Source organism: Salvelinus namaycush, chromosome 8, assembly GCF_016432855.1.
Source record: "Salvelinus namaycush isolate Seneca chromosome 8, SaNama_1.0, whole genome shotgun sequence".
NCBI classification, from domain to species: domain Eukaryota; kingdom Metazoa; phylum Chordata; class Actinopteri; order Salmoniformes; family Salmonidae; genus Salvelinus; species Salvelinus namaycush.
Window position 1 is genome coordinate 64,328,862 of NC_052314.1, and position 72,089 is coordinate 64,400,950.

The 72,089-nt window shown below is 42.4% G+C and overlaps 2 protein-coding genes across 2 annotated transcripts; one reads left to right on the forward strand and one right to left on the reverse strand.

Moving 5' to 3' along the window:
* Positions 1-13,648: 13,648 nt before the first annotated feature.
* Positions 13,649-30,906, reverse strand: LOC120052241 (CD209 antigen-like protein D). Its single transcript, XM_038999061.1, has 4 exons — positions 30,720-30,906; positions 29,714-29,859; positions 28,840-28,940; positions 13,649-13,833 (listed from the first exon to the last, which is right to left on the reverse strand). Exons 1-4 carry the CDS (start codon positions 30,904-30,906, stop codon positions 13,686-13,688), a joined length of 582 nt encoding a protein of 193 aa, XP_038854989.1. The 3' UTR covers positions 13,649-13,685.
* Positions 30,907-53,875: 22,969 nt separating this feature from the next.
* Positions 53,876-55,309, forward strand: LOC120052001 (ecto-ADP-ribosyltransferase 5-like). The gene is made up of 2 exons (XM_038998881.1): positions 53,876-53,953; positions 54,569-55,309. The coding sequence occupies exons 1-2, from the start codon at positions 53,876-53,878 to the stop codon at positions 55,307-55,309; spliced, it is 819 nt and encodes a 272-aa protein (XP_038854809.1).
* The last annotated feature ends 16,780 nt before the right edge of the window (positions 55,310-72,089 follow it).

Sequence of the window (72,089 nt, forward strand, 5' to 3'; positions counted from 1 at the left end):
TAACAGGTCCTGGCTGGTTATACAGTAACATGTCTTGGCTGGTTGTACAGTAACAGGTCCTGGCTGGTTACACAGTAACATGTCATGGCTGGATATACAGTAACATGTCCTGGCTGGTTATACAGTAACATGTCCTGTCAGGTTATACAGTAACATGTCCTGTCTGGTTATGCAGTAACATGTCCTGGCTGGTTATACAGTAACATGTCCTGGCTGGTTATACAGTAACATGTCCTGGCTGGTTATACAGTAACATGTCCTGGCTGGTTATACAGTAACATGTCCTGGCTGGTTATACAGTAAAATGTCCTGGCTGGTTATACAGTAACATGTCCTGGCTGGTTATACAGTAACATTTCCTGGCTGGTTATACAGTAACATGTCCTGTCAGGTTATACGGTAACATGTCCTGGCTGGTTATACAGTAACAGGTCCTGGCTGGTTATACAGTAACATGTCCTGGTTGGTTATACAGTAACATGTCCTAGCTGGTTATACAGTAACATGTCCTGGCTGGTTACACAGTAACATGTCATGGCTGGATATACAGTAACATGTCCTGGCTGGTTATACAGTAACATGTCCTGTCAGGTTATGCAGTAACATGTCCTGTCTGGTTATGCAGTAACATGTCCTGGCTGGTTATACAGTAACATGTCCTGGCTGGTTATACAGTAACATGTCCTGGCTGGTTATACAGTAACATGTCCTAGCTGGTTACACAGTAACATGTCCTGGCAGGTTATACGGTAACATGTCCGGGCTGGTTATACGGTAACATGTCATGGCTGGCTATACAGTAACGTCCTGGCTGGTTATACAGTAACATGTCCTGTCTGGTTATACAGTAACATGTCCTGGCTGGTTATACAGCAACATGTCCTGGCTGGTTATACAGTAACATGTCCTGGCTGGTTATACAGTAACATGTCCTGTCTGGTTTTACAGTAACATGTCCTGGCTGGTTATACAGTAACATGTCCTCTCTGGATTTACAGTAACATGTCCTGTCTGGTTATACAGTAACATTTCCTGGCTGGTTATACAGTAACATGTCCTGGCTGGTTATACAGTAACAGGTCCTGGCTGGTTATACAGTAACATGTCCTGGCTGGTTATACAGTAACATGTCCTAGCTGGTTATACAGTAACATGTCCTTGCTGGTTACACAGTAACATGTCATGGCTGGATATACAGTAACATGTCCTGGTTGGTTATACAGTAACATGTCCTGTCAGGTTATACAGTAACATGTCCTGTCTGGTTATGCAGTAACATGTCCTGGCTGGTTATACAGTAACATGTCCTGGCTGGTTATACAGTAACATGTCCTGGCTGGTTATACAGTAACATGTCCTTGCTGGTTATGCAGTAACATGTCCTGGCTGGTTATACAGTAACATGTCCTGGCTGGTTATACAGTAACATGTCCTGTCAGGTTATACGGTAACATGTCCTGGCTGGTTATACAGTAACATTTCCTGGCTGGTTATACAGTAACAGGTCCTGGCTGGTTATACAGTAACATGTCCTGGCTGGTTATACAGTAACATGTCCTAGCTGGTTATACAGTAACATGTCCTGGCTGGTTACACAGTAACATGTCATGGCTGGATATACAGTAACATGTCCTGGCTGGTTATACAGTAACATGTCCTGTCAGGTTATAACGTAACATGTCCTGGCTGGTTATACAGTAACATGTCCTGTCTGGTTAAACAGTAACATGTCCTGGCTGGTTATACAGCAACATGTCCTGGCTGGTTATACAGTAACATGTCCTGGCTGGTTATACAGTAACATGTCCTGGCTGGTTATAGAGTAACATGTCCTGGCTGGTTATACAGTAACATGTCCTGTCTGGTTTTACAGTAACATGTCCTGGCTGGTTATACAGTAACATGTCCTGTCAGGTTATACGGTAACATGTCCTGGCTGGTTATACAGTAACATGTCCTGGCTGGTTATACAGCAACATGTCCTGGGTGGTTATACAGTAACATGTCATGGCTGGATATACAGTAACATTTCCTGGCTGGTTATACAGTAACAGGTCCTGGCTGGTTATACAGTAACATGTCTTGGCTGGTTGTACAGTAACAGGTCCTGGCTGGTTACACAGTAACATGTCATGGCTGGATATACAGTAACATGTCCTGGCTGGTTATACAGTAACATGTCCTGTCAGGTTATACAGTAACATGTCCTGTCTGGTTATGCAGTAACATGTCCTGGCTGGTTATACAGTAACATGTCCTGGCTGGTTATACAGTAACATGTCCTGGCTGGTTATACAGTAACATGTCCTGGCTGGTTATACAGTAACATGTCCTGGCTGGTTATACAGTAAAATGTCCTGGCTGGTTATACAGTAACATGTCCTGGCTGGTTATACAGTAACATTTCCTGGCTGGTTATACAGTAACATGTCCTGTCAGGTTATACGGTAACATGTCCTGGCTGGTTATACAGTAACAGGTCCTGGCTGGTTATACAGTAACATGTCCTGGTTGGTTATACAGTAACATGTCCTAGCTGGTTATACAGTAACATGTCCTGGCTGGTTACACAGTAACATGTCATGGCTGGATATACAGTAACATGTCCTGGCTGGTTATACAGTAACATGTCCTGTCAGGTTATGCAGTAACATGTCCTGTCTGGTTATGCAGTAACATGTCCTGGCTGGTTATACAGTAACATGTCCTGGCTGGTTATACAGTAACATGTCCTGGCTGGTTATACAGTAACATGTCCTAGCTGGTTACACAGTAACATGTCCTGGCAGGTTATACGGTAACATGTCCGGGCTGGTTATACGGTAACATGTCATGGCTGGCTATACAGTAACGTCCTGGCTGGTTATACAGTAACATGTCCTGTCTGGTTATACAGTAACATGTCCTGGCTGGTTATACAGCAACATGTCCTGGCTGGTTATACAGTAACATGTCCTGGCTGGTTATACAGTAACATGTCCTGTCTGGTTTTACAGTAACATGTCCTGGCTGGTTATACAGTAACATGTCCTCTCTGGATTTACAGTAACATGTCCTGTCTGGTTATACAGTAACATTTCCTGGCTGGTTATACAGTAACATGTCCTGGCTGGTTATACAGTAACAGGTCCTGGCTGGTTATACAGTAACATGTCCTGGCTGGTTATACAGTAACATGTCCTAGCTGGTTATACAGTAACATGTCCTTGCTGGTTACACAGTAACATGTCATGGCTGGATATACAGTAACATGTCCTGGTTGGTTATACAGTAACATGTCCTGTCAGGTTATACAGTAACATGTCCTGTCTGGTTATGCAGTAACATGTCCTGGCTGGTTATACAGTAACATGTCCTGGCTGGTTATACAGTAACATGTCCTGGCTGGTTATACAGTAACATGTCCTTGCTGGTTATGCAGTAACATGTCCTGGCTGGTTATACAGTAACATGTCCTGGCTGGTTATACAGTAACATGTCCTGTCAGGTTATACGGTAACATGTCCTGGCTGGTTATACAGTAACATTTCCTGGCTGGTTATACAGTAACAGGTCCTGGCTGGTTATACAGTAACATGTCCTGGCTGGTTATACAGTAACATGTCCTAGCTGGTTATACAGTAACATGTCCTGGCTGGTTACACAGTAACATGTCATGGCTGGATATACAGTAACATGTCCTGGCTGGTTATACAGTAACATGTCCTGTCAGGTTATACAGTAACATGTCCTGTCTGGTTATACAGTAACATGTCCTGTCTGGTTATACAGTAACTTGTCCTGGCTGGTTATACAGCAACATGTCCTGGCTGGTTATACAGTAACATGTCCTGTCAGGTTATACAGTAACATGTCCTGTCTGGTTATGCAGTAACATGTCCTGGCTGGTTATACAGTAACATGTCCTGGCTGGTTATACAGTAACATGTCCTGGCTGGTTATACAGTAACATGTCCTGGCTGGTTATACAGTAACATGTCCTGGCTGGTTATACAGTAAAATGTCCTGGCTGGTTATACAGTAACATGTCCTGGCTGGTTATACAGTAACATTTCCTGGCTGGTTATACAGTAACATGTCCTGTCAGGTTATACGGTAACATGTCCTGGCTGGTTATACAGTAACAGGTCCTGGCTGGTTATACAGTAACATGTCCTGGTTGGTTATACAGTAACATGTCCTAGCTGGTTATACAGTAACATGTCCTGGCTGGTTACACAGTAACATGTCATGGCTGGATATACAGTAACATGTCCTGGCTGGTTATACAGTAACATGTCCTGTCAGGTTATGCAGTAACATGTCCTGTCTGGTTATGCAGTAACATGTCCTGGCTGGTTATACAGTAACATGTCCTGGCTGGTTATACAGTAACATGTCCTGGCTGGTTATACAGTAACATGTCCTAGCTGGTTACACAGTAACATGTCCTGGCAGGTTATACGGTAACATGTCCGGGCTGGTTATACGGTAACATGTCATGGCTGGCTATACAGTAACGTCCTGGCTGGTTATACAGTAACATGTCCTGTCTGGTTATACAGTAACATGTCCTGGCTGGTTATACAGCAACATGTCCTGGCTGGTTATACAGTAACATGTCCTGGCTGGTTATACAGTAACATGTCCTGTCTGGTTTTACAGTAACATGTCCTGGCTGGTTATACAGTAACATGTCCTCTCTGGATTTACAGTAACATGTCCTGTCTGGTTATACAGTAACATTTCCTGGCTGGTTATACAGTAACATGTCCTGGCTGGTTATACAGTAACAGGTCCTGGCTGGTTATACAGTAACATGTCCTGGCTGGTTATACAGTAACATGTCCTAGCTGGTTATACAGTAACATGTCCTTGCTGGTTACACAGTAACATGTCATGGCTGGATATACAGTAACATGTCCTGGTTGGTTATACAGTAACATGTCCTGTCAGGTTATACAGTAACATGTCCTGTCTGGTTATGCAGTAACATGTCCTGGCTGGTTATACAGTAACATGTCCTGGCTGGTTATACAGTAACATGTCCTGGCTGGTTATACAGTAACATGTCCTTGCTGGTTATGCAGTAACATGTCCTGGCTGGTTATACAGTAACATGTCCTGGCTGGTTATACAGTAACATGTCCTGTCAGGTTATACGGTAACATGTCCTGGCTGGTTATACAGTAACATTTCCTGGCTGGTTATACAGTAACAGGTCCTGGCTGGTTATACAGTAACATGTCCTGGCTGGTTATACAGTAACATGTCCTAGCTGGTTATACAGTAACATGTCCTGGCTGGTTACACAGTAACATGTCATGGCTGGATATACAGTAACATGTCCTGGCTGGTTATACAGTAACATGTCCTGTCAGGTTATACAGTAACATGTCCTGTCTGGTTATACAGTAACATGTCCTGTCTGGTTATACAGTAACTTGTCCTGGCTGGTTATACAGCAACATGTCCTGGCTGGTTATACAGTAACATGTCCTGTCTGGTTATACTTCCTGGTCTATTGGGGGAAGTTCCACCCACATACTGCGAAGCAACAAAACATAGAAACATACACATGCATACACACACTATAGGCACTATACACACACGTACACATGGATTTTGTGTTGTAGATATGTTGTAGTAGAGTAGGGGCCTGAGGGCACACACTTAATGTGTTGTGAAATCTGTTGTGAATGTATTGTAATGTTGTTAAAATGGTTTGCTTCTTAATTTTGGTTGACCTCAGGAAGAGTAGCTGCTGCCTTGGCAGGAACTAATGGGAATCCATAATAAATACAAATACATACAGCAGACACACACACACACCCTCTTATATGATCTCTTACTTCTCTATATCACTGATTAACATATTGGATGTAAACATCTTAATAATGTCTCTGTATGATTTACAAAATTACGAACAACCAGACCCTGGTTTAAATACTATTTGAAATCTGTCAAATACTTTGAGCTTTCGGGACAATTCTATTGGTTCCATTAAGCCAGGCAAGCTCAACCAAGCACAGCTAAATTATTTGGGTTTTATTCATTAGGCATCAAACAGAAGAAAACAAACTGAAACAGGGAGGGACTAACTGTACCTGTCCAATAAGAATAACATGTTTTCATTTGACAAACATTTTACTATGGTGTGTCCTAATGAATACGTGACCCAGGTCTGATAATAACCACCAACCACTGACAGACATACAGACAGACAGACATGAATCTGTTATTAAAGGAAGTCAGTGGTATGGCTAAATATGAGTTGGCACAGCAACACATGCTGAAATCAACTGAAATTACAATACAATAGATGTTCCAGCAATAACTTCCCTAAACTACTCTGTCCCAAATGGAACCCTATTTCCTACATAGTGATGGACCCTGGTCAAAAGTAGTGCACTATACAGGGAATATGGTGCCATTTGAGATGTACCCTTCATGTCATTATTCACATTCTATGTAGGTCTTATGTACTGTATCTGTCCTGAAAACACAGGCCACTTTTCATCCATGGATATAAGGTCACCACAAGTACAACAGGACATCTATAAAGAAAAAGGCTTCATTTTAAACATCAATAACATCATTTTATTAAATCGTAAAACATTTATAATCTGTTCAATTTCTGAATTGGTTAAAATTAGGTGAAGGTTAGGGTTAAGGTAAGGGTCAGTTTTAGGTTTTGTCTATAATCTGCTTGTCAATGGGACGCCTGTCAGAAAAGTCCCTCATGTTGTGTATAATACATTATTTTATAAGTGTTTGTCTCCCCCTACTGGCTGTTATCTACAAACTCAGTTTCTTCCTTCTATTACTGTTACCTTGGCCCATAGTGATAGATAGAGGACTCATCTTTATATTTGACAATGTGGGTAGCGCCATTGAGGCTACAACCCATAGGAAAACCCACCCAGTTAAAAACTTTGACTACTTTAAAAATGGTGGAAGCACAGGTTTTTTTCTCGGTGGAGAGGAAGTAGGAATTGGAATCAAAGTATTAAGTATCTGTTCTGTTGAAGAGCAAAGGTGAACAAATTGAGAAACTTTTGTCACGCCCTGGCCTTAGTATTCTTTGTTTTCTTTATTATTTTAGTTAGGTCAGGGTGTGACATGGGGAATGTATGTGTTTTGGTTTGTCTAGGGGTTTTGTACGTTTATGGGTCAGTGTCTTGTCTAGGTGTTTGTATGTCTATGGCTGCCTAGATTGGTTCTCAATTAGAGGCAGCTGTGGTTCATTGTCTCTGATTGAGAGCCATATTTAAGGCAGCCATAGGCATTTGGGTTTTGTGGGTAATTGTCTATGTTGTACGTTTGTTGCTTGTGTTATGCACTTACGTCGTTAGCTTCACGGTCGTTTGTTGTTTTTGTTAAGTTTGTTATCAGTGTTCGTTTCTTGTTTTTTCCTTCTCTAAATAAAAGAGAATGTATTTTGCACACGCTGCGCCTTGGTCCTCTCTCTCTCCGCAAGACGATCGTGACAACTTTGCAACAAACCTTTACCTGATTGTGGCTTCTCTCTAACTGACTCCCAATGGTAATATCTAATGTATGATTACCTTTCTAACTGACTCCTAATGGTAATATCTACTGTATGATTACCTTTCTAACTGAATCCTAATGGTAATATCTACTGTATGATTACCTTTCTAACTGACTCCTAATGGTAATATCTCCATCCCTCCTGACTCTCTCTCACACCTGTTCCTCTCTGCTGTTTATGATCACCAGGTCTGCTCCTCTCTCCAGACAGTCATGTCTGCTCTCCTCCCAGGGTTTCTTCTCAGTAGAGAGGAAGTACAAACTGGAGTCAAAGTATCTCCATCCCTCCTGACAATGCTGCTCTGTTGAAGAGTAAAGGTGAACACATTGAGAAACGTAGCCAGTATCTTTATACTCATAAACCCATATATATTTACTATTGCTGTTGATAATTACTATATATAATTTATCACAGTTATATCTCAAAAAGATTTGCCTGAATATGGCCTTTCTCTTCAGTCAGGTTGTTGTATCTGTTCTGTAGCTGGTCTCTCTCTTCAGTCAGGTTGTTGTATCTGGTCTCTCTCTCCAGTCAGGTTGTTGTATCTGGTCTGTAACTGGTCTCTTTCTTCAGTCAGGTTGTTGTATCTGGTCTAAGTGGTCTCTCTCTCCAGTCAGGTTGTTGTATCTGGTCTGTAGCTGGTCTCTCTCTCAAGTCAGGTTGTTGTATCTGGTCTGTAACTGGTCTCTTTCTTCAGTCAGGTTGTTGTATCTGGTCTGTAGCTGGTCTCTCTCTCCAGTCAGGTTGTTGTATCTGGTCTGTAGCTGGTCTCTCTCTCCAGTCAGGTTGTTGTATCTGGTCTGTAACTGGTCTCTTTCTTCAGTCAGGTTGTTGTATCTGGTCTATAGCTTGTCTCTCTCTTCAATTGTGTTGGTCTTATAAAGGGAAAAACTCTGTGACAAGTTGTTCCTTTTATCCTCAGAATCTTTGATGGCTCTGTTATCTACAAATTATAAACACATAGTTACTAGGTAAAACACCAGACAAATAGGCTTAGTAACCAGCACTTCTTACAATTAGGTGATAAGCAATGAACTTGGACACAAACTCACAGTAGACAGACAGGTCTATGATCCCAGCCAGTAGAACACACAACAGCCCCAGACACACTGCAGCAACTAGGAAGGGTCTCTTCTCTGATCTATCAGGCTCTGTGGACACACACAATATAGTGTTATGTTTTGTGAGTGTGTGTTTTACCTGAGTGCTGGTCTCCTGGTCCATTATTAGGAGCAGTGTCTGCTGTCTCTTCTCTCTTGGCGCTGGTCTCACCTTCTCTCAGGGTGTCTGCACTGACGTAGATATCCACAATCCTCTCCTCCATCTCACCTCTGTCAAACTTGACCTTCTTGTTCATATCTGGTTCAGCAGATAGATGACCTTTGACATCTTTAACAATGCCTGGGTCTTTCTATGTAGGTCTACTGCAGGGGTGAATAGCTGATATCAACTTTGGATTGGACAATTACATGACATTTTCTCAAGAGCAATTCCTGAGGGGGACACCAAAAGTAGTGCTCTAACACATAGCCTACGTTGTAATATGTTACATGTATATTGAGGAACCATAATTACTACAACTGGATAATTGATAGGTACAGTAGTTAACTGAAGGGTTGTCCCAACTTGTTCAAATGTTTAAATCATTATAGTACAACTACTAATAATAGTTATAGCAGTGTTCCTTATCAGTCCAGTATGTAGGCAGGTATTTGTATTTACAACCAGCAATACCAAGAAAGGCCAGTAGGTGGCGATGGTACTGTAGACTGTGTATTGGTGCAGTTTTCAGAAATACAATGAACATGGTGTGATCTCATCTAAAATAATCTCTATTGAGAACCATCACAAAGTTGGTCTCCGTATTGAATTTACCTTTTTATTTTACTATTTCTATTTATATAGTCATTAAATATGTGCCACTGGCCTGAGTCTACTACAATAGCTTTACATGAACAAAAAGCTCAAAATGAGTACAGTTGTAAAAGCAAAATAACTACTTCAATGAAAAACCCAAATAAATCAACCAAAATATCCTTCAAAAATACTTATTGTTCAGTCAGTGTCTCAACTCTCCAAACAGCAGCTATGGACAAGTATGTCACACAATGTATGTAATTTTAAATACAATAACATTAAATAAATAATTAGTAAGTGTAATGTCATGTACTAAAAACTGAAAACTACTAAACAAAAGCACAAATATCATACTATACAGCAGGGGTTCTCAAACAGGGGTCCGTGGACCTCTAGGGGTCCCTGGTGTAATTGCAAAGGGTCGGTGAAATAAAAAAGTGTAATGAACGTATTCAGAACCACAAGGATTCCAGTAACTGTACATATAATATAGAGGGGGTGGAGGTCCCTGAGGACCGCTCAAAACCTTGCCTGCCTTGCCTCAAAATATGCAGGGGATCCAGTACCCAAAAAAGGTTGAGAACTACTGCTATACACACTACAGAACAAAATAAACAGACACATGTTTGTAGGTTTCAAAGGATCTTTAATGGTCTCGTTGCAAAAGATAAATAATTTCTACTGTTACCCCACGCGCTGGATAACTGGGCACTGATTGGATTTAGCTGGTGTGCTGTTACAGTTACAAAGTGGCGGTGGGTTTGGCAGCTTTGATGTGCTGTGAATTTTACAATGGCTTTTCTCCAGGTCCTAAATCCTGCACTAATGAAGGCAGCATCCGCTCTTTGGCCAAAAGATGTCTGGCTTGAAAACCCTTGGCTACAGTGAAAACACAACACTCCTTTCATTGATGGATTATATTGTAGCCAGGGGAAATCGCGAAACCATCTCTCTTGAAACCTCAACACTCTGTAGGCAAGAATTTGTGGTTCTATAAATTGTGCGTGGCTGATATGGTTTTGTGCCATCGCTGAGGTAACTGGACAATGCTGTGCCACTGTCCCCTATACTGGTGCTGCTGGCAACAAGGGTGACACCTGGTCCTGCCGTGGCTGTGACATTGTTCTCTGAAGTCTCTCTCCCTGGCTCTTTCCCTTTCACCACCCTCACTGACTCAGTCTGTCTCCTAGAAAATAAATAAGGTGTTTGCCGTACTCCTAACTACCGGTACCCAAAACTACACAATTAATCACAACAGCAATACCATTGCCTTTAACATATCTTCGGTCAGTCACCAGTTTAAGTTGAGAGTGGGGGTATCCATGGCATTTTCCAATTATGTCCCAGTTTTACAAGCCTTAATAAAAAGAGAGAACCTTTCATAATGTTGCCAAACAAAGACTCAACAAACTTACCTGAGACTCCCTGTCTCTGCCAGTCTGTCCCTGCCCATCTGTCCCCAGCTCTGCTGTCTGTGTGCCATCTGTTGCCTGCTCTGCCTAATGACATCATTATGAAACATTTACATTATCATTTCACTTCTTTCAAATGAACATTTTATCAACTAGTCTTTGAGATATTAGGCTACTAGGGGGTTCTTACTTGACGTTTTGTTGTACTGAAAAATACTCTTGATGTCTGTCTTGATGTCTGCCATTTTTCTACCTGGCTGGCTACACCGTGTGCAGGTTATTTACAGTAGGAGATGGGCTTCTATCATATATTATCTTCTATATGGGCTTCTATCATCTTCTATCATTCTAGATGGGCTTCGATCTAAAAAGAAGCTGGCTAGTCAGCTAGCAAATGTGAAACGGATTGACAGCTGTATGAGTTCACCATTTACACAACGTATGCTGCAACCTTTTGTAATTTTAATATAGTTTTTGTTTTATATTGGCTGGCTTCCAACAATAGCTGAATTTGCAGAGCTAGCGAGCACCAATTCTGTTTCTGTGGTGTTTGCTATAATCTTTGCTATCGTCAGTTTACTCCAAGATCGGCACACATGTGCTTCAAAGACCCCCAGCAACAATTTAGCTTTTGCAACGAGACAATTAAAGATTTTTAAGACAATGGTAGAAGAGAGTGTAGTTCTGTTCAGTTTGGACTTGTTTATCGCTAACCTTATCACAGGGACTTCGAAGCACTACAGCTGCATGCTGATGTTGGAATAAACTGACGATCGCAAAGATCCACCTCTGACGACGCCACATACATGGAATAGGTACTAGCTAGCTTGATAGCTAATGTTTGCTCGCTAGCTCTGCAAATGTAGCTATTGTGTGTTTGAACCCTGCCAACATAAAACAACATCGCTATGGTGCGATTGACTGGATCACCCTCACGTTAGTTACGTGCATTGAGGGCCTTTCAGATGGTGGACACGAACCCTCTGTTACCTTGCCAGCTAAGGAACACTACATTGCATTGCTAGCTTCTCTCATTGACTCAAATTCAAATAGCTGCAAAAACTGGTTGATGTTACTGTAGCTAGCTAGCAAACATAAGTTAACCGCTAGCTAACATAGAGAGTGATCTGTAAGTTCATGCAGCGAAAATGAAGACTGGTGACGGTTATAAATGTGTCTTCTTGTATTGAGTGGTAAAAGAAATGTCTAACATATCCTTTGTCTGAACTACTTACTGGAGGTCAGCCACCAACAACAGACTATGTCAGAATCCCACACATGCACAGTACCTGCATCATGTGACACTGCTGGGTGGTGGGAGGCAGTGGATATAACCATTGTGAGGCAAAGGGCGGGGGTGTCGCAATCTTTGGAAACTAAAAAACACGCTATTAAGTGTTTATAATCAGCACAAGTGCTTTCATTGCGTATTATTAATATTATTGATATTACATAGTTATGTTTACAGTGATATATTGGGGGGACAAATCATATTTTTCCCAGGAAGGGGGGACGTGTCCCCCCCGTCCCCCTGGGATTTCCGCCGATGGTCTACTGTACATTAAGTCTCTTGTTCTAGAATTAATGTGGTGGTCTTCCAACATGGCCGTCTTGAGGCGTTGTAGGTCAACTGCAGGCCCTCTATACGTTAAATGCATGCTTCTAGCGATATCTCTGTCTCTGAGTTATCTGTGTGTCTCTGTCTGTGTGACAGCTGTAGGTATTAACTCTAGGGGGGTATCAGCAAAATGACTTGGGTAGTTGTGGCTATGCTAATACAAAAAATGGAACAAGTTTTCAAACATGTGTGCATACTTGTGTGAGAGATACAATGGTTATTGTTAAAGCATTTTCTGCAGCACAATATAAAGTATTCCATTTCTCTACATGGTCATCTTGTCCAGAGTATATCTCAACACAGTCCTCCTGCCCAGGGAACAGGACTTGCTATTTGTGATGATGGACAGGACACTATCATACCAGGAAGATATAGATCATAGAGGGGAAGTGGAGAACAAAGGCTAGTTGTTAACATATATTAAATATCATATGTAACAGCCCCAAGATAATTCAGGGAGTTTCCAGAACTCCTCCTTCCTTTCACCTTTCTGCTGATCTGGACCCTCTGTTTACTCCCAAATATACATCAACATGTTCAGGAGGTCCAGGACTACAAACATGGGTCATTATAATGTCCATACAATAGATTTGACACTACAAACTGCTCCAAGTGTATATTGCGGGTGGGTAGTCTTAACCAGTGAGGATGAGATTTTGAGTGACAGCTGTTTGAACGACTGAAAATATCCACTTCACTCTTTTGGGACCGTTATATGGGAACAGCAGTCAAATATGAGCATTTGATATTGTATGTGACTTGACAACAAAGACTGATGGTCAAAGATGATTAAGTAACATCCTTTGAGATCCTTTTATATCTCTACTACACTCATTGATTAGTGATACAGTCAACTCCTATACAGTGTATGTAATGGTGGTTTGGTACTGTTGAGAATGTTATCACCAGGCCTAAACTGGAGCATGTAAATATCTGAAGAATACATTTGATTTGAACATTATTTGTATGCACAAAGTCAAATGTACTAACTTCATGTTGCCTCTGATATGTCAAACATAACTACTGGTACACAGGAAGCTACAAACAGGAAATAAGTAGGACTTTTATTAATATGATACAACAAACAAATACAACAATAGGTGCATTTGAATGCGTGTGTGTACCTCCATGCATGTGTGCAAGTGTGATAGAGAGAGAGTTTGTGTGTGTGCGTGTGCGAGAGAGAGAGAGAGAGAGAGAGAATGAAGAACAAAGTTGTGTACACTATATACTGCTGTATGTGTTACAGTATGTTGTCATGGTGATGTTAAAACACTTTCTCACAAATCCAGTTGAGTTTCCTGTCACATGACATGTCATTCCATGCCTTAAGTGGAGTCCAATCTTTATGTATCTCAACACAGTCCTCCTCCCCACTAGGATCTTCACTATCAGGCTGCTTGTCATTCCAGTACCTACAGGGTTAAAAACAGTCAGATATCATGGTTAATACCAGTACCTACAGGGTTAACAACAGTCAGATATCATGGTTAATACCAGTACCTACAGGGTTAACAACAGTCAGATATCATGGTTAATACCAGTACCTACAGGGTTAAAAACAGTCAGATATCATGGTTAATACCAGTACCTACAGGGTTAAAAACAGTCAGATATCATGGTTAATACCAGTACCTACATGGTTAAAAACCATCAGATATCATGGTTAATACCAGTACCTACAGGGTTAAAAACAGTCAGATATCATGGTTAATACCAGTACCTACAGGGTTAATAACAGTCAGATATCATGGTTAATACCAGTACCTACAGGGTTAACAACAGTTAAATATCATGGTAATACCAGTACCTAAAGGGTTAATAACAGTCAGATATCATGGTTAATACCAGTACCTACATGGTTAAAAGCAGTCAGATATCATGGTTAATACCAGTACCTACAGGGTTAACAACAGTCAGATATCATGGTTAATACCAGTACCTACAGGGTTAACAACAGTCAGATATCATGGTTAATACCAGCACCTACAGGGTTAAAAGCAGTCAGATATCATGGTTAATACCAGTATCTACAGGGTTAATAACGATCAGATATCATGATTAATACCAGTACCTACAGGATTAACAACAATAAGACATCACAGTAACAACATCATAATATGTAGACATTTTTCATGTTATAGTTAATTGTCTTGACTGGTATCATCAATGACAGTAACCTGTATAGAAAACGGTTGAAAGGAGCCTTATTGACAGATTAGTTATCATCTCTCACCCTGTGGTCAGTGGGGTGCCGTCCACCCATTTCCAGGTCCCCTCCTTAACAGAGTCAGTCAGACCAATCCAGACTCTCTTCTTGAGGTTGAAGAAAAATGTCTGTTTTTGAGAAAGATAAATAAACAGCCGTTTATGTTTGATCATATCTACCCCCTGCACACCCATCGCCTCTCCCTCTCCCTCTCCCTCTCCCTCTCCCTCTCCCTCTCCCTCCCCCTCTCACCTGTTCCTTATAACTGTTTATGATCACCAGGTCTGCTCCTCTCTCCAGACAGGCCTCTCTGCTCTCCTTCCAGGTTTTAGACTCAGTAGACAGGAAGTACCAACTGGATTCAAACTTCTGCCAGCCTTCAGGACAGGTTTGAAAATATTGATGAAAATACGAATTTCCTTCAATTTATCACACTGGACACTTAATGAAAGAACACAGACTGATGATCAGTAGTGTGGTATTAATGATAATTTATTGCTGTAGGTTTACTCACTGAGATTGGTAAGCCTCCAGTTAAGAAAATCTCTCTCAGTCTGTAGCTGGTCTCTCTCTTTAGTCATGGTGTTGTAACTGGTCTGTAGGTTGGCTCTCTCTTTAGTCATGGTGTTGTAACTGGTCTGTAGCTGGGCTCTCTCTTTAGTCAGGGTGTTGTAACTGGTCTGTAGCTGGGCTCTCTCTTTAGTCATGGTGTTGTAACTGGTCTGTAGCTGGGCTCTCTCTTTAGTCAGGGTGTTGTAACTGGTCTGTAGCTGGGCTCTCTCTTTAGTCAGGGTGTTGTAACTGGTCTGTAGCTGGGCTCTCTCTTTAGTCATGGTGTTGTAACTGGTCTGTAGCTGGTCTCTCTCTTCAGTCAGGTTGTTGTAACTGGTCTGTAGGTTGGCTCTCTCTTTAGTCATGGTGTTGTAACTGGTCTGTAGCTGGGCTCTCTCTTCAGTCAGGTTGTTGTAACTGGTCTGTAGGTTGGCTCTCTCTTTAGTCATGGTGTTATAACTGGTCTGTATCTGGTATCTCTCTTTAGTCAGGTTGTTGTAGCTGGTCTGTAGCTGTTCTATCTCTGCAGATGAGTTGGTCTTATAGGCTATGAAGCTCTTAGAGACCCCATCATCTGTTATCACAACAACAAAGTGTATCAATAAAATAGATAATCTGGTGAATTGTAGGTGAATGCTGGTGAATTGTAGGAATTGTAACTTAAGACTTACAGTAGACAGACAGGCCTATGATCCCAGCCAGTAGAACACACATCAGCCCCAGACACACTGCAGCAACTCTGGAGGATCTCTTCTCTGAGTTATCAGGTTCTGTGGACACAGGTACTGTACATAGCATCAATGAGACACAATAACACTTTTAAAGTGATGTTTTCTCACCCCATCTCTCTTCCTGTTGAGGGGGACTTGTGGTTGTTAAATATACAGCTTCTCACATTAACAGGAAATATAGTGACCAGTTAGTTATCTCCTAGCCTTGCTAACGTTAGCCAGCTAGCTAATAATAGTAGAATTCATATGTTCAGGACATTCGTAACATATTGTACGTTTTGCAAATTCATAACATATACCCATTGTAATTCGTAACATATCATACAAAATGTAATTTGTAACATACCAAATGGATCATGGACATCCACAACTTGATACATATCATATGATACCTATCATATTACACTAAATGGAGTGAGTCGGATTTACGTACAGAATAATAAGAAATGCAATGAGACCAGATGGTAATACACAGTAGCGATTTGCATAGGACTTTATGAACATTAAAATGAATGTTTCTGCAGTTAGTATACATCCTAAAATACAGAGCCTCGAACATTTCAGAACATTTAACCTCTAGTCTTAAAGGAACAACGTTTGTGTCACGTTCCTGACCTGTTTTCTGTTGTTTTGTATGTGTGTGATGGTCAGGGCGTGAGTTTTGGGTGGGCATTCTATGTTGTGTGTTTCTATGTTGGTTTAGGGTTGCCTGGTATGGCTCTTAATTAGAGGCAGGTGTTTTGCGTTCCTCTAATTAAGAGTCATATTTAGGTAGGTTGTTTCACTGTGTTCGTTGTGGGTGGTTGTTACCTGTCTCTGTGTTTGTGTTCTGCACCAGATAGGTCTGTATCGGTTTTCACGGTTTGTTGTTTTGTTTGTTGTTTGTAGTGTTCACTTGTCGTCAAATTAAACATGTTGAACACTAACCGCGCTGCACTTTGGTCCTCTCCTTCACCCCTGGAAGAAAGCCGTTACAGTTTGTTACAGTTTATTTTACTCAGTTGAAATTTGAAGCCTTGGGGCATGGGGCATCGACCAACCTCATCACATTAACATGAGGTAAATTGTTTATGCGGCAAGTGGAAAGATAATAACCATTAGTATAAACTTCCACGTGTGTGTCTCTATGACTACGGTGTATTTACCAGTGTTCTGAGATTCAGGTTGTTTATCTATGGTCCTGTCCACAGTATCCTGTCCACAGCTCTTTCTGTAACATTAGCATAAATATCCCCAGACTGCTCCATATAAAGGCAATTCTAATTTCCCCCTTAAAATATACTGTGGTACTTTATGGATCTGCACACAGTACAACAGACAGTATATTATGTTGTATATCCTGTTAAACAGCTGTTTTAGTTTATCAGTCTGTTGTGTCTGAGAACGTACAGTGTTATAGGTGTAGGGAGGACTTCACACCTTAACCAGTGGTTTGAGCAGACAGCAACCTCCAGGAAGAGACACAACAGCAGATAGACACCATGATGAGTGTGTGGATATGTAGCAGACAGCAACCTCCAGGAAGAGACACAACAGCAGATAGACACCATGATGAGTGTGTGGGTATGTAGCAGACAGCAACCTCCAGGAAGAGACACAACAGCAGATAGACACCATGATGAGTGTGTGGGTATGTAGCAGACAGCAACCTCCAGGAAGAGACACAACAGCAGATAGACACCATGATGAGTGTGTGGGTATGTAGTAGACAGCAACCTCCAGGAAGAGACACAACAGCAGATAGACACCATGATGAGTGTGTGGGTATGTAGCAGACAGCAACCTCCAGGAAGAGACACAACAGCAGATAGACACCATGATGAGTGTGTGGGTATGTAGCAGACAGCAACCTCCAGGAAGAGACACAACAGCAGATAGACACCATGATGAGTGTGTGGGTATGTAGTAGACAGCAACCTCCAGGAAGAGACACATAGCAGATAGACACCATGATGAGTGTGTGGATATGTATTAGACAGCAACCTCCAGGAAGAGACACAACAGCAGATAGACACCATGATGAGTGTGTGGATATGTAGCAGACAGGTCCACTGGTGTATGGTGCATTGTGTTGCCGTTGGTAACCTACACGTTGTCCCTTGTACAGTGAAGGTTGTGAGTCATTCTTATCTTCTATTAGTATTGTTTTTTTTGTATGTGTGTGTGTGTGTGTGTTTGTGTGTGTGTGTCCAGGTCACACTGTTAAGTATCCAATCACATTCAATTAGGAAGCTGGTAGACCTTGTTAAAGAACTTTGTTCCTTCATTTATTAATCTGTGCTTTGTTATTCTTATTATTAAAGTGATAAGCATAGGCTAATCATTCGTCCCACTTTTTTGCAAAATCACATGACATGTTTCTAATAAAAATAAAGAAGAATCATTTTCCAGAGTACAGTATGACTACATACTCTCCTCTAAATCTAAACACAACAATTATTTGTCTTATCTCTTAATTTTCATCTTCCTCCTCTATGTCTCTCTCTGACATTAAGGCTCTATTTCAATTAGTCTCTCCTCTCATCCTATCTCCTCATCTCCTCATATCTACTCCTTTCTCCTCTCCTCCCATCTCCTCTCCTCCCATCTTCTTATCTCTTCTCCTCCATATCACTGTATCCAACAATCAACATAGTATTGACTACCAGCTAGCTAATGTTAGTAGAATTCATATCTTTAGGACATTCGTAACATATTGTATGTTTTTGCAAATTTGTAACATATCATACACATTGTAATTCGTAACATATTATACAAAATGGATGATGGTCATCCACACATTGATACATACCATATGAAAGGTAATATATCATATTAAAATGGAGTGTCTCTGATTTACGAACAGAATAATACTAAATGTTTTGAGACTAGGTGTAACGAACGTCTACTTCGTCCTCCTCCTCAGACGAGGAGAGGAGAGAAGGATCAGATGACCAAAATGCAGCGTGGTAATTAGACATATTTATTTCAAAAAAACAGACGAAGACGAAAAACTCTTAAACAAACTACAAAACAACAAACGATGTAGACAGACCTGGACTTAGAACTTACATACAACAAAGAACGCACGAACAGGTACAGACTACAAACAAACGAACGAACGAACGAACGATACAGTCCCGTGTGGTAACAAACATACAAACACCGGAAACAACCACCCACAACAAACAATGTGAAACAACCTACCTTAATATGGTTCTCAATCAGAGGAAACGTAAACCACCTGCCTCTAATTGAGAACCATATCAGGTAACCCATTAACCAACATAGATACACATAACATAGAATGCCCACCCCAACTCACGCCCTGACCGACTAAACACATACAAAACAACAGAAAACAGGTCAGGAACGTGACACTAGGTTGGACTAGGTTGGACTTATCGGCATAGTAATTACTAGACTACCAGAAAAACAATGAGAGAGAGCTTCCAATCATGTTCCTAAAAATATGTTTTGACTCATGGATGTCATTCCATGAGAACTGTAGATGTATTATAGAAGCCAAGTACTATTTGCATTTGAAAATGTAATGGAAAGAGAGACAAAATGTGTTGATAATGGTATGCTCATCTTTGACAGTGTCTTTAAAGCTGTAAAAACATAGGACTATGTCTATAATTGAGGAGGATGTTTGTATTACAGTGTCTGACTGTCTGGATCTCTGTGTTGTTTAGGTACTGGCAGACGGACTGTGTTGAGACAAACTATGGACTAGATGACCCTGTAAAGACATGGAATGATGACAATTGTGGCAAAAATCAAAACTGGATATCTCTCGCTCTCTCGCTCGCGCTCTCATATACAAAAATAGAACACGTATGCATTCTTGTGTCCGTGCTGTGTGTATGTGTGAGAGATTTTTACAGTGGTTATTGTTAGACCATTATCTGCAGGACAATATAAATCATTCCATGTCTCTACATGGTCACCTTGTCCAGAGTATATCTCAACACAGTCCTCCTGCCCAGGGAATGGGACTTGCTATTTGTGATGATGGACAGGACACTATTATACCAGGAAGATATAGATCATAGAGGGGAAGTGGACAACAAAGGCTAGTTGTTAACATATATTACATATCATATGTAACAGCCCCAAGATAATTCAGGGAGTTTCCAGAACTCCCCCTTCCTTTCACCTTTCTGCTGATCTGGACCCTCTGTTTACTCCCAAATATACATCAACATGTTCAGGAGGTCCAGGACTACAAACATGGGTCATTATAATGTCCATACAATAGATTTGACATTACAAACTGCTCCAAGTGGATATATGAGGGTGGGTAGTCTTAACCAGTGAGGATGAGATGACAACAGTAACCACCGTGTCTCTCCTCTACATTTACCCATTAGTAATTTTTTTAAATGTTAACTAGGTAAGTAAATTAAGAACAAGTTCTTATTTACAATGACAACCTACCCCGGCCAAACCTCCCCCTAACCCGGACGACGCTGGGCCAATTGTGCGCCGCCCTATGGGACTACTGATCATGGTCGTTTGTTATACAGCCTTGGATTGAACACAGGTCTGTAGTGACGGCTCTTGCACTTCAATGCAGTGCTTAAGACCGCTGCGCCACTCAGCCCCCCATTTAGCAGACTATGTTATCCAGAGTGACTTACAAAAGTATGTTTAAGTGCCTTGCTCAAGGGCACATCGACAGATTTTTCACGTAGTCGGCTCAGGAATTCGATCCAGCAACCTTTCGGTTACTGGCCTAGTGATCTTAACTGCTAGAAGTCCTGCCGCCGTCTCTCTTCATGAACCTGATTGGTCGAGGAGATTTTGAGTGACAGCTGGTTGAATGACTGAAAAGATCCACTTCACTTCCCTCTTTTGGGACCCATATGGAGGAACAATAATCAAATATGAGCATTTGATATTGTGCTTTTGTGTAACTTGACAACAAGACTGACTGTCAAAGAGTATTATGAGAACACACAGCAGCCCCAGACACACTGCAGCAACTCCAGAGGGTCTCTTCCACCACTGAACATGTACTGAATCACACATTAAAGATCGTTGGTAATGTGTTTTACTGTATCATCCAGGATTGGGAAAAATAAATCTGTTTAATGTGTAGTGTGTGTGTGTGTATGTATGTTCATGCAATCTTACCTGAAGCAACAACTCCATCTCTTGAACTGGGCTTGAAGGTTCTTACGTTGGAATATAATTGGCCGTCAATGTCTGTGTTCTTCATTGCATCAGGCTCATCGTCTTCAAATCCATCTGAGTTTTCATAAACTCCCTTTGACATCTTAACACACTTGTGCTCAAATACAGTAACTTCTACTTCTAACCTCAACTCTAATATACGTCTGTAGCTGTGTCTTCTCCCTGCACTGTCCTGCGTCTGTGTGACTTTAGGTAGTGAAACTATCTGTCATCCACAGTGGATGATAAATTGTGAAATCAACACAACACTGGCCACCATGTGACTCCCACCAGCCTTAGTTTGATAATATACTACATGATATGACTCCCACCAGCCTTAGTTGGATAATATACTACATGATATGACTCCCACCAGCCTTAGTGTGATAATATACTACATGATATGACATTATATCATGCTATGTGATGTATGTGTGAATTCACAGGGTCCCAATGTTGGATCTGCTAAAATAAATTGGGATCTTTTTAATTTACATGTACACTACATATATTCTGACTGACTTTATACTAGCCTCTGCCTTCAATGGAGAGCACATTATGGCTCTCACTCTGTGACTGGAAGTGTAGGGAGAAGTTGATCTTGGGTCAGTTTTGCATTTCCACCACAAATGGTTAAGGTTAAGATTGGGGGAAAGAAACCTGTTCCTAGATCTGTACCTAGGGGAAACCTCCCCCCGTGTTGTGACCGGCCACCAATGGCCATATAGGGGTCTTTGTTCTATCTATGCTGACTGTGAAGAGTTACTCAGAATGAAAAAGCAGAAGTTCTGACAACATCTCCATAGTTTCAGTTTTAAGGGAATAGAAAGAATAAAAACCCTTCACATGTTTTATGATAAAACATTCATATTTCCACCCTGTCTTTTAGTACAACATAACATATACATACTGGTTACATCTAATGACACAACTCTCTCTGAACTGATTCCACTGTTCCACATGACATCTACCTACATGAACTATTATACAACTCTACAGCTCTACTCTATTCCACAGGAGGAGAGAAAGCATCACACAGATCCTGAGATATAGGGACAGAGTCAAAGGTGTCCCTCTGGTGGACGTAGTACTAACTACAGGTACAGCTGTAGTGTTGGTGACAGAGACCTGGGTGAATGTAGTACTAACTACAGGTACAGCTGTAGTGTTGGTGACAGAGACCTGGGTGGATGTAGTACTAACTACAGGTACAGCTGTAGTGTTGGTGACAGAGACCTGGGTGAATGTAGTACTAACTACAGGTACAGCTGTGGTGTTGGTGACAGAGACCTGGGTGGATGTAGTACTAACTACAGGTACAGCTGTGGTGTTGGTGACAGAGACCTGGGTGGATGTAGTACTAACTACAGGTACAGCTGTGGTGTTGGTGACAGAAACCTGGGTGGATGTAGTACTAACTACAGGTACAGCTGTAGTGTTGGTGACAGAGACCTGGGTGGATGTAGTACTAACTACAGGTACAGCTGTAGTGTTGGTGACAGAGACCTGGGTGAATGTAGTACTAACTACAGGTACAGCTGTAGTGTTGCTGACAGAGACCTGGGTGGATGTAGTACTAACTACAGGTACAGCTGTAGTGTTGGTGACAGAGACCTGGGTGAATGTAGTACTAACTACAGGTACAGCTGTAGTGTTGGTGACAGAGACCTGGGTGGATGTAGTACTAACTACAGGTACAGCTGTAGTGTTGGTGACAGAGACCTGGGTGAATGTAGTACTAACTACAGGTACAGCTGTGGTGTTGGTGACAGAGACCTGGGTGGATGTAGTACTAACTACAGGTACAGCTGTGGTGTTGGTGACAGAGACCTGGGTGGATGTAGTACTAACTACAGGTACAGCTGTGGTGTTGGTGACAGAAACCTGGGTGGATGTAGTACTAACTACAGGTACAGCTGTAGTGTTGGTGACAGAGACCTGGGTGGATGTAGTACTAACTACAGGTACAGCTGTAGTGTTGGTGACAGAGACCTGGGTGAATGTAGTACTAACTACAGGTACAGCTGTAGTGTTGCTGACAGAGACCTGGGTGGATGTAGTACTAACTACAGGTACAGCTGTAGTGTTGGTGACAGAGACCTGGGTGGATGTAGTACTAACTACAGGTACAGCTGTAGTTTTGGTGTCAGAGACCTGGGCGGATGTAGTACTAACTACAGGTACAGCTGTAGTGTTGGTGACAGAGACCTGGGTGGATGTAGTACTAACTACAGGTACAGCTGTAGTGTTGGTGACAGAGACCTGGGTGGATGTAGTACTAACTACAGGTACAGCTGTAGTGTTGGTGACAGAGACCTGGGTGGATGTAGTACTAAGTACAGGTACAGCTGTAGTGTTGGTGACAGAGACCTGGGTGGATGTAGTACTAACTACAGGTACAGCTGTTGTGTTGGTGACAGAGACCTGGGTGGATGTAGTACTAACTACAGGTACAGCTGTAGTGTTGGTGACAGAGACCTGGGTGGATGTAGTACTAAGTACAGGTACAGCTGTAGTGTTGGTGACAGAGACCTGGGTGGATGTAGTACTAACTACAGGTACAGCTGTTGTGTTGGTGACAGAGACCTGGGTGGATGTAGTACTAACTACAGGTACAGCTGTAGTGTTGGTGACAGAGACCTGGGTGGATGTAGTAGTTTCCCAAGATGCTTTTGGGAAACGGGGCCCTGGGTTGTAGAGCTCAAAACTACCCCAACAGAGTCCTTCACTGAGCCCAGACACACACTCATGTTGCCTGCCCTGTCCTCTACCACCAGTTCTAACTACTTTGAACAGCAGGTGGCACTGCAGTCCACAGGGTCATTTTTTTTGGCTCTGGGGCCCACCGCCATAGAACTGTTGAGGGTCCCTTTGCCCGGGCATAGGGTGATGCAGATGATGCCTGTCTCGTTGACACCGTCGGTGAGGTTGGCAGAGCGCTGCCAGTTTGAGGAGCTGCATGCTGAAGGGCAGTCAGAGGAGACCACTGAGGTAAAATAACAACAGTTTGAGGAGCTGCATGCTAACGGGCAGTCAGAGGAGACCACTGAGGTAAAATAACAACAGTTTGAGGAGCTGCATGCTAACAGGCAGTCAGAGGAGACCACTGAGGTACAATAACAACAGTTTGAGGAGCTGCATGCTAACGGGCAGTCAGAGGAGACCACTGAGGTACAATAACAACAGTTTGAGGAGCTGCATGCTAACTGACAGTCAGAGGAGACCACTGAGGTATAATAACAACAGTTTGAGGAGCTCCATGCTAACGGACAGTCAGAGGAGACCACTGAGGTATAATAACAACAGTTTGAGGAGCTGCATTCTAACGGACAGTCAGAGGAGACCACTGAGGTATAATAACAACAGTTTGAGGAGCTGCATGCTAACGGGCAGTCAGAGGAGACCACTGAGGTATAATAACAACAGTTTTAGTAGCTGCATGCTAACGGGCAGTCAGAGGAGACCACTGAGGTACAATAACAACAGTTTGAGGAGCTGCATGCTAACGGACAGTCAGAGGACACCACTGAGGTACAATAACAACAGTTTGAGGAGCTGCATGCTAACGGACAGTCAGAGGAGACCACTGAGGTATAATAACAACAGTTTGAGGAGCTGCATGCTAACGGACAGTCAGAGGAGACCACTGAGGTATATTAACAACAGTTTGAGGAGCTACATGCTAACAGACAGTCAGAGGAGACCACTGAGGTATAATAACAACAGTTTTAGTAGCTGCATGCTAACGGACAGTCAGAGGAGGCCACTGAGGTATAATAACAACAGTTTGAGGAGCTGCATGCTAACGGACAGTCAGAGGAGACCACTGAGGTATAATAACAACAGTTTGAGGAGCTGCATGCTAACGGACAGTCAGAGGAGACTACTGAGGTATAATAACAACAGTTTGAGGAGCTGCATGTTAACGGACAGTCAGAGGAGACCACTGAGGTATAATAACAACAGTTTGAGGAGCTGCATGCTAACGGGCAGTCAAAGGAGACCACTGAGGTATAATAACAACAGTTTGAGGAGCTGCATGCTGCCGGGCATTCAGAGGAGACCACTAAGGTATAATAGGAACCCGTTGTTATCAAGGTAATCACATGTATATCTGGGATGCATCCGGTTTACTCAGCCCAACATCACATGCACAGTAGCACTCTGTGCACCCTGGGAGCAGCGCGAGCAGTGATGTCGTCATTACGTCATCAGAAACATGGCAGACATTAGATGAATATACATTTAAAAAATATTTTTCAGTGAAAATTATCCGAATAATTCAATGGATATTTTGTGCACAATGGTGATGACTAAAGTGTCTTATTACACATTTTCAAGTCTGACTGCCTAGCGTCTGTTAAACTGCAGTACCGAAACAAAACTGTTGGAGCAATCGAAACAGTGCTTCTAGACCAGTAACCCTTTTCCTCTTGGAGGAGATGCCTGGTAGCCCTCACTGGGGAGTGGTAATTATCATATGTCACAGCCCCAAGATAATTCAGGGAATTTCCAGAACTACCCCTTCCTTTCTGCTGATTTGGACCCTCTGTTTACTCCCAAATACATCAACATGTTCAGGACTACAAACATGGGTCATTATTTTTTATTTTACCTTCATTTAACTAGGCAAGTCAGTTAAGAACAACTTCTTATTTTCAAAGACAGTCTAGGAACAGTGGGTTAACTGCCTGTTTAGGGACAGAACAACAGATTTGTACCTTGTCAGCTCAGGGATTTGAACTTCCAACCTTTCAGTTACTAGCCCAACACTCTAACCACTAGGCTACCCTATAATTTCCATACAATTGCTTTGACAGTACAAACTGCTCAAGTGGATTTTGAGGGTGAGTAGTCTTAACCAGTGAGGATGAGATGGCGACATAATTGGCCACAGCCCACTTCTCTCCTAATGAACCTGATTGGTTGAGTTTGAGTGACTGCTGATTGAACCACTGAAAATACCCACTTCACTTCCCTCTTTTGTTACCCATATAAGGGAACAGCAGTTAAATGTGAGCATTTGATATTGTGCCTAAATGTAACTTGACAACAAAGACTGACTGTCAAAAATGATTAAGTAACATCCATTGATACCCTTTGATATCTCTACTACACTCATTGATTAGTGACACAGTCAACTCCTATACAGTGTATGTAATGGTGGTTTGGTACTGTTGAGAATGTTATCACCAGGTCTAAATTGGAGCTTGTAAATATCTGTAGCAAGTAAGAAGATTGCATTTTATCTGGAAATGGTGAAATGCACTGCATGCAGAGTGTTGACAAAATCAAATGTACTAACTTCATGTTGACTCGTACACAGGAAGTTATTTCAGGAAATAAGTAAGCCTTTTATTAATATGCTAATACAAAGAAATACAACATGTGTGTTGGTTTGAGAGGGAGAGAGAGAGAACTGTAGGTTGCTGTATGTATTACAGTATGTTGTCATGGTGATGTTGAAATGCTTTCTCACAAATCCAGTTGAGTTTGCTGTCACATGACAAGTCATTCCATGCCTTTAGAGGATTCTGATCTTTGTGTATCTCAGCACAGTCTTCCCCAGTAGAACCTGCATTATCAGGCTGTTTGGTATACCAGTACCTAAAGGGTTAAAAACAGTTAGATATCATGGTTAATACCAGTACCTACAGGGTTAAAAACAGTCAGATATCATGGTTAATACCAGTACCAACAGGGTTAAAAACAGTCAGATATCATGGTTAATACCAGTACCTACAGGGTTAATAACAGTCAGATATCATGGTTAATACCAGTACCTACAGGGTTAACAACAGTCAGATATCATGGTTAATACCAGTACCAACAGGGTTAACAACAGTAAGATATCATGGTTAATACCAGTACCTACAGGGTTAAAAAAAGTCAGATATCATGGTTAATACCAGCACTTACAGGGTTAACAACAGTCAGATATCATGGTTAATACCAGTACCTAAAGAGTTAACAACAGTTAGATATCATGGTTAATACCAGTACCTACAGTGTTAAAAACAGTCATTATATCATGGTTAATACCAGCATTTACAGGGTTATAAACAGTCAGATATCATGGTTAAAACCAGCACTTATAGGGTTAAAAACAGTCAGATATCATGGTTAATACCAGTACCTACAGGGTTAAAAACAGTCAGATATCATGGTTAATACCAGTACATACAGGGTTAACAACAGTCATTATATCATGGTTAATACCAGCACTTACAGGGATACAAAGAGTCAGATATCATGGTTAATACCAGTACATACAGGGTTAAAAACAGTCAGATATCATGGTTAATACCAGTACCTACAGGGTTAAAAACAGTCATTATTTCATTGTTAAAACCAGCACTTACAGGGTTAAAAACAGTCAGATATCAGGATTAAAACCAGTACCTACAGGGTTAAAAACAGTCAGATATCATGGTTAATACCAGTACCTACAGGGTTAAAAACAGTCAGATATCATGGTTAATACCAGAACCTACAGGGTTAAAAACAGTCCGATATCATGGTTAATACCAGTACCTACAGGGTTAAAAAAAACTGTCAGATATCATGGTTAATACCAGTCCGTACAGGGTTAAAAACAGTCAGATATCATAGTTAAACCAGTACCTACAGGGTTAACAACAGTTAGATATCATGGTTAATACCAGTACCTACAGGGTTAAAAACAGTCCGATATCATGGTTAATACCAGTACCTACAGGGTAAAAAACAGTCATTATATCATGGTTAATACCAGTACCTACAGGGTTAAAAACAGTCATTATATCATGGTTAATACCAGTACCTACAGGGTTAAAAACAGTCATTATATCATGGTTAATACCAGCACTTACAGGGTTAAAAACAGTCAGATATCATGGTTAATACCAGTACCTACAGGGTTAAAAACAGTCAGATATCATGGTTAATACCAGTACCTACAGGGTTAAAAACAGTCAGATATCATGGTTAATACCAGCACTTACAGGGTTAACAACAGTCAGATTTCATGGTTAATACCAGAACCTACAGGGTTAAAAACAGTCAGATATCATGGTTAACACCAGTACCTACAGGGTTAACAACAGTCAGATATTATGGTTAATACCAGCACCTACAGGGTTATCAACAGTCAGATATCATGGTTAATACCAGTACCTACAGGGTTAAAAACAGTCAGATATCATGGTTAATACCAGTACCTACAGGGTTAAAAACACTCAGATATCATGGTTAATACCAGTACCTACAGGGTTAAAAACACTCAGATATCATGGTTAATACCAGTACCTACAGGGTTAACAACAGTCAGATATCATGGTTAATACCAGTACCTACAGGGTTAACAACAGTCAGATATCATGGTTAATACCAATACCTAGAGGGTTAACAACAGTCAGATATCATGGTTAATACCAGTACCTACAGGGTTAACAACAGTCAGATATCATGGTTAATACCAATACCTAGAGGGTTAACAACAGTCAGATATCATGGTTAATACCAGTACCTACAGGGTTAACAACAGTCAGATATCATGGTTAATACCAATACCTAGAGGGTTAACAACAATCAGATATCATGGTTAATACCAGCACCTACAGGGTTAATAACCGTGAGATATCACAGTTAGAACATTACAATCCTAAATAATATACATGTTAATATACATAATTAAAGATATCTTTGTTGACTGCTACAATCAATGACAATAACCTGTATAGAAACATTTTCATTGGAGCCTTATTGTCAGAGTAGTTAACATCTCTTACTCTGTGGTCAGTGGTGTTCCATCCACCCATTTCCAGGTCTTCTCTGTCTCTCTGTCAGTCAGACCAATCCAGACTCTCTTCTTGAAGGTGAAGAGAAACTCCTATGGTTGAGAAAGATACACTGCATTGAGTGAGCTCAAATGTTTTGGGACACTGACACATTTTTGTTGTTTTGGCTCCAGCACTTTGTATTTGAAATGATACATTAAAGGTTAAAGTGGGGACCAACAGCTTTCAGTTTCGTTTTTTTTCATCCAAATCGAGTGAACCGTTTAGAAATGACATCACTGTTTGTACATCGTCCCCCATTGTAGGGGACCAAAATTATTAGGACCTATTCACTTATATGTGTATTAATTAAAGTAGTCAAAGTTTTTAGTATTTGGTCCCATATTCCGTAGCACGCAATGACTAAATCTAGCTTGTGAAACTACAAACTTGTTGGATGAATTTGCTTTTAGTTTTGGTTGTGTTTCAGATTATTTTGTGCCAAATAGAAATTAATGGTTAATAATGTATTGTGTCAATTTGGAGTAACGTTTCATGTAAATAAGTATATAATATGTTTCTAAACACTTCTACATAAATGTGGATGCTACCATGACTATGGATAGAGCTGAATGATTTGTCAATAATGATGAGTGAGAAAGTTAAAGATGAACAAATCCCATAAACTGAAAGCTGTCAGTCTGCCCGTTAACCTCATAAACATTGTATATTTCCAAATCCAAAGTGCTGGAGCACAAAGCCCCACCACAAAACATGTGTCAACGTCCCAATACTTTTGAAGCTCATTGTTTGACCAAATCTACCCCCGACATACCTATACCCCCCCCCCCACCTCACCCTTCTCTTTTGCGCTGTCATCTCTCACCTGTTCCTCTTTGCTGTTTATGATCACCAGGTCTGCTCCTCTCTCCAGACAGTCCTGTCTGCTCTCCCCCCAGGTTTTCTCCTCATTAGAGAGGAAGTACCAACTGCATTCAAACTTCTTCCATCCATCAGAACAACATGTTATTTCTGTTTGATGACACATCACAACACTGATACAATATGATACAATACAATAAACATCACATTTTATTTTCCATGATTCACTGAACTAGATCTCAATGAAACATTGACTTTATAATAAAGAAAGGTATGAAAACCAGCTCACTGACTACAAAGCAAATTCTGAAGCCTGTCTTTCTCTATAGTCAGGTTGTTGTATCTGGTCTGTAACTTGTCTCTCTCTCCAGTCAGGTTGTTGTATCTGGTCTGTAGCTGGTCTCTCTCTTCAGTCAGGTTGTTGTATCTGGTCTGTAACTGGTCTCTCTCTCCAGTCAGGTTGTTGTATCTGGTCTGTAACTTGTCTCTCTCTCCAGTCAGGTTGTTGTATCTGGTCTGTAGCTGGTCTCTCTCTTCAGTCAGGTTGTTGTATCTGGTCTGTAACTGGTCTCTCTCTCCAGTCAGGTTGTTGTATCTGGTCTGTAGCTGGTCTCTCTCTCCAGTCAGGTTGTTGTATCTGGTCTGTAACTGGTCTCTCTCTGCAGTTGCGTTAGTCTTATAAAGTGATAAACTCTGTGACAAGTTGTTCCTTTTATCCTCAGAATCTTTGATGGCTCTGTTATCTACAAAGTGTAAACACATAGTTACAAGGTAAAACACCAGGTAATTAGGCTTAGTAACCAGCACTTAATACAACTATGTGAAAAGCAATGAACTTGTACACAAACTCACAGTAGACAGACAGGCCTATGATCCCAGCCAGTAGAACACACAGCAGCCCCAGACACACTGCAGCAACTAGGAAGGGTCTCTTCACTGAGCTATCAGGCTCTATGGACACATACAATATACTTTTATGTTTTGTGTGTGTGTGTGTGTGTGTGTTTTACCTGAGTGCTGATCTCCTGGTCCATTATTAGGAGCAATGTCTGCTGTCTCTTCTCTCTTGGTGCTGGTCTCACCGTCTCTCAGGGTGTCTGCACTGACGTAGATATCCACAATCCTCTCCTTCATCTCACCTCTGTCAAACTTGACCTTCTTGTTCATATCTGGTTCAGCATAGATGACATTTGACATCTTTAACAATGCCTGGGTCTTTCTTTCTATGTAGGTCTACTATAAATTAAGTCTCTGCTTCTAGTGATATCTCTGTCTCTGAGTCATCTGTGTGTCTCTGTCTGTGTGACTGATGTAGGTGTTAACTCTATGGAAGTATAAAAAATGACTTTTTTTTTTTTTTTCAAATGTACTAACTTCATGTTGACTCTGGTGATGTGTGAAACATAACTTCTGGTACACAGGAAGCTACAAACAGGAAATAAGTCGGCCTTTTATGAGTATGATACTACAAACAAATACAACAATAGGTGTGTGTGTATGTGTGTGTGTGTGTGATTGAGAGAGACAGGGACAGAGACAGAGACAGAGAGACAGAGGCAGACACAGAGAGAGAGAGACAAAGAGACAGAGACAGACAGACAGCGACAGACAGACAGAGACAGACAGCGACAGACAGACAGAGAATGAAGGAGGAAGTTCTGTGCACTGTAGGCTGCTGTGTTTTACTGAATGTTGTCACGGTGATGTTAAACCACTTTCTCACAAATCCAGTTGAGTTTCCTGTCATATGACATGTCATTGGAGGATTCTGATCTTTGCGTGTTTCAACACAGTCTTCCTCCCCATTAGGACCTGTATTATCAGGCTGTGGGTCATACCAGTACCTTCTTTATCTTCTTGGTCATATCTGGCTCAGCATAGATGGCCTCAGACATCTCCAACAACGTACTGTGTTTACTGTCTAACAGGTCTGTGTTAAGTCTATCCAGGGTCTTGTGATATCAATACCTCTGCCCTGTTCCTGTCCCTTACTGTAAGTGAAATTGTTTTAACTGATGAGAAACTGTCAAATCAACACATCACTGGACACATGACTTCCCCCACTTTAGCTTCTAAGCAAAACATATTTGTTTTCCCCTTGTTCACATCCATTTGAAACATACATTATGATTCAAGATAGAATTCAAGTGATCATATATTTTAGCAGATAAAAGACTGGAATTTGCACATAGATCATATAGCATTACTGAGGCTTTGACACCCCAGCCTTTAAACAGAGGTCACGTTATGTCCTGTACTCTGTGAGCAGCCACGTATTTCATCACATACATCACCAATGACCTGATGACATATAGGGGCCTTTATCTGTCTATGCTGTCTGTGTGTGACATCACTGTGAAGAGTTATTCAGAAATGTTCTTGCATCTTTCTCAGACTTTTTAAAGGGGGATTGTGTGTGTGTGTGTGTGTGTGTGTCCTCAGTACTGTTCTGCCCTCTGTGTGTGTCCAACTGGAAGTCACACTGTTTTAACGATCCAATCACATTCAAGCAGGAAGCTGGTAGACATGCTGGGACATTCTTCCTTTATTCCTTAACCCTTGACCCTGAGGAAATCAAATGTACATAATAAAAAAGTTCCCATCAAAATTTGTCTGTTTGAGACGTGAGAGATGTGTGTTTTTTGTTGTTGCATTAGTTGAGTCTCACACGGTGTTTATCAGACCATGAGACATCCCGAAAATCTGTCTTCTTACAAAAACGGTATTCTCACAAAAACACCAATAAACTACTGTCACTCTATTGAAAGCAGAGACTCTCCGTGCTGCCATTGGATGCCCACAAGACTCACAAGACTCACCTGAAGTTCCCCTGTAACAGTTCACATTTCATGGAAGTATATATGGAGATAGTTTAGTGCCTAGAATAAGAGGATAAATACATGTAAAAAAATATTGATTGATGTGTCTTAAATCTCTCAGATATAAGACACAACAAACTTCCTTTAGATGGTTTTTTGACTACCTGTTGTTCCGTGTAGTGAGTCTGTTATTCAACGCATTTCTATTGGCTAATAGCAGTAATGCCACATTCAATGTTTCATCCAATAATGTTGTTTTATATATTTTTGATACATTAAGGGGTCTTAAACTTAAAAATCCAGTAGCTAAATGATCCTTGGTATGACCATCTTAAAACAATTCCATATTTTAGCTTAGAACCCCCCCATTTTTAGACAGGACTTATAGTCTAGAAGGTTAATCTGTGGCTTTAAAAACTATTAATACAGGCAGGGGGGTGAACGTTTTGGTTTTTGCCTGAGCACTACACAGCTGGTTCAAATAGCCAACTCATCATCAAGTTTGATGATTAGAATCAGCTGTGTAGTGCTCGGGTAAAAAACTAAACATTCACCCAGGGGAGGGCCCCAGTACAGAGTTTTGGTAACCCTGCTCTATGGCTCTAACTCAATTTGTTTTTCATCGATTCCTCTCCTCGTAACTCATCATCAGAGTGTTGTAACTGGTCTGTAGCTGGTCTCTCTCTTTAATCAGGGTGTTGTAACTGGTCTGTAGCTGGTCTATCTCCTTAATCAGGGTGTTGTAGCTTGTCTGTCTCCTCAGTCAAGGTGTTGTAACTGGTCTGTAGCTGGTCTCTCTCTTTAATCAGGGTGTTGTAACTGGTCTGTAGCTGGTCTATCTCCTTAATCAGGGTGTTGTAGCTGGTCTCTCTTTAAACAGGGTGTTGTAGCTGGTCTATCTCCTTAATCAGGGTGTTGTAGCTGGTCTCTCTCTTTAAACAGGGTGTTGTAGCTGGTCTGTAGCTGGTCTCTCTCCTTAAATCAGGGTGTTGTAGCTGGTCTCTCTCTTTAATCAGGGTGTTGTAGCTGGTCTCTCTTTAATCAGGGTGTTGTAGCTGGTCTGTAGCTGGTCTCTCTCTTTAAACAGGGTGTTGTAGCTGGTCTCTCTCTTTAATCAGGGTGTTGTAGCTGGTCTCTCTCTTTAAACAGGGTGTTGTAACTGGTCTGTAGCTGGTCTCTCTCTTTAAACAGGGTGTTGGAGCTGGTCTCTCTCTTTAAACAGGGTGTTGTAGCTGGTCTCTCTCTCTTCAGTCAGGGTGTTGTAACTGGTCTGTTGCTAATCTCTTTCCTGGCCTTTCTGCAGATGTGTTGTGGTGCTGATCTCAACGTCTCCCAGGGTGTCTGCACTGATGTAGATATCCACAATCCTCTCCTCCATCTCACCTCTGTCAAACCATCTTGGTATAGATGGACTCAACAATGTTTTCAACAATGTTTTCTGACTATAGCTACAGTGTCTTAAAGCAGGGTTTCCCAAATTCAGTCCTGGGGCCCCCCTTGGTGAACGTTTTGGTTTTTACCCTACACTACACAACTTATTCAAATAACCAATTCATCATCAAGCTTTGATGATTTGAATCAGCTGTGTAGTGCTAGGATATAAAACTAAACGTTCACCCAGAGGAGGCCCTCAGTACAGGGTGTCTGAGTCCGAAGCTGACTGCTTTTGATCCTGTTGTAGGTGGGGATTTGTGGAACAGAAACATGTCCTGGCTGGTTATACAGTAACATGTCCTGTCTGGTTATACAGTAACATGCCCTGGCTGGTTATACAGTAACATGTCATGGCTGGTTATACAGTAACATGTCCTGGCTGGTTATACAGTAATATGTCCTGGCTGGTTATACAGTAACATGTCATGGCTGGTTATACAGTAACATGTCCTGGCTGGTTATACAGTAATATGTCCTGGCTGGTTATACAGTAACATGTCCTGGCTGGTTATACAGTAACATGCCATGGCTGGTTATACAGTAACATGTCCTGTCTGGATAGGCAGTAACATGTCCTGTCTGGTTATACAGTAACATGTCCTGGCTGGTTATACAGTAACATGTCCTGGCTGGTTATACAGTAACATGTCCTGGCTGGTAATACAGTAACATGTCCTGGCTGGTTATACAGTAACATGTCCTGGCTGGTTATACAGTAACATGTCCTGGCTGGTTATACAGTAACATGTCCTGGCTGGTAATACAGTAACATGTCCTGGCTGGTTATACAGTAACATGTCCTGGCTGGTTATACAGTAACATGTCCTGGCTGGTTATACAGTAACATGTCCTGGCTGGTTATACAGTAACATGTCCTGGCTGGTTATACAGTAACATGTCTTGGCTGGTTATACAGTAACATGTCCTGGCTGGTTATACAGTAACATGTCCTGGCTGGTTATACAGTAACATGTCCTGGCTGGTTATACAGTAACATGTCCTGGCTGGTTATACAGTAACATGTCCTGGTTATACAGTAACATGTCCTGTCTGGTTATACAGTAACATGTCCTGTCTGGTTATACAGTAACATGTCCTGGCTGGTTATGCAGTAACATGTCCTGGCTGGTTATACAGTAACATGTCCTGGCTGGTTATACAGTAACATGTCCTGGCTGGTTATGCAGTAACATGTCCTGGCTGGTTATGCAGTAACATGTCCTAGCTGGTTATACAGTAACATGTCCTGGCTGGTTGTGCAGTAACATGTCCTGGCTGGTTATACAGTAACATTTCCTGGCTGGTTATACAGTAACATGTCCTGGCTGGTTATGCAGTAACATGTCCTGGCTGGTTATACAGTAACATGTCCTGGCTGGTTATACAGTAACATGTTCTGGCTGGTTATACAGTAACATGTCCTGGCTGGTTATGCATTAACATGTCCTGGATGGTTATACAGTAACATGTCCTGGCTGGTTATACAGTAACATGTCCTGGCTGGTTATACAGTAACATGTCCTGGCTGGTTATGCAGTAACATGTCCTGGCTGGTTATACAGTAACATGTCCTGGCTGGTTATACAGTAACATGTCCTGGCTGGTTATACAGTAACATGTCCTGGCTGGTTATACAGTAACATGTCCTGGCTGGTTATGCAGTAACATGTCCTGGCTGGTTATACAGTAACATGTCCTGGCTGGTTATGCAGTAACATGTCCTGGCTGGTTATAGCTGGGACACTTTATTCTACTTTTCACCTTGTTATCTGATTCCTGAGTAACTTCCTAATCTACTGGGGGAAGTTCCACCCACATACAAACATAGAAACAGTTACATGCATACACACAGACGATAACATACACACTATACACACACTAGTTAACATAGGCACTATACACACACATACACATAGATTTTGTGTTGTAGATATGTGATAGTAGAGTAGGAGCCCGAGGGCACACACTTAATGTGTGGTGAAATCTGTTGTGAATGTATTGTAATGTTTTTAAAATGGTATAACTGCCTTAATTTTGGTGGACCCGAGGAAGAGTAGCTGCTGCCTTGGCAGGAACTAATGAGGATCCTAAATAAATACAAATACATACACCAGACACACCCTCTTATATGATCTCTTACTACTCTATATCACTGATTAATAACATATTGGATGTAGCATAATGTATCTGGATGCTTAAAAAATATGAATAACCAGACCTGGGTTTAAAAACTATTTGAAATCTGTCAAATACTTAGAGCGTTTGGGACACTTCTATTAGTTCCATTAAGCCAGGCAACGTCAGCACAGCTTAAGTATGTGGGTCATATTCATTAGGCACAAAATGGAAGAAAGCAAACTGAAACAGGGAGGGACTAACTGTACCTGTCCAATAAGAATAAAGTGTTTTCATTTGCTGTTCTTATGCTGTGCCCTAATGAATACGTGGCACAGGTCTGCTAATAACCACAGACAGACAGACAGACAGACAGACAGACAGACAGACAGACAGACAGACAGACAGACAGGAAGCTGTCATTAAAGGAAGTCAGTGGTATGGCTAAATATGAGTTGGCACAGCAACACATGCTGAAATCAACTGAAATTACAATACAATAGATGTTCAAGCAATACCTTCCCTAAACATTCTCTGTCCCAAATGGTACCCTATTTCCTACATATTGATGGACCCTGGTCAAAAGTAGTGCACTATACAGGGAATATGGTGCCATTTGAGATGTACCCTTAATGTCATTATTCACATTCTATGTAGGTCTTATGTACTGCATCTGTCCTGAAAACACAGGCCACTTTTCATCCATGGATATAAGGTCCCCACAAGTACAACAGGACATCTAGAAAGAAAAAGGCTTCATTTTAAACTTTAAGAACATCATTTTATTTAATCATAAAACATTTATAATCTGTTCAGTTTCTGAATTAGTTCAAATTAGGTGAAGGTTAGGGTTAAGGTAAGGGTCAGTTTTAGGTTTTGTCTATAATCTGCTTGTCAATGTGATGCTGGTCAGAAAAGACCCTCATGTTGGGTATAATACCTACTTTTATAAGTGTTTGTCTCCCCCTACTGGCTGTTTTCTACAATCTCAGTTTCTTCCTTCTATTACTGTTACCTTGACCCATAGAGATAGATAGAGGACTCATCTGTATCTGTTTCAATTTTAACTACAATCCATAGAAAAACAAACCCAGTTGACAATATTGACTACTTTGACATGGTGGAAGGATGGTGGAACCCCAGGTTTTCTTCTCAGAGGAAAGGAAGTAGAAACTGCAGTCAAAGTATCTCCATTCCTCTTGACAACGCTGCTCTGCTGAAGAGCAAAGGTGAACACATTGAGAAAGTTAGTAAGTATCGTTATACTCTCAAACCCATATATGTACAAACTATTGCTGTTGATTTTACTTCTAATTCACCACAGTTTATATCTCACCTATCACATAAAGCTTTGCCCGAGCTGGCCTATCTCTTTAGTCAGGTTGTTGTAGCTGGCCTCTCTCTTTAGTCAGGTTATTGTACCTGGTCTCTCTTTAGTCAGGTTATTGTACCTGGTCTCTCTTTAGTCAGGTTGTTGTAACTGGTCTCTCTTTAGTCAGGTTGTTGTAACCGGCCTCTCTCTTTAGTCAGGTTGTTGTAACTGGTCTCTCTCTCTTTAGTCAGGTTATTGTACCTGGTCTCTCTTTAGTCAGGTTGTTGTAACTGGCCTCTCTCTTTAGTCAGGTTGTTGTAACCGGCCTCTCTTTAGTCAGGTTGTTGTAACCGGCCTCTCTCTTTAGTCAGGTTATTGTAACTGGTCTCTCTCTTTAGTCAGGTTGTTGTAACTAGTCTCTCTCTTTAGTCAGGTTATTGTAACTGGTCTGTAACTGGTCTCTCTCTTTAGTCAGGTTATTGTAACTGGCCTCTCTCTTTAGTCAGGTTGTTGTAACTGGTCTCTCTCTTTATTCAGGTTATTGTAACTGGCCTCTCTCTTTAGTCAGGTTGTTGTAGATGGTCTCTCTCTTTAGTCAGGTTGTTGTAACTGGCCTCTCTCTTTAGTCAGGTTGTTGTAGCTGGCCTCTCTCTTTAGTCAGGTTGTTGTAGATGGCCTCTTTCTTTAGTCAGGTTGTTGTAGCAGGCCTCTCTCTTTAGTCAGGTTGTTGCAACTGGTCTCTCTCTGTAGATTAGTTGTTGTAACTGGCCTCTTTCTTTAGTCAGGTTGTTGTAACTGGTCTCTCTCTTTAGTCAGGTTATTGTACCTGGTCTCTCTTTAGTCAGGTTGTTGTAACTGGTCTCTCTCTTTAGTCAGGTTATTGTAACTGGTCTCTCTCTTTAGTCAGGTTATTGTAACCGGCCTCTCTCTTTAGTCAGGTTATTGTACCTGGTCTCTCTTTAGTCAGGTTGTTGTAACCGGCCTTTCTCTTTAGTCAGGTTGTTGTAACTGGTCTCTCTTTAGTCAGGTTGTTGTAACTAGTCTCTCTCTTTAGTCAGGTTATTGTAACTGGTCTCTCTCTTTAGTCAGGTTATTGTACCTGGTCTCTCTTTAGTCAGGTTGTTGTAACTGGTCTCTCTTTAGTCAGGTTGTTGTAACCGGCCTTTCTCTTTAGTCAGGTTGTTGTAACTGGTTTCTCTCTTTAGTCAGGTTATTGTAACTGGTCTCTCTCTTTAGTCAGGTTGTTGTAACTAGTCTCTCTCTTTAGTCAGGTTATTGTAACTGGTCTGTAACTGGTCTCTCTCTTTAGTCAGGTTATTGTAACTGGCCTCTCTCTTTAGTCAGGTTGTTGTAACTGGTCTCTCTCTTTAGTCAGGTTATTGTAACTGGTCTCTCTCTTTAGTCCGTTTGTTGTAGATGGCCTCTCTCTTTAGTCAGGTTGTTGTAACTGGTCTCTCTTTTTAGTCAGGTTGTTGTAACTAGCCTCTCTCTTTAGTCAGGTTATTGTAACTGGTCTGTAACTGGTCTCTCTCTTTAGTCAGGTTGTTGTACCTGGTCTCTCTCTTTAGTCAGGTTGTTGTAACTGGTCTCTCTCTTTAGTCAGGTTATTGTAACTGGTCTCTCTCTTTAGTCAGGTTATTGTAACTGGTCTCTCTCTTTAGTCAGGTTGTTGTAACTGGTCTCTCTCTGTAGTCAGGTTATTGTAACTGGCTGTTTTCTACAAGCTCAGTTTCTTCCTTATATTACCGTGACATTGACCCATAGAGATAGATAGAGGACTCATCTGTATCTGTTCCACTTTAACTACAATCCATAGAAAACCCAACCCAGTTGACAACCTTGACTACTTTGAAATGGTGGAAGGATGGTGGAAACCCAGGTTTTCTTCTCAGATGAAAGGAAGTAGAAACTGCAGTCAAAGTATCTCCATTCCTCTTGACAATGCTGCTCTGCTGAAGAGCAAAGGTGAACACATTGAGAAAGTTAGCAAGTATCGTTAAACTCTCAAACCCATATATGTACACACTATTGCTGTTGATTTTACTTCTAATTCACCACTGTTTATATCTCACCTATCACAAAAAGCTTTGCCTGAGATGGCCTCTCTCTTTAGTCAGGTTGTTGTAACTGGAGTCTCTGTAGTCATATTGGTTATATAAGAGAAAAATGCTCTCGAGTCTTTGATGCATGTGTTATCTGGACAGGATTGATACATATAGCTACTGGTTAAAATTCTGTTTTTTATTGCTACTGTAAGTGACAGGCCTTTAAAAACAGACAGTCTAGTGGACAGCAATGCTCCCTCTAAACTGCGCGCGTGATCGGCCGCACACTTTCTCCAGGACTGCTGCGCAGAAGAAACGCCATGCTACACAGAGGTGGAAGAGATTGAACTTCACTGAGTTCAACCCCAGTAGTTTGCACTATATAGATCATCGTTTTTTCAGGGATCGAATCAATATTTTATCAGCCCCTTTTCAATGCAACAAACCAATACAAATATAACTTTGCAAGATTGAGTCTGTGATTTTGTTGTAGGCAGACCCAGAGCACAATGGAGTAAACATTTAATTTGAAAGGGGTTTGCCCAGGAGTGGTCTTTAAATCACCTGCGAGTGAATGCGCATTTCACATCAGTTCAGATCAGAGCGCAGAGTCGCTCGTTTGCACATTTCTTGATATTCTTTGCTTGATTAGTTATTAGCCCAGTTATTGTAACATCTCCTTCCAACTCTCACCCTCAAACATGTAATTTACTCCTCCCGTGTATGATAGTTTTTGCCTGCCTCTCTAACAACGCCTTTTCGCTATTCCCTGCATGTACTTTAGCCTACCGGATTTCCTGTTATCTACCTATTGCCTGATCTCCCGGACTATGTTACTAGCCTTTTCCCTGCCTGTACTGTTGCCCTTTTGAACACCCTGTGTATGACCTTCTGCCTGCCCCTGGACCCAGATACCTGCCTCCTCCTGTGGTCCTTTGCAATAAACACCTGCTGCGCCCTGCGCTTGAAACCAGCTCTCTGCCTCCCCTCGTGTTCATTACAGTTATTGTTAGGAATTTTGTTAATAAATAGTTAAAACAAATTCTAGCTTTAAATAAAAATATAACAAATTGAACTCTGCATGCCTGGTGAAGACATTTGTGTTGTGGGTTATAAAGTAAGCAGAAAGGGTCATTCAACTCTGGTTGAACTGACCCAACTTAGCCCTGAGATGTTTAGATAAGGCTGTGGGTCACTTTTTAGGTCTTTCATTATCTTGAGTTGTCTGCTCAAGTGGTAATCAATTATAGTGAGCCTTCAGGATAAATGATTATATGGTGTTTTCATGTGAGTGCCCTGTGAGGTTAGAATGAACTTTTGAACCTGTTTTCTATTTGATTAGGACAATGAGACGCATTCTGTAACCTATGACGTCATATATTGTATATAAGTCTGTGTTTATGATCAAATGGGAGCTTGCTCCGAGAATAAACACTATTATCTACTTTTAATATGACTGTATCCTGTCTATTTTATGTTAATAAGTATCTTACAAATTCTTATAAATAGACAGTTTGAATTTAATTAATGAGTATATTGTAGGAATTATTTAATTCCACTAACAGTTATACATTAGTATAGGTCAGTAATGGGGAGTTACTGCTTCCTACAAGAGCACACAACGTGTAGGCTACAATTCAATCTGTCTTTGAAAAACCAGTCAGGTTAAAAGCTTATGTCTTAATTAAAGGGGAAATGTTGTATTTTGAGACAGGTTTGAATATGCAAATAAGCCAAAAGGCAGAGGGGAAGCCTACATTGTCTAATTTGCTGTATGGTAATAATAATTCATTTTATTTTGTAGAGTGCTGTCTTGCATAATACAACACAATACAATGCCATTTACAGTCACCTATTTGGCCCATGGTGTTACAGACCAAATAAAACAATTATTAATTAATGTCAAGCCCTTTACAATGTAAAACGTTTTTAAGCCAATTTGTATATTGCTGATTCATCATTTATGCTAGGGTTTGTGCAGATATCCAAGAATTTTGCAACATTCAGAATGAGACTGATGAGGTAAACAATAATTAATGGACGACTAAAATGATAATGATATTCTAACGATCGTCGTCGGGAGAAGGAGAGGAGGACCAAGGTGCAGCGTGGTAAGTGTTCATTATTTTAATAAAACAACTGAACACTGAACAAAACAACAAAAATGACAAACGAACAGTCCTGTAAGGTGACGAAAAACACTAAACAGAAAATAATCACCCACAACTCAAAGAGGGAAACAGGCTACCTAAATATGATTCTCAATCAGAGACAACGATAGACAGCTGCCTCTGATTGAGAACCACACACGGCCAATATTGATATTGAGTGAATTCGGGAAACGGTAACTCATTAAACAAACAAACTTTTTCCATGGTGCCCCAAGATTACTACCTAATTAGTTATATGATTAATTTAATCGCGTAATAATTGAACGTGTTTGTTAATTGAGTTGATAAAATAATTGTCATCGCATTAATGATACAAATGACACGACAGAGCGAAACAATGTGAGAGATCCGGCCGGCTCGCCAGGCTCCATTCTAAATAGTATGTAGTATGATTAGAACACAGTAGTTTTAGTCAGTAGTAGTCAAGACAGATGTCAGACACGGTCTAGGTGGTTTGTCTAAGAGATCCGGCTGGCTCGCCAGGCTCCATTCTAAATAGTATGTAGTATGATTAGAACACAGTAGTTTTAGTCAGTAGTAGTCAAGACAGATGTCAGACACGGTCTAGGTGGTTTGTCTAAGAGATCCGGCCGGCTCGCCAGGCTCCATTCTAAATAGTATGTAGTATGATTAGAACACAGTAGTTTTAGTCAGTAGTAGTCAAGACAGATGTCAGACACGGTCTAGGTGGTTTGTCTAAGAGGCAGGTTGACAATAAACATCAAATAGTACAACAATCAAGGATATATTTTAGTCATTGACCTTTTCTTAATTGATCTGATAAAGGGATTTTCATATTCATATGACTGTCTGACACCTGTTATTGGATTCTGGGGAAACAAACATTTGAAATAGAGGGTTGACAGATGCTTTGGTCTAGATAAGCTGCAGTGACATGGAGCATTCTTCACAGTTACCAGAAGAGGGAAGCATTTCACTTAACCAGCTAAAGGCATGAATGACAGAGAAAGCTTAGACGAGGGTTATTCAAATCCAGTCTCACACAGTAGGGTCAGTTCAGTGATTGCCTAAATTCAACACCTGGTCTTCCAGGTCGGTTAAATGAAAAACGGGAAGTGCCTGCAGCACTCCAGGACCAGGGTTCCCTACTACACTGTACAGTAGGTGCAGTACTTCCCAACCCTCTCCTCTGGGACACCAGACAGGCACACCTACATCAATTAGTCAAGGGGTTGATGGTTAGTAGACTGAATCAGGTGTGCCAGATTAGGGCTAAAACAAAAATGTGAAACATCTGTTGGTCCCTGAGAAGAGTGGACTGGACTGGACTGGGGGCCTCAATCTTCACTGTAGTGCTGTTTTCCATTATTCTGGGTGATTGATTAAAGTGGTATATTGGCTATCAGTAATCCAGACCTGAATCAGTCCCTGATTAGAGGAGAAGGATGATGATGAGGTTTAAGGGTCTTTCTGTACTGTTACTATGGGAACCTTTATTCAGTATCAGCAGTGGTGTTGCTGGTGTTGGTCATGTTCACACATAGATCAGCATGAAATAAGTGTGAACAAACAATTCTCAGAAGTCATGTGGTGTTGTGTGTGGGTGTGTTTGTGTGCATGTGTTTACTGTGCTATGGTGTTTGAGGGGTACTTGTGCCCGTATGTGTGTCACGTTCCTGACCTTGTTTTCCTTTTATATTGTTGTGTTTAGTGGGTCAGGACGTGAGCTGGGTGGGCAGTCTGTGTTATTTGTTCTATGTTAAGTGTCAGGTTTAATTGACCTTGTATGGCTCTCAATCAGAGGCAGGTGTTTTCGTTTTCCTCTGATTGAGAGACATACATAGGGAGGTTGTTTCACATTGTTTGTCGTGGGTGGTTGTCTTCCGTGTCTGTGTCTGTGCACCACACGGGACTGTTTTCGGTTTGTTCGTTTTTTGTAGTCTGTTCCTGTTCATGCGTTCTTCACGTTATATGTAAGTTCGTGTCCAGGTCTGTCTACATCGTTTATTTGTTTTGTAGTTTATCAAGTGTATTTCGTTTCGTCTTGTTTAATAAATCATTATGGCATCATACCTCGCTGCACATTGGTCTTCAGATCCCTCTCTCCTCTCCTCGTCCGAGGAGGAGGAGGAATTAGAGTTCCGTTACAGAACCACCCACCAAATTACCAGAACCAAGCATCGGGGAAAAGGGCAGCGACAGCAACCGCAGAAATCCCAGGACTTGTGGACTTGGGAGGACGAGTTGAACGGAGAAGGACCCTGGGCACAGGCTGGGGAGTATCGCCGCCCCAAAGCTGAGCTGGAGGAAGCGAAAGCTGAGCGGTGGCGATATGAGGAGGCAGCACGGCAGCGGGACAGGTACGAGAGGCAACCCCAGAATTTTTTTGGGGGGGGGCTAGAGAGGAGTGTGGCTAAGCCAGGTAGCAGACCTGAGCGCACTCCTCGTGCTTATTATAAGCAACGCGTCACTGGTCAGGCACCGTGTTATGCGGTTAAGCGCACGGTGTCGCCAGTGCGTGCCCATAGCCCGGTGCGCTATAGAGCAGCCCCCCGAAAGTGTCATGTGAGTGTGGGCATCCAGCCGGGGCGTGTTGTGCCTGCTCAGCGCGTCTGGTCTCCGGTACGCAGTTTCGGTCCAGGGTATCCTGCGCTGGCTCTGCGTGCTGTGTCTCCTGAGCGCTGGGAGGGTGCAGTACGTCCTATGCCTACGCTCCGCTCGTACCGGGCAAATGTGGTAGTGGAGCCTAAGAGAGAAGTGCGCGTAGTAGGCACTAGATCTCCAGTGCTCATCCACAGCCCGGTTCAACCTGTGCCTGCACTCTGGAGGGTACGGGCTGGTGTAGTATTCCAGCCTGGGGGAGTGGTGCCAAGGCTGCGCACCAGAGCTCCAGTACTCCCCCACAGCCCGGTCCTTCAGGTGCCTCTTAACATCAAGCCTCCTGTAGGTCTCTCCAGCCTGGTGGGTCCTGTGGCAGCCCCACGCACCAGGCTGTCTCTCCGTCTCCTCCCTACAGGTGTGCCCGTCTGCCCAGCGGCGCCTGAGCTGCCCGTCTGCCCAGCGGCGCCTGAGCTGCCCGTCTGCCCAGCGGCGCCTGAGCTGCCCGTCTGCCCAGCGGCGCCTGAGCTGCCCGTCTGCCCAGCGGCGCCTGAGCTGCCCGTCTGCCCAGCGGCGCCTGAACTGCCCGTCTGCCATGAGCCTGCAAAGCCGCCCGTCTGCCATGAGCCTGCAAAGCCGCCCGTCTGCCATGAGCCTGCAAAGCCTTCCGCCAGACAGGAGCCGCCAGAGCCTTCCGCCAGACCGGATCAGCCAGAGCCTTCCGCCAGACCGGATCAGCCAGAGCCTTCCGCCAGACCGGATCAGCCAGAGCCTTCCGCCAGACCGGATCAGCCAGAGCCTTCCGCCAGACCGGATCAGCCAGAGCCTTCCGCCAGACCGGATCAGCCAGAGCCTTCCGCCAGACCGGATCAGCCAGAGCCTTCCGCCAGACCGGATCAGCCAGAGCCTTCCGCCAGACCGGATCAGCCAGAGCCTTCCGCCAGACCGGATCAGCCAGAGCCTTCCGCCAGACCGGATCTGCCAGAGCCGTCCGCCAGACCGGATCTGCCAGAGCCGTCCAGCCAGGACCAGCCAGAGCCGTCCAGCCAGGACCAGCCAGAGCCGTCCAGCCAGGACCAGCCAGAGCCGTCCAGCCAGGACCAGCCAGAGCCGTCCAGCCAGGACCAGCCAGAGCCAGCTAGCCAGGATCCGCCAGAGCCAGCCAGCCAGGATCCGCCAGCCAGTCCGGTGTTGTCCCTCAGTCCGGAGCTGCCGTCCCTCAGTCCGGGGCTGCCCCTAAATCCAGCGGGACCCATGTCTAGGGTTCTCAGTCCAAGGTCGGTGGCGAGGGTCGCCACCTTGAGGAGGCCACAGAAGCGGGGATTTATTATGGTGGGATGGGATCCACGTCCTGCGCCAGAGCCGCCGCCGCGGACAGATGCCCACCCAGACCCTCCCCTAGACTTTTTTATGGTGCGTCCGGAGTTCGCACCTTAAGGGGGGGGTTCTGTCACGTTCTTGACCTTGTTTTCCTTTTATATTGTTGTGTTTAGTGGGTCAGGACGTGAGCTGGGTGGGCAGTCTGTGTTATTTGTTCTATGTTAAGTGTCAGGTTTAATTGACCTTGTATGGCTCTCAATCAGGCAGGTGTTTTCGTTTTCCTCTGATTGAGAGACATACATAGGGAGGTTGTTTCACATTGTTTGTCGTGGGTGGTTGTCTTCCGTGTCTGTGTCTGTGCACCACACGGGACTGTTTTCGGTTTGTTCGTTTTTTGTAGTCTGTTCCTGTTCATGCGTTCTTCACGTTATATGTAAGTTCGTGTCCAGGTCTGTCTACATCGTTTATTTGTTTTGTAGTTTATCAAGTGTATTTCGTTTCGTCTTGTTTAATAAATCATTATGGCATCATACCTCGCTGCACATTGGTCTTCAGATCCCTCTCTCCTCTCCTCGTCCGAGGAGGAGGAGGAATTAGAGTTCCGTTACAATGTGCCTGTTCTTAGCAAGAGAGTTTACAAACTGAAGAGTAATAAGAAAGAAAAAAGTGACCTGAAATGCCAGATGGTTTAACCGCTCCAAGGAGAATAAAATCAAACCAGCAACACAGATTTTCTGCATTCAGTCAAATTATGACATTTTGTGTGCTGTCTATACAGTGGCTGGACTCCAGCATAAACTTGGCACATTCATCAACTATGTTCACAATCACTAAGGTCACATCCCAACAGTCTCAACCTGCTACCTTCCTTTCCTTGTCTCCTTTCCTTTTGTTACCACCACAGATCTGAAAGACCTCACCATATGAATGCAATGTGATGGAACTCTATCAACCTACCAGGTCTCTCACATCTCAGTCATAACAAAGGAATGGAACCCTGTCAACCTACCAGGTCTCTCACATCTCAGTCATAACAAAGGAATGGAACCCTGTCAACCTACCAGGTCTCTCACATCTCAGTCAAAACAAAGTAAAGGAACCCTGTCAACCTACCAGGTCTCTCACATCTCAGTCATAACAAAAGAACGAAACCCTGTCAACCTACCAGGTCTCTCACATCTCAGTCATAACAAAGGAATGGAACCCTGTCAACCTACCAGGTCTCTCACATCTCAGTCATAACAAAGGAATATAACCCTGTCAACCTACCAGGTCTCTCACATCTCAGTCATAACAAAGGTATGGAACCCTGTCAACCTACCAGGTCTCTCACATCTCAGTCATAACAAAAGAACGAAACCCTGTCAACCTACCAGGTCTCTCACATCTCAGTCATAACAAAGGAATGGAACCCTGTTAACCTACCAGGTCTCTCACATCTCAGTCATAACAAAGGAATATAACCCTGTTGTAACGCTCGTCTAATTCCTCCTCTTCGCTTGAAGAGGAGGAGTAGGGATTGGACCAAAGCGCAGCGTTGTTATAGGACATAACGATGTTTATTAAAAATAAAGACGAACACGAAAAAACACTTGAGAATTTACAAAATAATAAACGAAGTCAACAGACCTGAACAAACGAACTTACATAACACGAAGAACGCACGAACAGGAAAATAGACTACACAAAACGAACGAACAAACGAAACAGTCCCGTGTGGTGCAAACATACACAGACACGGAAGACAATCACCCACAAACAAACAGTGAGAACATCCTACCTTAATATGGTTCTCAATCAGAGGAAATGAATTACACCTGCCTCTAATTGAGAACCATATCAGGCAACCCATAGACCAACATAGAAACACAAAACATAGAATGCCCACCCCAACTCACGCCCTGACCAACTAAACACATACAAAACAACAGAAAACAGGTCAGGAACGTGACACCTGTCAACCTACCAGGTCTCTCACATCTCAGTCATAACAAAAGAACGAAACCCTGTCAACCTACCAGGTCTCTCACATCTCAGTCATAACAAAGGAATATAACCCTGTCAACCTACCAGGTCTCTCACATCTCAGTCATAACAAAGGAATGGAACCCTGTCAACCTACCAGGTCTCTCACATCTCAGTCATAACAAAGGAATATAACCCTGTTGTAACGCTCGTCTAATTCCTCCTCTTCGCTTGAAGAGGAGGAGTAGGGATTGGACCAAAGCGCAGCGTGTTGAGAAGACATAACGATGTTTATTAAAGAAAAAAGACGAACACGAAAAACACTTGAGAATTTACAAAATAATAAACAAAGTCAATAAACCTGAACAAACGAACTTACATAACACGAAGAACGCACGAACAGGAAATAGACTACACAAAACGAATGAACAAACGAAACAGTCCCGTGTGGTGCAAACATACACAGACACGGAAGACAATCACCCACAAACAAACAGTGAGAACATCCTACCTTAATATGGTTCTCAATCAGAGGAAATGAATTACACCTGCCTCTAATTGAGAACCATATCAGGCAACCCATAGACCAACATAGAAACACAAAACATAGAATGCCCACCCCAACTCACGCCCTGACCAACTAAACACATACAAAACAACAGAAAACAGGTCAGGAACGTGACACCTGTCAACATACCAGGTCTCTCACATCTCAGTCATAACAAAGGAATATAACCCTGTCAACCTACCAGGTCTCTCACATCTCAGTCATAACAAAGGAATATAACCCTGTCAACCTACCAGGTCTCTCACATCTCAGTCATAACAAAGGAATAGAACCCTGTCAACCTACCAGGTCTCTCACATCTCAGTCATAACAAAGGAATGGAACCCTGTCAACCTACCAGGTCTCTCACATCTCAGTCATAACAAAGGAATGGAACCCTGTCAACATACCAGGTCTCTCACATCTCAGTCATAACAAAGGAATATAACCCTGTCAACCTACCAGGTCTCTCACATCTCAGTCATAACAAAGGAATATAACCCTGTCAACCTACCAGGTCTCTCACATCTCAGTCATAACAAAGGAAAGGAAACAACCATAACCAGCAGAATTAGAATATTGGGAAACTGTCTAAATCATACCCTGGACACTGACATGAGAGACCACTGAAAACCAAACACACACTAATGTACCCAGAGGCCTTTAGTGCAGTGTTTCCCAAACTCAGTCCTCTGGACCCCAAGGGGTGCACTTTTTGCCGAACACTACACAGCTGTTTCAAATGATCAAAGCTTAATGATTAGTTGAACCAGCTGTGTAGAGCTTGGACAAAACCACCCTTTGGGGTCCCGTGGGCTGAGTTTGGGAAACCCTGCTTTAGTTATTTGACATGGTTCATTCTGCACAGCAGCCAGAAGAGGGCAGTATTTAACTCCACCAGCTAAAGGAAGGATTGGCAGACTAAACTCAGACTAGACAAACATTTACATTACATTTACATTTACATTTAAGTCATTTAGCAGACGCTCTTATCCAGAGCGACTTACAAGTTGGTGCATTCACCTTATGATATCCAGTGGAACAACCACTTTACAATAGTGCATCTAACTCTTTTAAAGGGGGGGGGGGGTTAGAAGGATTACTTTATACTTTATCCTATCCTAGGTATTCCTTAAAGAGGTGGTGTTTCAGGTGTTTCCGGAAGGTGGTGATTGACTCCGCTGACCTGGCGTTGTTGGGGAGTTTGTTCCACCATTGGGGTGCCAGAGCAGCGAACAGTTTTGACTGTGCTGAGGGGGAGCTGTACTTCCTCAGAGGTAGGGAGGCGAGCAGGCCAGAGGTGGATGAACGCAGTGCCCTTGTTTGGGTGTACGGCCTGATCAGAGCCTGAAGGTACGGAGGTGCCGTTCCCCTCACAGCTCCGTAGGCAAGCACCATGGTCTTGTAGCGGATGCGAGCTTCAACTGGAAGCCAGTGGAGAGAGCGGAGGAGCGGGGTGACGTGAGAGAACTTGGGAAGGTTGAACACCAGACGGGCTGCGGCGTTCTGGATGAGTTGTAGGGGTTTAATAGCACAGGCAGGGAGCCCAGCCAACAGCGAGTTGCAGTAATCCAGACGGGAGATGACAAGTGCCTGGATTAGGACCTGCGCCGCTTCCTGTGTGAGGCAGGGTCGTACTCTGCGAATGTTGTAGAGCATGAACCTACAGGAACGGGTCACCGCCTTGATGTTAGTTGAGAACGACAGGGTGTTGTCCAGGATCACGCCAAGGTTCTTAGCACTCTGGGAGGAGGACACAATGGAGTTGTCAACCGTGATGGCGAGATCATGGAACGGGCAGTCCTTCCCCGGGAGGAAGAGCAGCTCCGTCTTGCCGAGGTTCAGCTTGAGGTGGTGATCCGTCATCCACACTGATATGTCTGCCAGACATGCAGAGATGCGATTCGCCACCTGGTTATCAGAAGGGGGAAAGGAGAAGATTAATTGTGTGTCGTCTGCATAGCAATGATAGGAGAGACCATGTGAGGATATGACGGAGCCAAGTGACTTGGTGTATAGCGAGAATAGGAGAGGGCCTAGAACAGAGCCCTGGGGGACACCAGTGGTGAGAGCACGTGGTGCGGAGACAGATTCTCGCCACGCCACCTGGTAGGAGCGACCTGTCAGGTAGGACGCAATCCAAGCATGGGCCGCGCCGGTGATGCCCAACTCGGAGAGGGTGGAGAGGAGGATCTGATGGTTCACAGTATCAAAGGCAGCCGATAGGTCTAGAAGGATGAGAGCAGAGGAGAGAGAGTTAGCTTTAGCAGTGCGGAGCGCCTCCGTGACACAGAGAAGAGCAGTCTCAGTTGAATGACTAGTCTTGAAACCTGACTGATTTGGATCAAGAAGGTCATTCTGAGAGAGATAGCAGGAGAGCTGGCCAAGGACGGCACGTTCAAGAGTTTTGGAGAGAAAAGAAAGAAGGGATACTGGTCTGTAGTTGTTGACATCGGAGGGATCGAGTGTAGGTTTTTTCAGAAGGGGTGCAACTCTCGCTCTCTTGAAGACGGAAGGGACGTAGCCAGCGGTCAAGGATGAGTTGATGAGCGAGGTGAGGTAAGGGAGAAGGTCTCCGGAAATGGTCTGGAGAAGAGAGGAGGGGATAGGGTCAAGCGGGCAGGTTGTTGGGCGGCCGGCCGTCACAAGACGCGAGATTTCATCTGGAGAGAGAGGGGAGAAAGAGGTCAAAGCACAGGGTAGGGCAGTGTGAGCAGAACCAGCGGTGTCGTTTGACTTAGCAAACGAGCATCGGATGTCGTCGACCTTCTTTTCAAAATGGTTGACGAAGTCATCCGCAGAGAGGGAGGAGGGGGAGGGAGGGGGAGGAGGATTCAGGAGGGAGGAGAAGGTGGCAAAGAGCTTCCTAGGGTTAGAGGCAGATGCTTGGAATTTAGAGTGGTAGAAAGTGGCTTTAGCAGCAGAGACAGAAGAGGAGAATGTAGAGAGGAGGGAGTGAAAGGATGCCAGGTCCGCAGGGAGGCGAGTTTTCCTTCATTTCCGCTCGGCTGCCCGGAGCCCTGTTCTGTGAGCTCGCAATGAGTCGTCGAGCCACGGAGCAGGAGGGGAGGACCGAGCCGGCCTGGGGGATAGGGGACATAGAGAGTCAAAGGATGCAGAAAGGGATGAGAGGAGGGTTGAGGAGGCAGAATCAGGAGATAGGTTGGAGAAGGTTTGAGCAGAGGGAAGAGATGATAGGATGGAAGAGGAGAGAGTAGCGGGGGAGAGAGAGCGAAGGTTGGGACGGCGCGATACCATCCGAGTAGGGGCAGTGTGGGAAGTGTTGGATGAGAGCGAGAGGGAAAGGGAAAAGGATACAAAGTAGTGGTCGGAGACTTGGAGGGGAGTTGCAATGAGATTAGTGGAAGAACAGCATCTAGTAAAGATGAGGTCAAGCGTATTGCCTGCCTTGTGAGTAGGGGGGGAAGGTGAGAGGGTGAGGTCAAAAGAGGAGAGGAGTGGAAAGAAGGAGGCAGAGAGGAATGAGTTAAAGGTAGACGTGGGGAGGTTAAAGTCACCCAGAACTGTGAGAGGTGAGCCATCCTCAGGAAAGGAACTCATCAAGGCGTCAAGCTCATTGATGAACTCTCCAAGGGAACCTGGGGGGCGATAAATGATAAGGATGTTAAGCTTGAAAGGGCTGGTAACTGTGACAGCATGGAATTCAAAGGAGGCGATAGACAGATGGGTCAGGGGAGAAAGAGAGAATGTCCACTTGGGAGAGATGAGGATCCCAGTGCCACCACCCCGCTGACCAGAAGCTCTCGGGGTGTGCGAGAACACGTGGGCAGACGAGGAGAGAGCAGTAGGAGTAGCAGTGTTATCTGTGGTAATCCATGTTTCCGTCAGTGCCAAGAAGTCGAGGGACTGGAGGGAAGCATAGGCTGAGATGAACTCTGCCTTGTTGGCCGCAGATCGGCAGTTCCAGAGGCTGCCGGAGACCTGGAACTCTACGTGGGTCATGCGCGCTGGAACCACCAGGTTAGTGTGGCGGCGGCCACGCCGTGTGAAGCGTTTGTATGGTCTGTGCAGAGAGGAGAGAAGAGGGATAGACAGACACATAGTTGACAGGCTACAGAAGAGGCTACGCTAATGCAAAGGAGATTGGAATGACAAGTGGACTACACGTCTCGAATGTTCAGAAAGTTAAGCTTACGTTGCAAAACATCTTATTGACTAAAATGATACAGTGCTGCTGGCTGGCTGGTGAAGTAGGCTAGCTAGCAGTGGCTGCGTTGTTGACTTAGTTTGAAAGTGTAGCTGGCTAGGTAGCCTCGGTAACTGGCTAGGTAACCTTGACAATTACTCAAAACTACACAATTATCTTGGATACAAAGACAGCAAAGACAGCAAAGACAACTATGTAGCTAGCTAACACTAATCAAGTCGTTCCGTTGTAATGTAATGGTTTCTACAGTGCTGCTATTCGGTAGACGGTAGACGTTGGCTAGCTGGCTAGCTGGCTAGCTGCTAGCAGTGTTGACTACGTTGACTACGTTAGAGGGACTAAAATAGCTGGCTAGCTCGGTAATTACAATAATTACTCTAAACTACACAATTATCTTTGATACAAAGACGGCTATGTAGCTAGCTAAGATCAGACCGTTGTAGTGAAATGTAATACTACCTGCGGAGCGAAATGCGAAATGCGACCACTCGCTCCAAACCGGAAGTTCAATATTTATACGAAAATAGCTGGCTAGCTAACCTCGGTAATTACGATAATTACTCTAAGCTACACAATTATCCTGGATACAAGACAGCAAAGACAACTATGTAGCTAGCTAACACTACATTAATCAAGTCGTTCCGTTGTAATGTAATAGTTTTCTACAGTGCTGCTATTCGGTAGACGGTAGACGTTGGCTAGCTGGCTAGCTGCTAGCAGTTAGCAGTGTTGACGTTACGTTAGAAGAACGAAAATAGCTGGCTAGCTCGGTAATTACGATAATTACTCTAAACTACACAATTATCTTTGATACAAAGACGGCTATGTAGCTAGCTAAGATCAGACCGTTGTACTGTAATGAAATGTAATACTACCTGTAATACTACCTGCTGCTGCAGATACTGCAGGATTTTGTCACAACTACAGACCACACTGAGCTACTTAGCTAATTGATCAGTTCAGTGATTTCCTAAATTCAACACACCTGGTCTTCCAGGTTGCTTAAGTGCCTGCAACACTCTAGGACCAGGGTTCCCTACTACACTGTACAGTAGGTGCAGTACTTCCCAACCCTCTCCTCTGGGACACCAGACAGGCACACCTGCATCAATTAGTCAAGGGGTTGATGGTTAGTAGACTGAATCAGGTGTGCCAGATTAGGTCTAAAACCAAAATGTGAAACGTCTGTAGGTCCCTGATGAGAGGGTTGGGAAACCCTGAACTGGGGGCATGAAGCATTACTGTAGTGCTGCGTTCCATTATTCTGGGTGATTGAGTAGTGGTATATTTTCTATTAGTATTCCAGTCCTGAATCAGTCCCTGATTAGAGGAGAAGGATGATGATGAGGTTGAAGGGTCTTTCTGTACTGTTACTATGGGAACCTTTATTCAGTATCAGCAGTGGTGTTGCTGGTGTTGGTCATGTTCACACATAGATCAGCATGGAAGAAGTGTGAACAAACAATTCTCAGAAGTAATTTGGTGTGTGTGTGTTTGTGTGTGTGTGTGTGTGTGTGTGTGTGTGTGTGTGTGTGTGTGCGTTCACTGTGCTATGGTGTTTGATGGGTACTTGTGCCTGTTCTCAGCATGAGAGGCGGGACTGTGAAAGTAACCACAAGAGCACTGGTATTACAAGGCCCCTGAAAGTTTAACATTTGAATGCTGATTCTGTATCTTACAAGTTGCCATTTGACCAATACATTTTGACATCATGGCAAGACACAAGATCCTAACCTTTACTGTGATGTATTTCGTCCAGGCATGGATTTTGGGTCTGGACTCCAAGATGGTAAGATACTACACTATTTTGAGAGAGAGAGAGTGAAAGAGGAAAATCACAGGCAAAATGTTAGTATGGACAAAGTTAAGTGTCACGGGACTCGTCTGAAGGTAACAGATACCGGTTTTAAAAATGACCCGAAGAATGAAGGTAGTTTTGTGCCTACCCCAAAAAAGGCGTTATAGATGTGTAAAGAAATATATATATACATTTCCTGAGTTTTCTTATATCTCCTGGCTTTAGGACCGACACTTCAAAACCTTGTTTTTTCTGATTCATTTTTTGACTGCTTTCTGCCATTGATGAATGTCTTATCCAATGTGTTTCTATGGGGTTAGAAGGAAAGGCCAAAAACATTACATTTTTCATCATATTATTATTACTAATTATTATATATTTTTTGATACCTAAAGGGATCCTAAAATTCAAAATCAAATAGATAAACGATCCATAGTATGACCATCTTAAAACAATTCCATGTCAACTCAGCACCTCCCACCCCAAAGTCTTAAACTCTAAATAAATAACTAACAGACTGACAGCTGTCTCTCATCATAATAATATTATCTGCATTTTCTAGTTTCACACCTGTTTGTCTATTTTTCTCTCTTCCATTCACTAAAGGTCAGTCTCCCTCTGCATGGTCTAAAATCCAACTTCCCCTTAAACATGGCTCCAGACTCTGTTGATGACTCCTACAAGGGCTGTGAGGAGAAGATGCTCAGGAAGGTGCATGACTATTACCTGCCAAAAGAGAGACGAGAGAACAAAGATTTCAACCAGGCTTGGACCGCTGCTGAGGACCATTACAGAAAAAAAGGAAAACTGCCTAAAAACTATTCCCTGGCAATCCAGGTGTATGTGAATGCAACATCAAACATTTACAGGTCATTCAACGCTGCCACTCGTACCCAAAAGGAGAGCTACAAAACTGTGTTCAAGTACCACTCCCTGCACTTCTTTTTGACCAATGCCTTACGAATGCTGAACAAGAACAACAAGAACAAGACTTTCCAAACCTTCCGTGGATCTAAAGACGCTTTTGAGGGTGTCCAATATGATGAAATGCGATTCGGACAGTTCACGTCGAGCTCTTTAGACAAGACTATCACTAAACACTTTGGAAATCGCTCCTGTTTTGAGATCACCACCTACCTTGGTGCCTCACTGGGGGAGTACGCATCTCAGATGGCTCATGAGAAGGAGGTGCTTATTCCCCCCTACGAGGTGTTCAAAATTACAGAGGTGCTGAAGAGAACAGACAAGAAAGACCTCTGGTGTGATGTCGTTTACAAACTGAAGAGTACTAAGAAAGGACAAAGTGACCTGAATTGCAGTTTGTTTAAACCACTCCAAGGAGAATAAAATTAAACCAGCAACACAGCTTTTCTGCATTCTGTCAAATTATGACATTTTGTGTTGTATTGTAGATTGTATTGTAACCCTTGGCTTCCCCATCCATTGTTGCTCCCTCCCACAAATGCAGGAAATATGATTGTCAGATCTGTCCTGTTATAAATGTTGGACACATTGTTTGTTAGATTGTTAACATTTCCTCTGCCAGTGAATTGGCATTTGTTGTCATGTGCACTGCAACTTTTGTTAAAACCAATAAAGAAAAGCATTCAGCAATATTACATCTCCTGCCCTTTTTATCCACCACCTGTAAGGGTCTGGGTGTAGCTGGTGCAGAGGAGTCAGGCGCAGGACAGCAGAGATGAGTAATAAAAGTAACTTTACTCAACATTACCAAATACATGTAGATATACCAAGCCCACACAAAAGGACTGAAATACATAAAACAAACACGCACAAAAACCATGGGGAAAACAGAGGGTTAAATAGTGAACATGTAATTGGGGAATTGAAACCAGGTGTGTAAAACAAAGACAAAACAAATGGAAAATGAAAAGTGGATCGGCGATGGCTAGAAGGCCGGCGACGTCGACCGCCGAACGCCGCCCGAACAAGGAGAGGGACCGACATCGGCGGAATTCGTGACACTGCCTGTACATCTGCTATAAAGATATTAATGACAGCTCACTTGAAGTAAATGTGTTTGTTCTCAGATATAATTAGAAGTGGCTACAAAGATATTTAGATTCAAAGAAAGATTAGGGAGGGAGGGAGGGAGGGAGGGAGGGAGGGAGGGAGGGAGGGAGGGAGGGAGGGAGGGAGGGAGGGAGAGGGAGGGAGATCAGTAGCAGGGTTAGATGTTTTCTGTAGGTCAGAGCTCAATCTATCAACCACAACGAGGAGAGAGCTGTCTCGTTCCCGGCCAACTATATTGCAGTTGAGTTGCACGCATCAACAAATGAGCATCAGATTGCTATACCATATGATTTGGTTAACTGATATGTTAAACACCTATCCAGGAGTTGTGAGTTCTGTCAGGTGTTTGCAATGTAGTCAGCCTGGAACCTTGCCAATGTTATGAGAGGGGTGGGAGGAGAAAGGGGCCGGGGTTCAGTAATCGAGAATCCTTTCAGCCGCCATTGTGTTCACTAACAGAGACAACAGAGGCCACAGGGAGGCAGTGAACAATCATACAACCTACTGTCTATCCACTTTGACACTAAACTGTTGCTTTGACAACTGTTGCTTTGACAACGGGGGGTAGGGGGGGGAGTACTAAGCTAACATGCTGCAGTTATTTGTAGCTATTTGATTTGGAACTTTACGACTATAGTCCACAGAAACACATTGAATAACACATTCATAAATGGCAAAACATTTAAATAAAAATGACATCTAAAGGAAAAAGGTTTGGAAGTGTCTGTCCTAGATATTGTCACGCCCTGACCTTAGATATCTCTGTTTTTCTATATATTTTGGTTAGGTCAGGGTGTGACTAGGGTGGGTACTCTAGTTTTTGTATGTCTATGGTTTTTGTATGTCATTAGGTTTTTGTATGTCTATGTTGGCCTGATATGGTTCCCAATCAGAGACAGCTGTTTATCGTTGTCTCTGATTGGGGATCATATTTAGGTAGCCATTTTCCTTATTTGTGCTGTGGGATCTTGTCTAAGTATAGTTGCCTTAGTGCACATCAGTAGCTTCATGTTTCATTTGGTTGTTTGTTGTTTTGTTCAGTGAGTTTCGATTTATTAAAATTATGTGGAACTTTACTCACGCTGCGCCTTGGTCCGATCCTTACGACGAACGTGACAGATATAAGAAAGCTCAGGAAAAAAAAAATATATATATATATTAACTGACTTTCCGAGGTGTCATAAAAATAAAATCACCCCCTTCCACAACGTAAAACAATATTTACACTTGACCCTCCCCTTGTACTGTCAAAAAATGTGCAGACCCTCCCAATATTACAATTAATAAAACAAATTGTAGCAATATGTTTTTCAACATATTGCTAGTTATTGCAATTTGTGGTGGTAATACATTTGTTTAGTTAATTTTAAAATTGGGAGGGTCTGCACATTTTTTTGACAGTACAAGGGGAGGGTCAAGTGTAAATATTTTTTTACGGAGCATCAGATACAGGCTACTTAATTAATACTCTTTATTATGTTAATATTTTCTGTATATCACTGATCATTCCACAACCCCAACCAATGTACCATAAAGAAATCTGAACTGTCCTTCTTTCCGTTGTTGTCACGCCCTGGCCTTAGTTATCTTTGTTTTCTTTATTATTTTAGTTTGGTCAGGGTGTGACATGGGGGATGTTTTTGTCTCGTATAGGGTGTTTGTATTGTCTAGGTTTTTTTTGTAGATTTCATGGGGTTGTGTTCAGTGTAGGTGTTTATGTAAGTCTATGGTTGCCTAGATTGGTTCTCAATTAGAGACAGCTGTCTATCGTTGTCTCTGATTGGGAGCCATATTTAGGCAGCCATAGTCATTAGGTAGGTTGTGGGTAATTGTCTATGTGTAAGTTGCCAGTGTCTGCACTTATTTGTCTTGTATAGCTTCACGGTCGTTCGGTTTGTTGTTTTGTTTAGTTTGTGTTAGTGTTCTTCATCTTTCTGAAATAAATACAAAGATGTATTTATATCACAATGCGCCTTGGTCCTCTCCTTCACCCGAAGACGATCGTGACAGTTGTAATGATCCAGTTATAACCAGTTTGACCCATAATAGTTAGTGTTGTCCTCTTTGGTCATTTTTTGACATCATTTATATATTTTAAATTTTTATTTTAACCTTTATTTAACTAGGCAAGTCAGTTAAAAACATTCTTATTTACAATGACGGCCTACCAAAAGGCAAAATGCCTCATGCGGGGATGGGGGCTGGGGAAAAATATATATATTTAAATATAGGACAAAACACACATCACGACAAGAAAGACAACACTACATAAAGAGAGACCTAAGACAACAACATAGCTAGGCAGCAACACATGACAACACAGCATGGTAGCAACACAACATGGTAGCAGCACAAAATATGGTACAAACATTATTGGGTACAGACAACAGCACAAAGGGCAAGAAGGTAGAGACAATACATCACACAAAGCAGCCACAACAGTCAGTAAGAGTGTCCATGATTGAGTCTTTGAAGAGATTGAGATAAAACTGTCCAGTTTGAGTGTTTGTTGCAGCTTGTTCCAGTCGCCAGCTGCAGCGAACTGAAAATACGAGTGACCCAGGGATGTGTGTGCTTTGGGGACCTTTAACAGAAAGTGACTGGCAGAACGGGTGGAGGATGGTGGCTGCAGTAGATATCTCAGATAGGGGGGAGTGAGGCCTAAGAGGGTTTTATGAATAAGCATCAACCAGTGGGTCTTGTGATGGGTATACAGAGATGACCAGTTTACAGAGGAGTATAGAGTGCCTTGACGTGTCCTAAGGAACATTGGTGGCAAATCTGATGGCCGAATGGTAAAGAACACCTAGCCGCTCGAGAGCACCCTTACCTGCCGATCTATAAATTATGTCTCCGTAAACTAGCATGGGAAGGATGGTCATCTGAATCAGGGTTAGTTTGTCTTAATGATTTCATAAGTTAAAGTAAGTTGATATAAGTTAATAAATTCATATTCAGCGTTATACTACCTTCCACCGATGTCCAATGAGAACCAAAGTAACTTTCCCTCTTTCTGTTGTAATGATCCTGTTAAAAACTTTTAACCTGCATTGCTTGCTCAGATAACCTGTCTAGCCCCGCTAGCGGAATCCCCCCCACATTCCACTGAAAAGGCAGCGCGTGAAATTCAAAAATATTTTTTTGAAATACTTTCACACATTAACAAGTCCAATACAGCAAATGAAAGATAAACATCGTGTGAATCCAGCCAACATGTCCGATTTTTTAAATGTTTTACAGCGAACACCCCACGTATATTTATGTTAGCTCACCACCAAATACAAAAAAGCTCAGACATTTCTTTCACAGCACAGGTAGCTTGCACAAAACCCCCAAATAGAGATAGAATTAATCACTAACCTTTGAAATTCTTCATCAGATAAGTCATATAACATCATGTTACACAATACATTTATGTTTTGTTCGATAATGTGCATATATATATATAAAAAAAATCTCAGTTTACATTGGCGCGTTACATGCAGTAATGTTTTGATTCCAAAACATCTGGTGATTTTGCAGAAATACTCATAATAAACATTGATAAAAGATGCAAGTGTTATTCACATAATTCAAGATAAACTTATCCTCTATGCAACAGCTGTGTCAGATTTCAAAATAAACTCTACGGAAAAAGTTTAATCTGAGAACGGCGTTTAGAGCACAATCCAGCCAAAGAAATAATCGCCATTTTGGTGTCAACAAAAGCTACAAAAACAATATAAATATGCACTTACCTTCGAATAACTTCATCAGAAGGCACTCCCAGGATTCCCAGATCGACAATAAATGACTGAAAAGTTCCATAAAGCCCATCATTTAGCCACTTGTTGTTAGCATGTTCATCCCAGGAATCCATTTCATGACGCACGAACAATCCATCCAGACAAAAACTCAAAAAGTTCCGTTACAGGTCGTAGAAACAGGTCAAATGATGTTTGCAATCCATATTTAGTATGTGTTTTACATTAATCATCAATAAGGATCCAACCGGAGAATTTCATTGTCTGCAGAAAGAGCATTGGCACGAGAGCTCTCTCTCTCCCTCGCGTGCAAATCCTGACTGAGAATTCTGACGACCACTCACTAAAACAGCTCCTATGAGCCCCTCCTTTATAGTAGAATAATAAGACTAAAATCTAAAGATGGCGACATCTAGTGGAAGCCCTAGGCAGTGTTTGTTCAGCCATATCTACAAGGGGTACCATTTGACACGGTTTTGAAAATCGACTTCTCATTTCCTGTTTTGACCTCTTCTCAGGTTTTTGTCTGCCAAATGAGTTCTGTTATACTTACAGAAATAATTCAAACAGTTTTAGAATCTTCAGAGTGTTTTCTATACAATAGTAATAATAATATGCATGTATTACCTTCTGGGACAGAGTAGGAGGAAATTTCGTTTGGGCACGCAATTTGTTCAAAGTGGAAACACTGCCCCCTATCCCTATGAAGTTCTAAAATCAAAACTGTACTTCTGGAAATTGTAAAGTAGTTTGTTGAAATTGAATCTAATGGTAATGTGTGATTTGTTAACATTTGTAGGTATGTGCACTGTGTTATTTTAAATCCACCATTATGTTACCTATTCCCTCCACCCCATTAATATTGTGTTTATATCCACCCTTACCTTACCGATTCCCTCCACCGCATCAATATTGTGTTTATATTCACCATTATGATACCGATTCCCTCCACCCCATCAATATTGTGTTTATGTTCACCATTATGACACCGATTCCCTCCACCCCATCAATATTGTGTTTATATTCACCATTATGATACCGATTCCCTCCACCCCATCAATATTGTGTTTATATTCACCATTATGATACCGATTCCCTCCACCCCATCAATATTGTGTTTATGTTCACCATTATGTTACTGATTGGTTGTTGGTTTCAATTTTGCGCAAATTCTGCCATCAATCCACAGTTTTTGGTTAGAGATGGTTTTAATAGTTACAGCGGGTGCAACATCTCCTATACACTTCCTTATAACACTTCCATTGACGTACACGCTCACTGAGTCAGCGTGTACGTCAATGTTATTGTCTGAGGCTACCCGGAACATATACCAATCCACGTGATCGAAGCAATCTTGAAGCTTGGAATCAGATTGGTCAGACCAGCGTTGGATAGACCTAAGCATGGGCACTTCCTGTTTTAGTTTCTGCCTATAGGAGGAGAGCGAAAAGATGGGGTCATGGCCAGATTTGCCAAAAGGAGGGCGGGGGAGGACCTTGTATGCATTGAGTAAGTTAGAGTAGCGGTGGTCGAGTGTGTTACTCGCTCGTGTACTGCAATCGATATGCTGATAGAATTTAGGTAGCCTTGTTCTCTGATTTTCTTTGTTAAAATCCCCAGCTACAATAAATGCAGCCTCAGTATATATTTAGCATAAAGTCCAGTGAAGTTCCTTGATGCCCTTCTTGGTATCCGCTTTCGGGGGGATATACACGGCTGTGACGATAACCCAAGCAAGTTCTCTTGGGAGGTAATACGGTCTGCATTTGATTGTGTGAAATTCTAAGTCAGGTGAACAAAAGGACTTGAGTTCTTGTATGTTGTTACAATTACACCATGAGTCGTTAGTCATGAAACCCTTCTTCTTCTTCTTCTTACTAGAGATATGTTTGTTCCTGTAGGCGCAATGCACTGAACATCCCGTTGGCTATACGGACTCCAAAAGCATGTCCACAGCTAGCCATGTCTCCGTGAAACAGAGTATGTTACAATCCCGGATATCTCTTTGGAAAGCAACTCTTGCCCTAATTTCGTCGACTTTGTTAAGTAGGGACTAGACATTAGCGAGTAATATACTCGGAAGCAGTGGGTGGTGCGCACCCGAAGCCTCACTAGAATACCTCTCCGGCACCCTCTCCTCCGATGGCGTTGTTTTGGGTTGGCCTCTGGAATCAGTTCTGGAATCATATGGCCTGGGAGGTGCAGACAAAGGATCTGCTTTGGGAACGTCGTATTCCTGGTTGTAGTGCTGGTAAGTTGACGTCTCTCTGATATGCAATAGTTCTTCCCGATTAAGATCTAAGGATCTGTGTGATGCTTTCTCTCCTCCTGTGGAATAGAGTGTAGCTATGGAGTTGTATAGACATACTGTAACACAAAAAGCAGCCTGCAGTGCACACAACTTCCTTCTCTCTCTCTCTCTCTCTCTCTCTCTCTCTCTCTCTCTCTCTCTCTCTCTCTCTCTCTCTCTCTCTCTCTCTCTCTCTCTCTCTCTCTCTCTCTCTCTCTCTATGCTGAGTGTTTGGTGCATGCTGGGAATTGTATGAGCGAGTGCGAGTGTTGTCTGAAGTCACATCGCCTGTGTTTTCTTTCTTGTTTCCTTTTTCTATGAATGATTAAGGTTCTTTTTTTAGTGGTAGAATTAAGTATATTGTATCGGCTTTGGTGGAGATGGCGACCCACAGGGGACCTCGTCCCTGTCACTTTGTCACGGCTTCAGGTGTGTTACTGAAGCTACTGTCATTGTGGAGGAGTTTCTGGTTGCCGTTTCTGATTGCCGTTACTTATGCGTTGCGGATGAATAAAGCGGTGGTGGTTTTTCTTAAAGAAGAGCGTCTTGTTGATCGGATGATTGAGCATGGCGTACTTCTTAATAAAGGTATGTTTATTAAAGTTACGCAGTTTTTTCCCTGGGAAATTTTCTTGTCACTTACAACCTCATGCTAATCGCATTAGCCTATGTTAGCTCAACCGTCCCGTGGATGGGACTCCGATCCTGAAGAAGTTTAATGGGGGAAGGGACAGGAAATTGAGAGCTTGGGTATTAGAAGTAATTAAACAGAAAAGGCTTAATGTAGTTTTTCTACAGGTGACACATAGTGTCATGATGTTGCCCTCTTTGGGTACAGCGAGCACCATCCCCCTCTCTCTGTCTCCTACACTCAGGCTGCTGCGACCTCAGGTTGTAAATTCCTGGAGGAGATTATCTCCTCATGGCCACAGTATAGAGAGAGAGAGAGAGTTTTCATAGAGAGAACAAAGGAATTTCTTCCACCTCACAGAACTTGAGGTCCGAACAATATTTATGTTCTGGAGAAGGTATAAAAGATCGGTGACGAATCCAGCTATGAACTGGTCCATTTGGTACAATTTTGTGAAACTCATGGGAGACAATACGGCCACATTACCATAACGCTGTTTATACAATAGCCTCAGTTTCACGTTCTGACCTTAGTTCCTTTTCCTTTTTTATGTCTTTATTTTGGTTTGGTCAGGGCGTGAGTTGGGGTGGGCATTCTATGTTGTTTTTCTATGTTTTCCATTTCTATGTGTTTGGCCTGGTATGGTTCTCAATCAGAGGCAGCTGTCTATCGTTGTCTCTGATTGAGAGCCACACTTAGGTAGCCTGTTTTCCCATTTTGAGTTGTGGGTGATTATTTTCTGTTTAGTGTTTTTTCGTCACCTTACAGGACTGTTCGTTTGTCGGTTTTTTTCTTGTTTTGTTCAGTGTTCAGTTTTTTTATAAAAAATTTGAACACTTACCACGCTGCACCTTGGTCCTCTTCTCTTTCTCCAGACGACATTCGTGACACTCAGATATGAGGCTTACATCTAATTGTTGTATAAGATGAATGAGTGAGGATGATACTGTTTGTGAAATTGTGTAATGTGATTTTGGACTGTTTAATGAAGGAAACTCCAATTATCTTTGGAGTTTAACTAAATCAGAGGACTGCCCATGAGCACAGTTATGGTCTGGCGTCCTGGGACAGGCCCTTTTCTGCTCTTCTGAATAAAACCCCCACCCGGGTTTTCTATCACCAGACCAGCTTACCTCGATAACGAGAGGGCCAAGGTTTGAGTAGAGACCATAGACCAGCTTACCTCGATAACGAGAGGGCAAAGGATTGAGAGGAGACCGAGCTTACCTCAATTACGAGATGGCTAAAGGTTGCAGACCAGCTTACCATGAGAGGGCCAAGGTTTGAGTAGATGGCTGAATCTTTTAACCATACCACGTGGTTAAACTCTTAGACTATCGATACCAACAGAATAAGAACAAGTCTTTGATATTAATTACTAGTCTGCAGCTAGGAATTCGGTATCATTGAACGCGAAGACCGACAACCGCCGAAACATCTATTCTATAACAACATGAATGAACTATCCATTCTAACCACGACAGAGAGAGAGAGCGGACAAACTCTCCAACAGAAACAAACTTTTCAACAGAGATCCCGACAACACACTGAGCGTAAATATATATATATTGATGGCAATTGTTCCCGAATGAGTGAGCATTCATGTGCAAAGAATTAGCATTTCAATTGTTATAATTATCAACTCTTTAGTGACTTCTCAGCTGACCCCCACTCCCCTTTTGTCTAACAAGCCGCCATGCAGGTTTAGCCCACTAGGGCACATCCACTATCATTTCTTTGTAACCATCTACTTTGTTTGTTTGTGTTATGCATTTCTGTGAATTACTTAGTTAGTAAATAAATGATTTTAAGACAATTGATGTATGGATGACTCATAGTGAAGACTGGGTTCGTCCAGATAACCAACAATTTACGACGTTTGGAATGAGACTAACGTGAGGGAAATAATAATTCTCTAATTCGAAGACTAATTGAGCAGATATTAAAATATCTGACATTTATATTAGGAAAATTATAACTTTGTAATATGAATATTTTCCTTGGTGCCCCGACTTCCTAATTAATTACAGTTACAAGATGAATAAGTTTAATCGCGTAATAATAATTACAGAGTTATTTGATAAATAAGTATTCAGTTTGAATAATGCCAAAGACACGACAATAGTGATGATGATTGTCACGACTTCCGCCGAAGTCGGCCCCTCTCCTTGTTCGGGTGGTGTTCAGCGGTCGACGTCACCGGCTTTCTAGTCACCACCGATCCATGTTTAATTTTCGTTTTGTTTTGTCTGTATTACACACACCTGGTTTCAATTCCCATATCATGTTCCTTATTTAACCCTCTGGCACACCTTTCTGTTCTGTCCATGATTATTGGTGTCTTAGTGGTTTGTGTGTTTTGTTATTCTGTCTGTATGTTCCTTATTGGAATATTGCTTGCCTTTTTGTGAGAAAACTCAGTTGTTTTGTTCAAACCTGTGTCCTGCACCTGACTCCGCTACATCTCTGCACCCAATCGCTGACAAGGATAATGAGGTTGACTGGAGTATGTGGTGGGAGGGGCAGCATGTACTCAGTCATGGTACTAATTTCAGTGCTGGGGTGGCCATTTTGTTTTCCTCAGGCTTAGGGGTGACTGTGGTATCTACAACAGAGATTGTCAAGGGTCGGGTTTTATTGGTCAAGGCGGATGTTATGTTTTTATTTTATTTTTATGTTTATGCTCCTAATGAGGGTACAGAGCGTATTGCTGTATTTGATCAAATAAAGGAAACCTTAAGACAGTGTGACCAAGAAGTGTATGGTTATAGGGGGGGCTGGAACTGTACAGTGGATTCTACTGTTGACAGCACTGCTGAAGAACCTCACCTGCGGTCAGCAACTTGCCTGTCTGGTCTATTAACTGAGTTTGAGCTTTCTGAGTAAGAAATGCAAAAGTTAGGCAGCACACTTGGTTAAAAGTTAATGAACGTCGTGTCAGTGCAGCAAGGTTAGACAGGGTGTATGTAAGGTGTGACATTACTCCTGTGGGTTTTTCTGATCACCATATTATGACTGCTGATATTCACTTGTCCTGTCCACGAAGGTCATCACCTTATTGGTATTTTAATGTTATTACATGTCATGTTTTGTAAAAAGTTGTTGATGTTTTGGGAAAAATGGACAGTTATTAAATGGAATTTTTAGTCCTTAAGACTATGGTGGGAGGATGCGATGCCCAAATACATGTGTTTTGTCAACAGTATACTGCTCTGTCTCGTATTGAAGTTAAAGAGACTATCAGGGCCCTTGAACTGGACATTAAATCTATTGAATTGAAGTTAGTCACTCAGAAGGACCACGGACTAGTCATGAACTTAAAGGACAAGAGACATGAAACTGAGGTCGTTTCTACATGAAAGAGTGAAGGGTGCCTTGATTAGGTTTAGTTTTGGTACCCTCAAGGATATGGATGCTCCTAGCGCTTTTTTTTACCACTATGGCAGTCTACATTGCAACGCAGACAGATGGTCTGCCTTCGTCTCCCTGATGGGAAGGTGACAGAGAAATGCGCCAACATGCCATGGATTTCTACTCTGCCCTCTGTGTATTTTTTAAAATGTAGCCTTTATTTAACCCTGTAGGTACTGGTGTTAACCATGATATCTGACTGTTTTTAACCCTGTAGGTACTGGTATTAACCATGATATCTGACTGTTGTTAACCCTGTAGGTACTGGTCTTAACCATGATATCTGACTGTTGTTAACCCTGTATGTACTGGTATTAACCATGATATCTGACTGTTTTTAACCCTGTATGTACTGGTATTAACCATGATATCTGACTGTTGTTATCCCTGTAGGTACTGGTGTTAACCATTATATCTGACTGTTGTTAACCCTGTATGTACTGGTGTTAACCATGATATCTGACTGTTGTTAACCCTGTAGGTACTGGTGTTAACCATGATATCTGACTGTTTTAACCCTGTAGGTACTGGTGTTAACCATGATATCTGACTGTTGTTAACCCTGTAGGTACTGGTCTTAACCATGATATCTGACTGTTGTTAACCCTGTATGTACTGGTATTAACCATGATATCTGACTGTTGTTATCCCTGTAGGTACTGGTGTTAACCATGATATCTGACTGTTGTTAACCCTGTATGTACTGGTGTTAACCATGATATCTGACTGTTGTTAACCCTGTATGTACTGGTGTTAACCATGATATCTGACTGTTGTTAACCCTGTAGGTACTGGTGTTAACCATGATATCTGACTGTTTTAACCCTGTAGGTACTGGTGTTAACCATGATATCTGACTGTTGTTAACCCTGTAGGTACTGGTCTTAACCATGATATCTGACTGTTGTTAACCCTGTATGTACTGGTATTAACCATGATATCTGACTGTTGTTATCCCTGTAGGTACTGGTGTTAACCATGATATCTGACTGTTGTTAACCCTGTATGTACTGGTCTTAACCATGATATCTGACTGTTGTTATCCCTGTAGGTACTGGTATTAACCATGATATCTGACTGTTGTTATCCCTGTATGTACTGGTATTAACCATGATATCTGACTGTTGTTAACCCTGTAGGTACTGGTATTAACCATGATATCTGACTGTTGTTAACCCTGTAGGTACTGGTGTTAACCATGATATCTGACTGTTGTTAACCCTGTATGTACTGGTATTAACCATGATATCTGACTGTTGTTATCCCTGTAGGTACTGGTATTAACCATGATATCTGACTGTTGTTATCCCTGTATGTACTGGTATTAACCATGATATCTGACTGTTGTTAACCCTGTAGGTACTGGTATTAACCATGATATCTGACTGTTTTTAATCCTCTATGTACTGGTATTAACCATGATATCTGACTGTTGTTAACCCTGTAGCTACTGTTATTAACCATGATATCTGACTGTTATTAACCCTGTAGGTACTGGTATTAACCATGATATCTGACTGTTATTAACCCTGTAGGTACTGGTATTAACCATGATATCTGACTGTTATTAACCCTGTAGGTACTGGTATTAACCATGATATCTGACTGTTATTAACCCTGTAGGTACTGGTATTAACCATGATATCTGACTGTTATTAACCCTGTAGGTACTGGTATTAACCATGATATCTGACTGTTATTAACCCTGTAGGTACTGGTATTAACCATGATATCTGACTGTTATTAACCCTGTAGGTACTGGTATTAACCATGATATCTGACTGTTATTAACCCTGTAGGTACTGGTATTAACCATGATATCTGACTGTTATTAACCCTGTAGGTACTGGTATTAACCACGATATCTGTGTCACGCCCTGACCTTAGTTAAATATGTTTTCTGTATTATTTTGGTCAGGTCAGGGTGTGACGAGGGTGGGTATGCGTGTTTTGTGTTGTCTAGGTTTTTTTGTAGATCTATGGGGTTTTTGTAAGTCTAGGTGATTGTAGGTCTATGTTGGCCTGAATTGGTTCCCAATCAGAGGCAGCTGTTTATCGTTGTCTCTGATTGGGGATCCTATTTAGGTTGCCATTTTCCATTTAGGAATTGTGGGTTATTGTCTATGTGTAGTTGCCTGTGTCAGCACGCAGCTATTATAGCGTCACGTTCGTTTTGTAAGTTTGTTTAGTGTTCTTCGTTAATAAAAGAAGAATCTATTCAAATCACGCTGCGCCTTGGTCTCCTCGTTACGACGAACGTGACAGAATAACCCACCATAACAGGACCAAGCAGCGTGAAAAGGAGGAGCAGACGTTATGGACTTGGGAAGAGATTTTGGACGGACAAGGATCCTGGACATGGGAGGAAATACTAGATGGAGCAGGACCCTGGACGCAGCCTGGGGAGTATCGCAGTTCTAAGGAGGAGAAATACCGGCGAATAGAGGAACAGTGATGATATGAGGGTACACGGCTAGCACGGAAGCCCGAGAGAGAGCCCCCGCACCAATCCAGACATGACTGACGGATTTAACCCCATTGATAAATGTCTGTTGTTGTGACACAGAAAACAACATGTAACCCATACAGTAGCATACAGTGCACACAACTTTCTCCTTCATTCATTCATTCTCTCTCTCTCTCTCTCTCTTTCTCGCTCTCTCTCTTGCTCTCTCTCTCTCTTTCTTGCTCTCTCTCTCTCTCTTTCTTGCTCTCTCTCTCTCTCTCTCACTCTCTCTCTCGCTCTCTTGCTCTCTCTCTCTCTCTCTTGCTCTCTCTCTCTCTCTTTTGCTCTCTCTCTCGCTCTCTTGCTCTCGCTCTCTCTCTCTCTCTCTCTCTCTCTCTCTTTCTCATGTTGATAGTTGGATACAGTACTGAATTGTTAAGTGATGATTCCACCTAGTGGTTAAAGTGAGAGATGAACTCACCATAGAGGTAAAATGGTGGTATTCCAGACTTGTCTATGGGCTTTTTCACCATTCATCTTTCCTTAACAAAACTCATTGGATAATACAATCCTGAGGGAGGGACCTTGGACCTTCTCCTATAATAGGGTTGAGTGTGTGTTACCTGAGTGCTGGTCTCCTGCTACAATATTAGTAGCAGTGTCTGCTGTCTCTTCTCTCTTGGTGTCACACCCTGATATTTTTCATCTGTCTTTGTGATTGTCTCCACCCCCCTCCAGGTGTCGCCCATCTTCCCCATTATCCCCTGTGTATTTATGCCTGTGTTTTCTGTTGTTTTTTTGCCAGTTTGTCTTGTTTGTTGGAGTCAACCAGCGTGTTGTGTTCTCAGCTCCTGCTTTTCCCCAGTCTCTCCTTTCTTGTCCTCCCGGTTTTGACCCTTGCCTGTCCTGACTCTTCCATCTCACATCTGTCAAACTTGACCTTCTTGTTCATATCTGGCTCAGCATAGATGACCTTTGACATCTTTAACAATGCCTGGGTCTTTCTTTCTATGTAGGTCTACTATACATTAAGTGTCTGCTTCTAGAATTAATGTGGTGGTCTTCCAACATGGCCGCCAGGAGGCGTCGTACGTCAAATGCAAGCCCTCTATATGTTAAGTCTCTGCTTCTAGTGATATCTCTGTCTCTGAGTCATCTGTGTGTCTCTGTCTGTGTGACTAATGTAGGTGTTAACTCTAGGGAAGTATCAACAAAATGACACTGGTAGTTGTGGCTATGCTAATATTTTTTTTTTACATGTTTGCATACTTGCGTATGTGTGTGTGAGACATTGTCACAGTGATTATTCTTAACCATTATCTGCAGCACAATATAAATCATTACATGTCTCTACATGGTCACCTTGTCCAGAGTATTTCTCAACACAGTCCTCCTGTCCAGGGAATGGGACTTGCTATTTGTGATGATGGACAGGACACTGTCATACCAGGAAGATATAGATCATAGAGGGGAAGTGGACAACAAGAAATGTAACAGCCCCAAGATAATTCAGGGGGTTTCCAGAACTCCTCCTTCCTTTCACCTTTCTGCTGATCTGGACCCTCTGTTTACTCCCAGATATACATCAACATGTTCAGGAGGTCCAGGACTACAAACATGGGTTATTATAATGTCCAGACAATAGATTTGAGACTACAAACTGCTCCAAGTGGATATTGAGGGTGGGTAGTCTTAACCAGTGAGGAGGAGATGGCGACAGAAACGGACGCAGCTCTGTTCTCTTTAACTGAACCTGATTGGTCGAGGAATTTTTGTTAGGAATAAATGACTAAGCGTTGTATACATTTAACAGGAACTAAAACTAATTGAATTCTACCCTGTTTTTCTATATTGATAAATAATGTTAGTTCATAAGAAAGAGGATATGTAGCATATATGGGGGAAGAAAGGGATGTCTGTGTGAGTCTAAAGAAAATTAAGTGGATCATTAACCTATGTTTGAACCGACTAAGCTATAACTCTGTGGAGATAAGGGAAGACAGCTCAAGCCCCTCTAGGTTTTCCGTATCTGGGGGGGACTGGAACTGTCAGCTAAGTGGTAATAAACTATGGAGAGATTTTAGGAGATAATCCAGATATTGTGTGTAAGATATGTGCGTAAGTGTGTTGAAATGGACTTTTGATTAGCTTGTCCTTGTCGGAGAAGAGGAGGGACATTTAGAAAGCTATGACGCTGTTTGTGATATATGATCTAATGTACATGTTTTTTTTGGTCAGAGATCTCTCGAGAATAAATGCTATTGATTAATTTGGACACGGGTCTCTGTCTATTTTATGCAAATAAGAATCTTACAAATTCTTATAAACGGACAGAGTGTTTGCATTGTTATAATAAAATTGGTTAACAAACATTTAGGAAACTATTTCCTTCAACAGTTTTTGACTGAAGCTCGTTGAACCACTGAAAATAACAACTTAACTTCCGTCTTTTGGGACCCATATAGCAGAGTCTGATGTACTATCTTCATGTTGACTCTGGTAAACAGGACGCTACAATGTCAGGAAACAAGTAGGACTTTTATTAATATACTAATACAAACAAATACAACATTTGTGTGCCTGAGTTTGAGACAAAGATAGAGAGAGACAGAGGCAGAGGAGGAAGTTCTGTGCACTGTGTATGTGTTACAGTACGTTGTCATGGTGATGTTAAACCACTTTCTCACATATCCAGTTGAGTTTGCTGTCACATGACATGTCATTCCATGACTTTAGAGGACTCTGATCTTCGTGTATCTCAGCACAGTCCTCGTCCCCAGTAGGACCTGAATTATCAGGCTGTTTGGCATACCAGTACCTAAAGGGTTAACAACAGTCAGATATCATGGTTATTACCAGTACCTACAGGGTTAAAAACAGTCAGATATCATGGTTAATACCAGTACCTACAGGGTTAAAAACAGCAGGATTTCATGGTTAATACCAGTACCTACAGGGTTAAAAACAGTCAGATATCATGGTTAATACCAGTACCTACAGGGTTAAAAACAGTCAGATATCATGGTTAATACCAGTACCTACAGGGTTAAAAACAGTCAGATATCATGGTTAATACCAGTACCTACAGGGTTAAAACCGTCAGATATCATGGTTAATACCAGTACCTACAGGGTTAAAAACAGTCAGATTGTCATGTTTTGTCTTTGATCATCATGTCTTGTCCCTGTGCTTCCCTCTGCTGGTCTTATTAGGTTCTTTCCCTCTTTCTTTCCCTCTCTCGCTCTCTCTCTCTATCGTTCCGTTCCTGCTCCCAGCTGTTTCTCATTCTCCTAAACTACCTCATTTACTCTTTCACACCTGTCCCCTATTTTGCCCTCTGATTAGAGTCCCTATTTCTCCCTCTGTTTTCCGCTTCTGTCCTTGTCGGATTCTTGTTTGATGTTTGCTGTTCTGTGTCCTTGTTCCGCCCTGTCGTGTTTTTGCCTTCTTCAGATGCTGCGTGTGAGCAGGTGTCTATGTCAGCTACGGCCCGTGCCTTCCTGAAGCGACCTACAGTCTGTGGTCGCGTCTCCAGTCGTTCCTCTCTACTGACGAGAGGATTTCAGTTTCCT

What these genes read in the sequence shown, in the direction of transcription:
- LOC120052241 (XM_038999061.1), bottom strand. Translation starts at nt 30,906, where the DNA reads ATGTCAAATGTCATCTATGCTGAACCAGATATGAACAAGAAGGTCAAG. An exon ending in TAAACAGCAAAGAGGAACAG is followed by an intron (nt 28,941 to 29,713) that starts GTGAGAGATGAC and finishes TCTCAACCATAG; the next exon opens with GAGTTTCTCTTCACCTTCAA. An exon ending in GGAACACCACTGACCACAGA is followed by an intron (nt 13,834 to 28,839) that starts GTAAGAGATGTT and finishes TTAACCCTGTAG; the next exon opens with GTACTGGAATGACAAGCAGC.
- LOC120052001 (XM_038998881.1), top strand. Translation starts at nt 53,876, where the DNA reads ATGGCAAGACACAAGATCCTAACCTTTACTGTGATGTATTTCGTCCAG. An exon ending in TGGGTCTGGACTCCAAGATG is followed by an intron (nt 53,954 to 54,568) that starts GTAAGATACTAC and finishes CATTCACTAAAG; the next exon opens with GTCAGTCTCCCTCTGCATGG.